Below are 72,089 nucleotides of genomic sequence, written 5' to 3' on the forward strand. Positions count from 1 at the left end.
TTTCTTAATATTGTTGATATTCCAACCAGGGCTTTCCATTGTTACGTCAATGTTAGAAATAAAGAAGATTCAAAGCAGACCTACGTGATGATTCTTAAACACCAGTGGGAGACACACGAAAGGTGTCACAAATCACGAAACTTTCTTTCAAAATTTCTGGGAATTCATATTCCAATATGATTCAAGAATCATTCTTTACTTCAACATGTGTCATCGTGGCCTTCAGTCCGAAGGCTGGTTTGATGCAGCTCTCCATGTTACTCTATCCTGTGTGAGGCGAGTAATTACTGCAACCTACATTGTTTTGAACCTGTTTACTGCATTCATCTCCTGGTGTGCCTCTAAAATTTTTACCCCCACACTTCCCTCCAGTACTAAATTGTTGATCCCTTGATGTCTCAGATGTTTCCTATAAAACAATCCCTTCTTTTAATCCAGTTGTGCCACAATTTCTTGTGTCCCCAATTCTATTCAGTAACTCCTCGTTAGTTGCAAGATCTACTCCCTCTAATCTTTAGCATTCTTCTGTAGCACTACAGTTCAAAAGCTTCTATTCTCTTCTTGTCAAAACTGTTTATTGTCCATGTTTCACTTCCATACATGGCTACAGACCACCAGACAAACACCTTCAGAAAAGATTTCCTAACACTTAAATCTATATCTGATGTGAACAGATTACTCTTCTTCAGAAACGCTTTTCCTGCCATTGCCAGTCTACATTTTAGATCCTCTCTATTTCAGCCATCATCAGTTATTTTTCTGCCCAAACAGCAACTCTCTTTTACTACTTATAGTGCCTTGTTTCCTAATCTAGTTCCCTCAGCATCACCCGATTTAATTACACTACATTCCCTTATCCTTGTTTTCCTTTTGTAGGTGTTCATCTTATATCCCCCCTTGTCCATTCTGTTCAACTACTCTCTTCCAAGTCCTTTGCTGTCTCTGACGGAATTTCAGTGTCATTGGCAAACTTCAGTGTTTTTATTTCTTCTCCCTGAATTTTAATTCCTACTCCAAATTTTTCTTTACTTTCCTTCACTGCTTGCTCAGTGTACAGATTGAATAACATCAGGGATAACCTACAACCCTGTCTCATTCCATCCTCAAACACCGCAATCTTTTGTGCCCCTTGATTCTTATAACTGCCATCTTGTTTCTGTACAAGTTGTAAATAGTGTTTCGCTCTCTCTATTTTACCCCTGCCACCTTCAGAATTTCAAACAGCCAACACCGTCCAAAGCTTTCTCAAAGTCTATAAATGCTATAAACATAAGTTTGCCTTTCCTTAACCTATCTTCTAAGTTAAGTTGTAGGCTCAGTACTGCCTCACACATTTCTCCAGAATCCAAACTGATCTTTCCAAAGGTCAGCTTCTACCAAATTTTTATTCTTCTGTAAAGGATGTGTGTCAGCATTTTGCAACCACAACTTATTAAAGTGATAATTCAGTAATATCCACACCTGACAACACCTTCCTTTGGGATTGCAGTTATTATATTCCTCTTGAAGTCTCAGGGTATTTCACCTGTCTCATACATCCTGCACACCAGATGGAAGATTTTCTCATGGTTGGCTCTCCCAAGACAAATCAGTAGTTCTGATGAAATATTGTCTACTCCTGGGGCCTCATTTCGACTGAGGTCTTTCAGTACTCTGCCCCCCCCCTTTTTTTGTAGTATTATATCTCCATCTCATCTTTACCTATAATCCCTTCCATTTCTATAATATTTCCTTCAATTTCCTCTCCCCTGTATAGATCCTCTATGTATTGCTTTCACCTTCGAGCTTTCAGTTTTCTCTTTGTGTAGGACTGGTTTTCCATCTGAGTTCTGATACTCGTTCAACTGCCTCTTTAATTTTCCTGTAGGCATCTATCTTTCCCCTAGAGAAATATGTTTCTAAATCCTTACATTTGTCCTCTAGCCATTCCCGCTTAGCCACTTTTTTTTTATAATTTCCCCTTTCATCAACTAAATACAATACCTCCCATGTTAGCGAAGGATTTCTACTAAGCCTTGTCTCTTTACCTATTTGATCCTTGGTTGCTTTCGCTATTTTGTCTCTTAAAGTTACCCCTTCGCCTTCTACTGTATTCCTTTCCTGTTAATTATTCCTAATGCTTCCTCAAACTCTCAACAACTTCCAATTCTTTCAACTTATTCAGGTCCCAGCTTCTTAATTTTTGCAATTTCTTCAGTTTTTAACCTACATTTCATGACCAATAAATTGTGGGCAGAGTCCACATCTATCCCTAAAAACACCTTACAATTTGAAGTATGGTTCCTAAATGTCTGTCATATCATTATATAATCAATCTGAAACCTTCCGGAGTCTCCAGGTCTCTTCTTCATATGCAGCCTTCGTACATGATTCTTAAACAAAGTGTTAACACTGATTAAATTATGCTCTGTCTAAAAGTTCTACCCCTCTTTCATTTCTTTCCCCCAGTCCATTTTCGCCAACAAATTTTCCTTCTCCTCTTCCTTCTATCAAATTCCAGTCCCCCCATAAAGTTTTATCTCCCTTAACAATCCGAATAATTTCTTTTATCTCGCCATACATTTCTTCAATTCTTCATCATCTGTCAAGTTAGTTGGCATATAACCTTCCACTACTGCGTAGATGTGGGCTTTGTGTCTACCTTGGCTACTATAATGTGTCCATTATGCTATTCACTCCTGCATTAACCCTATTTGATTTTTATTTGCCATGCGGTTAGAGGCGCCATGTCACGGACTGCGTGGCCCATCTTGCCGGAGGTTCGAGTTCTCCCTTGAGCATGGGTGTGCATGTTGTTCTTAGCATAAGTTAGTTTAAGTAGTGTGTAAGTCTAGGAACCAATGACCTCAACAGTTTGGTCCCTTAGGAATTCACACACATTTGAAAATTTGAGCTTTTTATTTACAACCCTTTATTTACCTGACAGCTGTTATTAAAGAAGGTTGTTGTATATGTGGATGAGGTCTGAAGACACTGGAAGATTCCAGAGAGATTTAGGAACCAGGTTTTAAACTGTAAGACATTTCTTGGGGCTGATGTGGACTCTGACCACAATTTATTTGTTATGAACTGTAGATTAAATTGGCAAAAAGGTAGGAATTCGAGGAGATGGAACCTGGATAAACTGAGAGAACCAGAGGTTGCAGAGAAGTTCAGAGAGAGCATTAAAGAATGATCGACAATTACAAGAGAAAGGAATACATTAGAAGAAGAATGGGTAGCTTCGAAAGATGAAATACGGAAGGCAGGATCAAGTAGGGAAAAAGACGAGGGCTAGTAGAAATCCTTGGGTAACAGAAGAGGTATTGAATTTAATCGATGAAAGGAGAAAATATAAAATTACTGTAAATGAAGCAGATGAAAAGGAATACAAACATCTCAAAAATGAGATTGACAGGAAGTGCAAAATGACTAAGCAGGGATGGCTAGAGGACAAATGTACGGATGTAGAGGCACAAATAACTAAGAGTTAGAGAGATACTGCCTACAAGAAAACTGAAGAGACTTTTGGAGAAAAGAGGACCACCTGTATGAATACCAAGAGCTCAGATGGAAAACCAGTCATAAGCAAAGAGGGGAAAGCAGAAAGGTGGAAGGAGTATATAGAGGGTCTATACAAGGGCGATGTACTCCAGGTCAACATTATGGAAACGGAAGAAGATGTGGATGAATATGAAACGGGAGATTTGATACTGCGAGAAGAATTTGACAGAGCACTGAAAGACCTGAGTCAAAACAAGGCCCCACTAGTAGACAGAATTACATTGGAAGTACTGATAGCCTTGGGGGGGGGGGGGGGGGGGGGGCAGCCATGACAAAACTCTTCCATCTGGTGAGCAAGATGTATGAGATAGGCAAAATACCCTCAGACATCAAGAAAAATATAATAATTCCAATCCCAAAGAAAGCAAGTGCTGACAGGTGTGAAAATTACCAAACTATTAGTTTAATAAGTCATTAAGTCATGGCTGCAAAATACTAACACGAATTCTTTATAGGCAAATGGAAAAACTGGCAGAAGCTGACCTCGGGGAAGATCAGTTTGGATTCCGAAGAAATGTTGGAACACGTTAGGCAATACTGACCCTACGACTTATCTTTGAAGGTGGATTAAGGAAAGGCAAACCTACGTTTATAGCATTTGAAGACTTAGAAAAAGCTTTTGACAATGTTGACTGGAATACTCTCTTTCAAATTCTGAAGGTGGCAGGGGTCAAATACAGGGAGCAAAAGGCTATTTACAATTTTTACAGAAACCAGATGGTAGTTGTAAGCATCAAGGGGCATGAAAGGGAAGCAGTGCTTGAGAAGGGAGTGTGACAGGGTTGCAGCTATCCCTGATGTTATTCAATCTGTGTATTGAGCAAGCAGTAAAGGAAAGAAAAGAAAAATTTGAAGAAAGAATTAAAATCCATGGAGAAGAAATAAAAACTTTGAGGTTCGCCGATGACATTGTAATTCTGTCAGAGACAGAAAAGGACCTGGAAGAGCAGTTGAATGGAATGAATAGTGTCTTGAAAGGAGGATATAAGGTGAATATCAACAAAAGCAAAATGAGGATAATGGAATGTAGTAGAATTAAATCAGGTGATGCTGAAGGAATTAGATTAGGAAATGAGACACTGAAAGTAGTAGGTGAGTTTTGTTATTTGGGAAGCAAAATAACTGATGATGGTCAAGTAGAGAGGATATAAAATGCAGACTGGCTATGGCAAGGAAAGCATTTCTGATAGTATTTGTATGGAGTGTAGCCATGTATGGAAGTGAAACATGGACGATAAATAGTTTAGACAAGAAGAGAATAGAAGCTTTTGAAATGTGGTGCTACAGAAGAATGTTGAATATTAGATGGGTAGATCACGTAACTAATGAGATAGTACTGAATAGAACTGAGGAATTTGTGGCACAACCTGACTAAAAGAAGGGATCAGTTGGTAGCGCACGTTCTGAGGCATCAACGGCTCACCAACTTAGTATTGCAGGAAAGCGTGGAGGGTAAAAACCATAGAGTGAGACCAAGAGATGAATACACTAAGCAGATTCAAAAGGATGCAGTTTGCAGTAGTTACTCAGAGACGAAGCTTGCACAGGATAGAGTAGCATGGAGAGCTGCATCAAACCAATCTCTGGACTGAAGACCAGCACCACAACAACAACAACAACAACATCATTTACCTGACTAGATGTCTTGGTCCTCCTGCCACTGAAATTCACCAATTCCCACTATAGCTAACTTCTACTTAACCATTTTCCTTTTTAAATTTTCTAACCTATCTACCTGATTAAGGGATTCCACGCTCCAACTCACAGAACACCAATTTTGTTTCTTGTGATGACAGCATCCTCCTGAGTAGTGCCCTTCTGGAGATCCGAATGGGGGCTATTTTACCTCTGCAAAATTTCACCCAAGAGGAAGCCATCATCATTTAATCATACAGTTGAACTGCATGCCCTCGAGGAAAATTGCAACTGTAGTTTCCCCTTGCTTTCAGCTGTTCGCAGTATCAGCACAGTAAGGTTGTTTGGTTGATGTTACACGACCTGATCAGTCACTCATCAAGACTGTTGACCCTGGAACCACACATATGCATAGCCTCTCAACAGAGACCCTTCTGATGAAGTTGCACCTACGGTATCAGTACCAGTATTGCTGAAGCACACAAGCCACCCACCAACAGCAAGGTCCATGGTTCATGTTGTAGTAACTGAACACGTATCTTGCATAATGACCAAAACAATGCAATTATAGTACTTTAGGCTTACACTAATGGTTACTGTCAATCATTTCCCCTATGTAGCATCCGTGAACAGACATGAGACAATTGCTCAGAATCGAAATGTATATGTGCGACACGTGATGCTAATGTTGAACATTTTTAGACCAAACTGAGCTATATTTAACATTTTCCAAATTGTTTATCATTGTATGTCAATGTTAATATCTAATGAAAAGCTTTAAAACACAGGCAATCTTTTTGGAACATCTAGTAATTCTCATTCAGATAGAAATGTATTTCCTAAAAGACATCTCAGGAGAAGTAATAAATAAAACTTGTTGGTACTATATTATTTATACGGCAAAAATCATCAGAATGTAAAAAACTGTAGTTTGTATCCAAATAAGTAATATGCATTTCAAAAAGTTGAGTATGAAACTCAGTTACACAATATTAACTTCATATATGTCAGATCATATGCTGCCAAATTGGTATGGAAAATTACTAGTCTGCTACAATACGCAAGTACTATGCTTCCTAATGGAATGAATGGGACATAGGATCGCAATTTATTTAACATACTTTTATTAGTACAGTAAAAGCCTGATATAATGCAGTTGTCAGGGGAGATGTTTTACTCCTGCCTTATAGCGTACCCATGGTACATGGAGAGTGATCTGTATCATGACAAACTACGCATGGAAAGTTAGGAAGCACACATAATGTAATATTATGCATACTGTACTATGCTATATTTAAAATTAAAGGACATTAGAGGTAAAACATTTCAGAAATTTACCAAACAGGGTACATCAATTAGACAAATTTCACTCGATTGTTAACCAAACAGTAACATGAGTGTCAATACAGTAGATAAAGCACACTATCACATACAGTATGATAATTTACAACTTTACACACAAGATGCAGCAAGTCATTGTTCTACTGCTTTAAAGAAATCCGCCAGCTTTCTTTGGCAGGTCATTTCATGCATTTTCTTTGGTGTGTATTGTTTTATGCTCACCAAATGCAACAACTCACTTTGGCTTGGTTCACTTTGTTGCTCCATCTACATTATCGCTTTACTTATATTATCCAATATTCCATGTTTACTGGGATTATCATTTATACTTTCTTCTTCAACTTCATCGTCCTCATCCTCAACAGCTACACTACTCTCATTTAGGACAGCATTAACAATGTTCTTGTCATTTATGATCTCTGAAATCAATTCTTCATTGTCAACAACTACTCAACAGTTCAAGTCTTCAATATCAAGGTGCGCTATACATCATCACATGCAGAATGGATGTCACAGCTGTTGAAATCTGTCTCACTTTCTTCAATGGAATGCTTCTTAAAGCAATACACGACACTCACGGGATAAACCTGCTTTAGTTCCATCTTTCTTCACATAATCAATAATTTTTAATTTATCAGTCACAGAGTACTCTTTCTATTTCTAGTACATTGCAACAAGGACACAGAAATCTAGACAATGATTTAATTTATGATCCACATGATGATTGTGTTCAATTATCACCCAGCACTGTCACATAATTACTATCAACTGTGTCGCAAGGTTAACCGTGAGATATGTATTCAAAGCTTCTGTCCAGCAACAATCCTGATGTCAATAAGACAAACCAAAGCTTGAGTTTAATCATGTTCATCGGTTTTGGTTGGTTTAGAGAGCATGTAGAATGTAGCAGTAAATTATACTGCAGGAAGACCTCATGTAGACTGTAATAACATTTTTTTCCAGTTTATAAAGTACACAGAATGTAAAAATCATTCATAAATGATATTTTATTTTGGGGGACATACTTTATATAGAGTTGTATCCAAATCCGCAGTATATTGGGCTTCCACTGTATTGTACAGTACCAGCTGTGCTCTAGTAAAGCACAAAGAGAACAAAACTGTGAGGAAAATTTTTGTTAAAAGGGTTTCATTATATTCCATGTCTGAATATGAATGTATATTGAAAAATGCTTGAAAAAGTGAGATGGACAGACAAGTTGTAGCGATAAGTCAACACTTAATCTGGTTTAAAAGGTAATCGACTTTAAAACAACAAGAAACAGATGAGACATTTAAAATGTGGTTTTAGTATTTATAAAATGCAGTTATTTGGAGATTTCATGGTAAAGTGACAGGATTTTTTCTATGTGTGTCATTCAAAATTAATTGCTGTAATATGAAGACACAGATCTGCACATACATATATTTATTGCAGACAGTGAGAAACCATCATACTGCCCATTCTTATACATAACTCAGTGTTCCAAACTACTATACCACTTTTGAGAAATTTGTTGCACTGTTTATCTTGGATGAATTCCATACACTGTTGCAAAGAGTGTGCTACACTTAATTAGCACTTTAATACCACTGTTTTCGAAACTCTGACAATGTTCCTTCGTGAGATCAGAAACAGTTATTTTCTTCACTATCAATCAAATTCCTAACATTTATGGTTTATGATACTTAAAAAAAATACAAGGAAGTTTTCCAATAAATATATATTTTTTGTATGTTTGTACATTAAGTTAACAGTATTAAAAAGTGACTAGGCCAATTGTTATACCAAAAATATACACAGTATAATGTTGTTGTAATATGTAGAAATTAATTTCCTTTAATCTGCACGTTATATGCTGAAGCAAGGTAACTGTACAGATTACAGTACACAACTTCAGATATTCCACATGGAAGGATGGGGGGGAAAAATGCTTTTTGCTACAGTTGCAGTGCACAGAGTACTGAAATTCAGGTACCATGTGCATCATGTCAATCAACAAGACATTAAAGGTAATAGCGACAATTACTCTCCCTGAACTGTATGGATAACAATTTTGCTATAGAAGAAATATCATTTTTGTCATCAATATTCTACTTTGTTTACATTTATACATATTCCAGAACCACAATTACTTGGTGGACAAAAATGATCTAATTTTTTCTCAAGGTAAACGTTATTCTACTTCACTTTACAACAAGTTATTTAGATCTGAAAGAAAAATGTATGTTATAAATGGGTCTCACATGCAAACAACAATTAAAAAATTACCATAGAGGAGCTTATTCCTATTTTTTTTTGTTGCATAATCCATGCAGCAATAACTGGTACTTACCACATAACTTCACTTTACACTTATGTTGGATCAAGTAATACTGGAGACATTAAATTACATATTTTCATTTTAATGACCATGAAAACAACAATTAAAAAAGATTCAAACAACACTTGTTCTGCACGATTTTATTGATTGGCATTCAGACAATACCCAGCATTTTAATCAACAGACGAACAAGAATCTGAGTGAAGAAAACTGAAGATCATTTAACTCTAACATTTAAGACTACTACACTCAAACAATTTTTAAAATATAACAGCATTTGAAACACACAATATGATGTGTCATCTTGGTACGGCGAGAGAAAAAAATTAACAATCAACTTCAACAGTAACAAGAACATTATTAATTAATTTGCACTACTGCCACTGAAAACTCTTCTCAGATTATGTTGCATGATGAAGGTACCATCCATTATTCAGCACATTAACGAACACTTGAATCTTCTTGGGGGTGGAGGCGGTGAAGGACAACTAAATTTCTCAGTGTTAGGCTGTGAATTATTCTTTGATATTAATCCCAACTTATGAACAGTGTACAAGGATGGTAGTGCCAGCTCTGTAGCCTCTGCTGCTTCAGTGGTCATAGTACTACAAAGACTGACATCTAGGTATTTCAGGATGTCACAGTGCTTCCCAATGCCTTCTAGAGTGATGTCTGTTAGTTGGGTGCAGCCCTAAAGTATGAAAGATGATGAAATACATTAATCTGTGCATGCATGAATGATATTTGAATGATAATACTAGTTTGAAAACAATAATTATAACAAAAGAAGTATCTCAAGTTTGTACAAAACAATATATGAAAAAATGGCGTAATATGGTTTCAGTAAAGACAATCATTCCATAACTCATTTTATAAGTGCTTTGTTTCTCAATCATAAAATGGCCTTCTTAAAATAATGTCAATAAAAGTAAACGCTGACACAACACTTGATACAGTTCAGCCACTGAGCTGAAATGATGTTATCAGAGTTACGGAGCTATGTATGTTACTGATTACAACCTGCTGAGTATATAAAACTTCCTATAATAACTACACAGTTGAATGTGCAGCTCATGTTGAAATCATTTTAAGATTTGGCTACCCAAGTCTTACCGATAGTAGCAAAATCCCAATACTCCCAATAGACACACAAAAACAAAAAATAAACTACAGGTGAATATTCACTGAGTCAAATGACAGAGGCCTTGTGCCAGCCAATGTGTTGCTTAAAAGCCTTTTTTAGGCAACAAATGTTTCATTTGTATCTGCAGACCCTGTCAAGCTGCCCTCAACCTCACAATAGGCGTCCCTCAGCCTGTGGTCTGAGTGACCTGCACCTCCTTTCCAGCCTTTCACAATCCTGTCCTCTTTTTCTCCTTGAGAAAGAAACTAACAGTTCTAGATGCTAGCATATTTTTTTTCTACTTTTGTATGAGTATGTCTATCAGCAGTACTTGGAATTTCACCTCTACAGGTAAGTTACTGACAAGCTATTCCGTATATTTGTGATTTTAAAACAACAGTGACACACATCATAAATACACAGAACACATGTACATGCTGGAGACACAATATTCATCAGTATTGTAATTACTTGAAAAGTTAATGTAAAACATAAGAAGAGAATATCTTGGGAAATGCCACAAAATGTTTACAGAATGCTTATGAATTCACTTTTGAGTATAGAAAGCTTACTGACTTATTAAAAGTAAACTGACTACAAAAATATGAAACATTAAATGTGTAAACAAGAATTACAAATATTGGGCAACAGGCGACTGTAGCTGCTGCACAAGCCATCGGTCAATTAAATTTTATCCTCGTATAGGGAAAGATAGGGACAATAACTTCTGTTATGAAATATGGATTCAAGGAGAAAATATTGATGGCAAAATTTTATGTATTTTTTACATCATATTAAGAAATTAGAAAGGTGTCATTCACCAGACGTATTAAGTATATTTAGCAGAGTGTATAACCATGGATTTTGAGAACATTTTTTGACTCATTATGAATGAGCAGCCAAACCGAAACATGGCACTAAATCTATCTATTTGAGTGTACTAAAGAGTATACATGTAAATGCAAAAGCTTCCCTTAGATTTCTTCGGGATAGTAAGTAGTCTGGAATTGAAATAGGAGTCAGGAAAGGAGGTGGAGGTTCCTTATCATCAAAGCTATTCTCATTCAGAAAACTTTCTGACCCTTTAACTGGAAAAACAATGAAGGAATGTGTGTTTGTGCGACATATCTGAACCAATTTATTTTGCTGATGATACTGTACTGCTTATCTCTGGTGCAGATGAACTTCAGCAAGGGATGGAGGAACTTAATTAATAGAGCAAGTTTGAAAGTAAGCTTGAAAATCAACAAGAATGACATAATATAAAAATCAACCCACCAAAAAGAAAAGAATGTGTACAATTTAACAACCTGTTGACGAGTTAAGGCAGCTGAAGATAACTGAACAGACATAAAAGGTATAAACAAATGAGCAAAATTTACAGGGAGACATTTTGGTAAAAATGATGCTTCTGATGTGCGTGAAAGAGAAATTTATAATCGGTGGTTTTGACTTCCAGAGAGAAGCTCGGCAAACAATGAAGAAATGCAGAATGGGAATTACTAGAGACAAGAAATCTAACAAAACAGTAAGGATACAGTCTGTGGCAGAAGATTTTTAATAATGAAAATTAAATGGAGATAGGCCAATCAATTGCATGGTTGATTACTGAAAAAGCTTTTTGCTGGGTTTTAAGAGATAAGAAACGGCTGAGACAAGGAACAAATCACAGGTGGGCATAAGACATTAGAAAACAAGCAAGGGCATCTTGGCTGCATGTAGCTGCATACTGTAATGGGTGTAAAAGTCTAGAAGCCAGTTTTATCTCGCAGTAAATGCCAGAGTTAGTGAAAATGAATCTAAGTTAAATCTGCTATGAAAGGCCTCAGTCCAGTATCTTCTGTTTTTTGTACCATAGACGGAAAAGAAATTGATTTACTTTCTCACATCTGGACAAGTCTGAATGCCAATCACTTAGTACAGTGCCCTTCAATTTGTTGCTCTGTTTTCGTGTATTTATTTTTGTTCTGGAAGTCGTCAGTCTTTATTATTTTGTGGCAATGTTGTTCTCTTATCCTCCCATCTCTACTACACCTGTTGATCTGACTGACACCTTCCAATCTGTTTATTTTTCAGCCCGTTCATCGACAGTTTCAAATGTTTAAATACTACGATAGATAAATTAAAAGTATTAAGTTGCTGTGCACAAAGATTCCAAATGGTAAAGAATGACAGGAAGAAAAATGAGAGCAACTGAAAAAAATAATATGGCGATTAAAATAATGACATAGGAACAGAAACAAAAAATTACATTTCACTCAATTAATTCAATATAAATAACGAAAAAAACTCATTTCAATAAAAAATTAAAGTCTTTGAACCTCTGGATGAGATTTGAATCCAGAACCTTTTGTTTGTGATGCCTATGCCTTCACCATTGTGCTACACAACCAGTCTGTCACATATTGGTCTAATAAAACTACAGTCCCCCTTGCAAAATGCTAAATATTTGTTCATTGATTACTCACAAATGAGGGTCCACCAGAGTGAATGGCTGCAAGTAGTGATACCTGGGATCTTAAACTACATCACCGTATATATGATTTAAAAAGTTGATCCCGCCACTGGGGACTTTACTTGAAAGTATTGTTATGGTCGATTTGGTTTTGAGGTACATGACTCTTCTAGTGTCTTTGCTACTAAAGATGATTATTTTAAGAGGGAGGATGGTAGGGAAGGAGGGGGAGAGGGAGGAGGAGTCATCATCAAAGGTGCCAGTGATCATTCTTGTGAGCTTATACGACCTAATTACATTATTTACCATAAAAAGTTTCCCCCATTCATTCATATGAAGTGACAGTTTGCCTGTTCATATCCACACAGAACACAGTGGATCTATTCTAATCAAGTAGGTATATGACTTCAGTGTATGTGGCTGATCAGACTGAAGTAGAACAAGTAGTAGATGCATTAGTGTGTTGAGCACGTATGTCTTTCACAAGATTTACACCCATTGGGCATAATTTGGTGTGATTTGAGAATGGGTTAGTGTATGTATTTGAGATAGTAGAATACCAGTTGGGATGGACGACAAGATTTTTGAGGATAACATCGCTCATTTTAGGGTACAATACAGGATAGTCCAAGCTATGCTGGGGTGTGGTTCAGCTGATTCAGTTTTACAGTAGTATTATTAAATACAAAAAAATTGGTAATTGTGTTTTCTTCTTTTAAACCCTATTACAACTGTACCTTATCTGCAATCCTCTTACAATTCTTTTTATCTTTTTAAATAGTATTTACTAGTCACACTTGACATCTTCTGTATGTCTTCTGTTGCAACACTTAACCTTCATCATATATAAATCTGCTTTCCTTTTTCATGAATCCAGAATCAAGCAAGCAAGATATGAGTGATTACCCATTTTTCACACACACTTTATAGAAAGGGCATTTGCACATTGCTTTAACGTACATGTGTTAATGGGTGCATCAGTAGATTGCACCAGCACAATTTTTGCTGTTGTCCTTAGGGCTGATCCAAAAGTAGTTGCAAATTGTATGGGCTGGTCTCCATGGAACATCTATATCCCAGCCTCAAGTAATTATTTCTTTTTCATGCACAAAAATACAGCACAGCCTTTGTGTTAAAATATTAATGCAGACTGAAATGTTCTACCTCATTTATGCAAAGTCATACACCACTACGTAGAAATCTTTAGTGTTTTAGAAATCAGAGTTCATAGCTGTATTTTTACTGATTCACATACTTAATCGGAATGAAGGTAAACTTGTGGTGTTTCAAGGCAGACAAGTGAGAAACGTGAATTAAAAATCAATATAGTCTTCTGTTATTAGTATTGCAGTATTAACCTTTTTCATGCAATTTTGTACAATGACAACTGATGAAACTTAAATCTTTATTAACCATTAATGTGACACTGTTCATAATATCTTGTAGGTCAAAACACACACTCATGGTGTAAAAACAAGGAAGGGTCACATGAGTTAAATGTCCTACTGGAATCAAAGTACTTGTTAGTTGGAGAAGAATGAGGGTAAGAACTAGAAGTGGGTTGTCTAAAGAACCAACCTATTTCTCAATCTCTCTCTCTCTCTCTCTCTCTCTCTCTCACACACACACACACACACACACACACACACACACACACACACACACACACACACACACACACACACACACACTCTCTAGAAGGAACTTTCTCAAACAAGCCGTCTAGCCATTTTACTGGAACAAAGGCATTATGGCACTAGTTATGCTCTTCTTCATGAAATTTGATCAGGACTAGTCTTGTTGTTAACTGTTAAGAGCAACTTCACAACTATAGTGTTGATTTTTTTTTTTTTTTTTAATTCTTGGGTCAATGTTAGTTTTGAAAACAGCCTGGGAATAAAATTCTTCTCAGATGTTGGAAAAGTTTAACTTGTGCACTGTTTCACATTGGTTAATGTTTCACTCAATGTCAATTCACTCCCTTGAAATGTATGTCACATTAAGAATGAGAGTGTTCTTTTTTACCTGACTTCATTATCTTGCAACAAAATGCCCATCTATGCTCTGACTAACACTCAATATATTACTGCCACTTTCATTAATCTTTATTTGAGCATGCATGGACAGAGGACCAACAACCTCATATTGCCTCAGCTTGAGAAAAATTAACCCAAATATATGAAAAACACACACACACACCTCCCTAGTACAGCTGCCCATGTGGTTACACCACAAGAGAGTTGGAGGAGATGACTTGAACTGGATGAATATGATTATTAGTATTTCAATACATAAGACACATTTTATCATTTCACACACAACAAAATGAAACTGCTGCCAGTTTTATGTATGCTGTTCATTGCAATGGCTGAAGTTAAAACCCATTAAATGAAAAGACACAGACAATTTGTTTGTTGAAAGCATTATTCGTTTAAAAACAAGCTGATTGTGTCATCTCAGTCAGGTGAGTATATTGTCTCAGTCAAGTGCAGGCAACTTAAGTTGTAGCAGTTGTTTCCACATCAAGTGAAAGCACAGAAATAACTTTGCACACACTGTCTCTTTACACCATGGCCTACTTATGTATCATTATCAACATTCTATTTAAATGTTTGCTGCCAACAAAATTTTGAAGACAAAGGCAGATTTCTATTTCACTCAACTGCTGTGGAAGCAACAGCATAGCAGTGCAGGAATACACCAATCGTATTATTTGTTGTGTCTCAAATGTTGGAGAAAAACACTCAAAAAATCTAGTCAATAAAAGTAATTCTCTAATTCAAGACAAATCTGCTGACTGGCAGGACTAAAAGAAAATAAACTGAAATGAAGGAACTATTTACCTCGTAAGACAGCTTAACTGTGATGAGAAACTGCAATGAAGAATAATCTATTTCTGAACAGCAGCGTAATTATTAGCACCCACAAAGACAATATTTCAAAAAATCCATGTGAACTAATTTAAAGAAATGTTCGGCAACAACTGTTACTGAAAGCACAAATAAACTAAGTACTATTATCAGTGGACATCACTTTGATACAAATATGCCAACAGGTTTACCATAGAATAAATTAAGGACATATACTAACTACATAACAAACAGGCTACTGAAAAATTATGTTTCAACCATATGTAGTAACACTATGTAGATGTAGTACAAATGAAGAGCTAACTGGTCGCAGTAATTATTTTTTAGATATGTGGCCAGCTTTGTCTTTCTGTTTCTTCAATGGATTTCACAATATCTGATAAATTTAATGTGTAACTGAGAACATACTAAAAGCCACACAAAACATATGATAGAATGAATAAACAATATGTTACAGATAAGCAGAAAGAAACAGGTACCGATATATAACAAACATAACACAAATATTGCAATAGCAAAATCAAACAGAGGTGTACCAGAGGCTCCTTAACTGTAATATTTCTAAACAGGACATATCACAGTTAGTAGCAGGCACTTTGTGCGCAAGCTGAGAGGGGCACCCAAATGCAAGATCCGTATATATTTTGCAGCGAAAACCACCACGTGTGAAAGTGTACAGTGGAAAAGGGGGAGGAGGAGGGATTGAGAGAGGGGCAGGGGAGGCCAAATGATAAGTTGCTTGTGTGGAAAAATGTTCTCAAACTGCATCTGAGGGTGGCCCATGGCGTGCAGCAACTTTTTTTTCTTTTCAGAAACTTTTCCATTCTTATCCCTTGTTTTTCTGATTTCCAATGCATCATTTTCTCGTGCTTTGAGCATTCTTAAAAGTTACAAAACTTAGTGTTCTGCTGTATTTTCTAATTTATGTATTTGTCCATCAAGATCCAACTATGATGATTCTCTTCTGTCTCAAATAATGTTGATACTTAACTCTTTACATTCGTTTTTAAGTATTAGGTCATCCAGACATTAATTTTGAAAGTCTCATAAAGAAAACAAAAAACATCAATGATTAAAGATCTTTCAGCTCAGCATTCACAGGGATTCACCACCTACTTTTCAACATAGTCATCACCTTTATTAACATATTTTTTGTACTAGTGGTGCACCAAAAACTATATGCCCTTGTCACTTCACTTCCAAGCCTAGAGCCCTGACATCACTGCTATCTCTACCTCAGAATAGCTGAAGAAATCTTTTTCCTGCCAGAAAGTACATGAGATGGAACAAATGTAAGTCACATGCTGCAAGATCAGGACTTCGGGATGGATGGTTGAAGATATGCAAGCAAAACTGAATCAACTGATTCTGTGAAATCTGGGTTACATGAAGGCAAGGAAAACCGTAATGCCACCATTTATCATTCCACTTCTCTTCGTACATTTTACGGTGAAACTTCCTGGCAGATCAAAACTGTGTGCCAGATCGAGACTCGAATGGGTTGAGTCATGCTTGGGTAGCTCAGATGGTAGAGCACTGCGAAAGGCAAAGGTCCCGAGTTCAAGTCTCAGTCTGGCACACAGTTCTGATCTGTCAGGAAGTTTTCTATCAGTGCACACTCTGCTGCAGAGAGCAAATTTCATTCTGGAAACATTTTATGATGCCTGACAATACCGATTGCGGATGCTCACAGAAATTTACACTAGAAGGGCAAGATTTTAAAACTGTCATTTTTATATTAGAACACTTGAGAATGTCCTGTTTATTAACAAAAATAACCAGCAAGCCTGCCTCTGATTAACACATCTGAAAATGAAGAAAGAGGAAATAAACATTAAAATTTTTTCCCCCCAATTTAGGAGCTTCTGTTTCATGTACTCTGGTAAACAGAGGACTTAAAGATGAACACATGACCACAGTCTACACCAATTTCTCTGTGATTGTACAAGTGAATGTGGTGTCAGCAAGTCATGAAGTATCTATCTTGACCACAGACAAATGGTTAACTAATTTTGTGATTAAGTTATGCAGCAGCAGAAGGAGTCATCTTTGTGGGAATTGGGGATGGATATTGGACACTTACAATCAGCCATGTTAATTTTATCCCGGGACACTCCAGAATTTGTGCCTCAGCATGTTGGGATGAAGTCTTTCTAAAGCCCAATAAAGACTATATGAGGAAGGACAGAAAAGTTTGAGAACTATTTTGGCAATGTTGTGTAAATCTTCACAGCCACCTTGATTGCAGCAGAAGGCCACAATCACTGCTGCACCAAAGACAAAACATACTTTCCCATGAGCAACCTGAGAGAGAATTCTGTACCCCAGATTCCAGGAGGGCGCAAATGCCCCCCATTTGCCTGCCCCCCAGCCCCCCTATTCAGGCACCTATGATGCTGATCAACATTTACAGCCTCTCCTCACAGTAAAAATTTAATCAGGAATACACCATATTGGCCCAGGAAGGCACTGCACATGAATATTTTAATGAATACAGTCTGCTTGGGTTAGCTTCTCCCAGGTCAACCACTGTGCTGCTGATGTACAGATTGTTGTTTTATTCCTGGTGTGAAAGGTGGTAACCATATTTCGTCCACGGTGATAATACTAGCAAGAAACTCATAATCCTCACTTAATACCACCGGAGATATCCCAATGCTGCACTCAAATGTTTGGTTTTCATTCACTTTCAACAACATTGGTACCTATCTTGCACACACTCCGTGAAAACCAAGCCAGCAAGTGATGATTTTGCGCAGTAATTATCAAGAGATCTGGAAAAATTAATCAAAGAGTACTGTAATTGTGAAGTTGCTTGCTGCACAAGTTTCATCAGTTCTGGCAACATCTGAAGTGGTCAGCTGCTATGATCTATTTTGTTATTATCTTATTTAGTTTTTAAAATGAAAAGATCTAGATATTTAAATGTTTTCACCAATGAACACCTTCAGATCTCTTGAAAACAAAGTTAACCACCTTGAAATAAGTACAACGACAGTGTCTTAAAGTGGACGTTATATTTAAGTATGCTAAGATGATGTATTATATCTTAGATACTGTACATACTGCTGTTGTATGTTTTTCTAGTTCATTTCCTTTGTGTTCCTAACACATCTGAATGTTCATCACTGAAAAAAATTAATCACCTGGACCTTTCTAAAAACAGCAATTAAAGAAAAATTTAATATTGTCAGGTACACTTAAACATTAACAAAAATTTGAAAATGTTAAGGCTATGTCTTCACTGCATACCTTGATTTGACTTTCAGTGAACTGCAAGTATCACTATGCTTTGCTGTTGGTGGAAGACAATATTAGTGCTGCCATATTCTCCTGGCCCTGTGAAATACGAGGCATGTTCAGATAGTAAATGTACTGTGACCATAACGGGCTGTGATTTTTTGTTCTTTGAGGGGTGACAACACTGACAGGTAGTGGACGATCCCCTGGCCAGAGCAACCATCGCAGGAACAAGGTAGTATGTAAACTCATGTTGTTGTGTCCTGTTGCATGAAAGAAGTCAGTAAGAAATCCCTGTGAACTGCTTGCTACTCATGGAAAGAACAACACCCAATTTTTTTCAAGAATCAAAATCATTTACAATGGAGGTGATATGATATGAACAGAATGAGTGTGTTTAAGTGGTGTAGAGTGTTTAGTAGAGGCAGAACAAATGCCCATGATGAACAGAGGTGTGGACAACCTTCCATTTTGACTGATGAGTTGTTACAAAAAAGGAGGAAACTGTTCATAAACACCACTGTTTGACTGTGGATGAAATTTCTGCAATGTTTCCACTACTCTCCAGAACTCTCTTATACAAGACAGTCAGTTACAGAAACGTTGGAATACCAGAAACTGTGTGCAAGATGGGTCCCAAAACAGCTGACAGAGCACCACAAGAAAAATTGTGGTCAATAGTGCCTGTGAGTTTCTTGAGTGACTTGAACTGGACGGTAACAATTTTCTGAACTCTATTGTGACTGGAGATGAAACATGAGTGGATCATTACATGCCTGAGACAGAAAGACAGTTGTCACAATGGCATAACATCAATTCCCCATCTACCAAAAAATTCAAAATCACTATTTTGGGCAAAAAAAATCATGGCCCCAGTGTTTTGGGACCAAAAAGGCATCATTTTGGACGAATTTCTGCCTCAGGTGGGGATCATCAATGCACAACAATATTTTGAGACCATGAAAAAACTCTAAAGGCACGTTCAAAACGGGAGGAGGGGAGTGATGACAAGACAATTATACTTGTTTCATGACACCACAGGTCCCCACACACCACATGACCATAGCCACCAAGGCACCCTTGGGACTGATTTAGTTGGGAGTCTCTGAACAACCACCTCCACCTCCTCCTCCTCCCCCCCCCCCTCCTCCTCCTATGAGGAGGGTATAAAGAAGCTTGTGCCATGGCTCACCACATACACTAAATGGGTTAATGCTTATGTGCAAAAATAATTAAGAAGCATTTCAACAACATCTTGTAATTTTTTTCAAATATACATTTTCTAAAAAAATCTAGTTCATTTATATTCTGAACATGCCTTGTAATGATTTCCATCCCAACAATTAAACTACACCACATTACAGACCCGTGTCCCCTCTATAACCACATGTGCATTTCTGCCTGACTACCCATGCCATCTCTGGATGCAATGAAAACTTTATTTTCTGGACGACTCTTGCAGATCACTGTCCCAAGGAAATCACATCAGAAACAAAAGGTGGAATAAAAGTGATCATTCAAAACAAAAACATGGCAAAGAATGAGCATGCAAACACACTGCTCTGTGCTTATGGAGCATTTAGTTTAATAAATGAAACAATAAGAGGTCAGAGAGAGAGAGAGAGAGAGAGAGAGAGAGAGAGAGAGAGAGAGAGAGAGACCACAATAATCTTCAACAGACTAAAACAAAGTCTGGAATAAAAAAATTCACCTTTATAATAAAATTATTTACAACACAACAGTCACTAATGATTATTAGATAATAAAAACTGAAAAAAATGTTAATGCACCTTATCGAATAAATGATAAAGGAATTACTAATGCTGTTACTTAGGTCTACCAGGAAAACATAACAGTTGAATAAATGCCTACTACCCATCATAAACATTTTGAGGCAACATATTAAGTTATATGCATATATTCTATACAGTCATCTGCCTGCTCTTTATTTCAATAAATGTTTTGTCTTTTATATGAAGAAATGGAAGCCACAGTCACATTTGTAGTTTATTTACTTAACAGTTCTGTTCAAAGTATACAGAAAACACACAGGGAGGACAGAGTAAAAAAAAAATATTTCTAGACACACACACACACACATCCAGTACAAGTTACATGCACAACACAGACACAGAAACAGAAAGCCAAATACTTAAGACAACTTTGTTCATGTAACTAATGTAACAAACACAACAGGAAACAATGTACAAAATGTTACTTTTCTAGACATGACACAAATATCTACATCTGCTAACAACGCCTACTTTAGTGAACACAAATATTCACAATAAAAAAGTGTCACATTAAAGGTACTCATATTTACAATAAAAAATTACTCTTAGCTTAATTTTGCTCCAACATATGTCTTATATTATATCCTTAGTTAGATGATAAGACACACCTAACATCTTACAAACCTTTCACCACATTATTTTATACAAAACGATAAAAAAAGGAAATGTCTTATAGAAGCAAGACAAAGAAATGTGAGACTTATCATTTCTGTTTACAGTATCCACTGCACCAAACAGCAATACAAATGAGATTCAGTTTCATCACTAATTCACAAAATTATTGTTCTATACCTTTAATTCCAGATGCTTAAGTCTGCATAGGCATTTAATAAAACTGAGGACACCACTATCAGCAATATTATAACAATGGCTCAGAATCAATGTTTCAATGCTGGGGTTATGGACAGCTAAGTAGGACAAACCAACATGCGTTATCTGCAACAGAACAAAACAATATTTAACAAGAGAGAAACATAAAATTACAAGCATACACGAAATAGAAATTGTTTGTTGACACTAACCTGCTGACACTGACTGAGATCCAAATACCTCAACTCCTTGAAACGAAAGGCATATTTCAGGCTGACATCTGTGATTCGATTGCAACCACTTAGATCAAGCCTTTGAAGCCCTGGAAAAGAGAAGACACAATTTTTCATAAGTCTTCTGAGAAGAGGACTTCATTTTATGTGTAGCTCCCTAGAACTGAGTGACCGGACATGTTGGATTGATAACAAAAAAAAAAAAGAGCATTGCGCAAAACAGATAAAAAATTTGGTACAGCATATTCCCCTTTATAAACTTCAGATATACTGGTGCAGTGGCAATTGTAAAGTGTACATCTGACAAAGAGTAATAATTATGATACCTACTTGACAGATGATAGAAGCCCACACATGAAAAATGAAAATGATGATGGTGATTTCGGGGCCCATGAAAATAGTTAATAACTGAAAACACTGCACTGTGCAGTAGGAGACACAAATATTATAGAAGGCAGCAGACAAAAAAAAGTCAAAATAAAGAAACAAATGTGTGATGCAAATCTGAAATAAAGTAAATAGTGGCCATAGAAAAAAAGATGAAAGAACAAGACGTAAGGGCAAGACAAAGTCTACAATAAATTCAGAGAGAACCAAAAAGAAGCACAACTAAAGGGGCAGAGGAAGGTTTGGACATTTTTGCAGTGACACATGTGGCAGAGAACAGGGGATGTGTGAGGAGTAATAGAGAACAGAATGGATGGAAGAGCAAAAAACATGTAGATAAGAATGTAGAAGAATGTTAAAGGCCCTTTGAAGAATAAAAGTTAAATTCAGCTATTTTATTCAATGAACAGAAAGAGCTGTTTATTCTGATGCCAGTTCCATCAGTGCAGTTGTTTAACAACAATGCAAATGCCAAGTTCCAGCACAAATACAGTCCTAGAAATTAATATCAAACTGATTTCAGTGATAAACTAGAGCCTGTTCCACACGGTTACATAAAGTTCTGTAACCCTTCTTAAAAATGTAATCTAGAAAAGTGGCATTTGTTCTGCAACCTCAGCATATAATGAAACTGGATATTCTTTATTTGTCTAGATACTTTTGCTACTATCAGTTTCACACAAAAATATATTTCTACATCTTACATGTATACAGGGTAAGTAATAATGCCACCTAGAGTAACTCTGAAAGTATGATAGTAGCTGAAAAGTTTGTGGGACAAATGTTGCATGGGACAATGGGAGCCATAATATGTTTGTTTTTTGTTGCTAGGTGGGGTCTCCTCAGAGATATGAGGGTCAACTTTGTGGGTTTTTTTTTTTTTTTTTTTTTTTTTTTTTTAAATGGGATGCTATAGTTTGGTACTCATTTTCTGACCGTGGCTGTTGAGGCGAATCCAATGATGTGTAACAGTAAGGTTTCTGAAGGTCAACAAAGGTCTTTGGTGGCATGAATGCTGATTTACAGAAGGTGTTCAAAGTGATGACCATTGGTATCAATGCAGTGCTGCAATCTTCTTATCGTGGATTGAGTGGTATTCCTTATCACTTTAGCACTTATCAAAGCACATACTCTGACTATCCTCTCTCGTATATTGTGCAAATGGTAAATATTCATCGAATATGGCGTATCCATCTAAAGTGCCACTGACAAGTAAACACCATTCAACAGTTTCACAATGCAACACTAACAGGAACAGTAAGACTAGTATCATGAAATCAAGTGAATGTGAATGATGTATTCCTTCGAAGAACAAGTCAATATGCTTCTCATTTACACAGAATGCCAACAAAATTCAGTGAGAGCTAAGGACTTATACGCTGAAAGATATCCTCAATGTACTCACCCTACACGTCGTACATTTAAATGTGTGTATGATAAATTGTGAACAACTGGATTTTTAACGCATCAGAAATATATCTGGCAAAGGAAAGATAGCAACGAGGAAACGGAAATTGGTACTCTTGCCACTGTGGTTTGTGATCCTTGTGTTAGTCCGCATCACATCGCAAGGGAATCTGGCATGAGCCAGAGTAGTGTTGTTTGTGTTCTGCATCACCATAAATATCATCCTTACCATATCAGTCTCCACCAAGAACTAACTGGTACAGATTGTATGCATTACACTGAATTCTGCCAATGGGTTCAACTTCAGATTCAGAAGGATGACACATTTATTAATTTGATTTTATTTACTGATGAGGCTACAGAACCATGGAAATGTTAATTTGCATAACTTGCATTATTGGGCAACTGAAAATCCATGTTTGCTGCGGCAAGTTGCACACCAAAAATTGCGGTCGATGAATGTACGGTGTGGGACTCTGAAGGACAGAATTATAAGTCCTTTCACTGAAGGAAATCTTAATGGTAGGAAGTACACTGCATTCCTGCAAGAAACATTAGGTCTGTTATTGGAAGAAATACCTTTAGGAACAAGGAACAGAATGTGGTATCAACACAATAGGTGTCTGGCACATTTTTTGCTAATGGCTAGAAATGAATTGCAGAGATAACTCCCAAATTGTTGGATTGGACGCGGAGGAGATGTGTTGCGGCCAGCTTGTTCACCAGACTTGAAGCCTCTGGATTTTAACTTGTGGGGATTCATAAAAGACACTGTTTATAAAGATGTTCTATCTACACCTGAAGATATGTGTGAGAGAATTGTCAGAGCACGTGCTTCGATAAGTGCCAGTATGATAAGGAATATCAGTCAACCCAGGATAAGAATATTGCAGGACTGCATTGATACCAATGGTCATCACTTTGAACACCTTCTGTAAATGGATGTTCATGATACCTTTGTGACTTTCATTGACCTTCAAAGACCTTAGTGTTACACATCATTGGATGTGTCTTGATAACTATTATCAGAAGTAAGTACCAAACTACAGCATCCCATTTAAAAAAACAAAGTTGGCCTTCATACCTCTGAAGTGACCCCACCTAGCGACAAAAATCCAACGTCATATTATGGCCCCCATTTTCCCATGTAACTTTTGTCCCACAAACTTTTCAGCTCCTATCATTCTTTTGGAGTTATTCTTGGTGGCAATAGCTAGTGACTTACCCTGCACATCAAATGCAATTTAACCCATTAGCGCCGTGCGTTGCCATATGGCAACATTTGTAACACTTTTTTTAAAATTTTTGATTCCACGACATCAATGAAGCGGAGGGTTAGCAGCACTGGATTCCGTTCCGCAAGACTGTAAAGATCAATACAATGCAACAGTTTTAACAATACATTTAAATTCTGCGACATAAGCAGTATTGGAAGTCGTCGTTTGCTGAACGACGAATAAAAATGGAGTATAAGTTCGAGTAAGTATGTTTTGCACAGTAACTTACGATATATAATTTGGTTTTTTAGGATGGTTGTGCTTTAAATACTCAAATATATATTCTTTGGAGGTTACTGCTTGCTGTGAAATAAATTACGTTCATTTAGGCCGTTTGAACGTCGGTGTTGCCATATGGCAACGCTAGGCACTTGTACTCAGTAAAAGGACGAATTTTCTCTTTTTTGTTTTAGAAGAGTTTTCTCACTTGCTGAGGCCCTGGAGATTCTTTATAATGACGATATTGAAGGTGATGTGTTTGTTAATCTCCCAGATCCGAATACAGAAGAATGATGGATTATTGTATGTGCTGTGGCTGGACAACTCATTTGTCACAATGATCTCTTCTTCATGTGGTGCACCAGAAGTTGGCCAAGTCAAGAGATTCTCGGAACTAAAAAAGCGAAATATAATGATTCCCAGACCAAAACTGGTAGCCAAATATAATACATAATGGGAGGTACTGATCAGAAGGATCAGAATCTAGCATGCTATCGCATTGCAATAAGAAGCAAGAAATGGTACTGGTGTCTCTTTACATGGATGTTAGATGTCACCATACAAAACAGTTGTATTTTGTATAATAAAGCAAGAAACCAAACTATTTCTCAGCTTGATTTCAAGAGAGAAATAGCAACAGTGTACTTGCAAAGACACCAAGCTTTACCAAAAGGAGCCAGGAGACCTGCATAAAGGGCATGTTCTGACAGCCGCTTATCAGATTCAATTAGGTTTGATAAGACTGACCACCTCGCCCAGCACACTGAAGGAAAGAAGAAGAGGAAAAGGCGTGCACACAAGGACTGTAAATCTATTGTGAGAACAATGTGTTCAAAGTGTAATGTGGGATTGTGTATTGACTGTTATATTCCATTCATGTAAAATAATGCTGAGTCCAAGGTTTGATTTTTGATTATTAATTGTACTGTGTTATAAAGTATCAATTGTACAATGAAGACTAAATAATAAATTTGCACAAAACTTGTATATGTAATAAGAAATTTCAATAACCTACTTATTTTACTTGAAATTGTAATCCATATAAATTTAGGTAGTGAAAGCGCTTAGCACTGCCATATGGCAACATCAAATATCTCGCTAATGGCGGTAATGACTTTCGTCGAAACAAATCTGTTGTGTAATTTATGCCTTTTACAGACATAATAATGCAATTTTTTAAAAAAATCACGAAAAAATTAATTCCGGCGCTAATGGGTTAAAACAGAAAGCATAAAATTCTACACCTTCTCCTCTACCTATTATTTTACAATTCCATACTTAATATCCTGCCTCCCCAATGATAAAGACATGGGCACAGAGACTGTCAGCAATATTATTTGTACAGCTCATAGCCTTCAGCAGCCACAAACCTAGGGGTTGCAGAAAACACATCACATAGGTATGACCATTAGCCCTAAAATAAATATCCGGCACAGCAGGCAAGCAAGCAGTTTTAATTCGTTACTGAAAGATTAGTTACACTGACTCTTGAATACAGCTATTACCTTGCTATCTGGACCTGTAGCTTGAGTGTTGAACTCTGTTGGAGTTTATATTTTTGTTTACTGATAAGACAAATCTCATTCATTGGTTCTGATTCACACTCATGTTAACAGTAGTTGTGTGATTTACTTCTGACATTTCTGACTAATGACTTAGCACCAATCTTGTTTCCAAATGCTTAGGCATGTTGCAGTAACTTGCTCAATTTAGTGTCAGGCTATGATATTTAAGTGATGAGGAGCAATAATGATTACCAAAATACACAGGATAACTAAAATGATCAGAAAGGTTATATACAGTAAAGTAGGTTAAAAAAATCAGTAGTGTCTAATCTCAGTGAGGAACTTCAAACTTTCAGCGCAGGGCAGGAGCACGCAGAGGAACTATGGGTCACATATAAAAGAATAATTGACCTGATGGTATACGATAGAGTGCCTTTGACAAGTGGTGGTCACATGGCCACATTTGTTACAAGAAAGATACAGGGTGTTTCAAAAATGACCGGTATATTTGAAACGGCAATAAAAACTAAACGAGCAGCGATAGAAATACACCGCTTGTTGCAATATGCTTGGGACAACAGTACATTTTCAGGCAGACAAACTTTCGAAATTACAGTAGTTACAATTTTCAACAACAGATGGAGCTGCGGTCTGGGAAACTCTATAGTACGATATTTTCCACATATCCACCATGCGTAGCAATAATATGGCGTAGTCTCTGAATGAAATTACCCGAAACCTTTGACAACGTGTCTGGCGGAATGGCTTCACATGCAGATGAGATGTACTGCTTCAGCTGTTCAATTGTTTCTGGATTCTGGCGGTACACCTGGTCTTTCAAGTGTTCCCACAGAAAGAAGTCACAGGGGTTCACGTCTGGCGAATAGGGAGGCCAATCCACGCCGCCTCCTGTATGTTTCGGATAGCCCAAAGCAATCACACGATCATCGAAATATTCATTCAGGAAATTAAAGACGTCGGCCGTGCGATGTGGCCGGGCACCATCTTGCATAAACCACGAGGTGTTCGCAGTGTCGTCTAAGGCAGTTTGTACCGCCACAAATTCACGAAGAATGTCCAGATAGCGTGATGCAGTAATCGTTTCGGATCTGAAAAATGGGCCAATGATTCCTTTGGAAGAAATGGCGGCCCAGACCAGTACTTTTTGAGGATGCAGGGACGATGGGACTGCAACATGGGGCTTTTCGGTTCCCCATATGCGCCAGTTCTGTTTATTGACGAAGCCGTCCAGGTAAAAATGAGCTTCGTCAGTAAACCAAATGCTGCCCACATGCATATCGCCGTCATCAATCCTGTGCACTATATCGTTAGCGAATGTCTCTCGTGCAGCAATGGTAGCGGCACTGAGGGGTTGCCGTGTTTGAATTTTGTATGGATAGAGGTGTAAACTCTGGCGCATGAGACGATACGTGGACGTTGGCGTCATTTGGACCGCAGCTGCAACACGGCGAACGGAAACCCGAGGCTGCTGTTGGATCACCTGCTGCGCGTTGCCCTCTGTGGTTGCCGTACGTGGTCGCCCTACCTTTCCAGCACGTTCATCCATCACGTTCCCAGTCCGTTGAAATTTTTCAAACAGATCCTTTATTGTATTGCTTTTCGGTCTTTTGGTTACATTAAACCTCCGTTGAAAACTTCGTCTTGTTGCAACAACACTGTGTTCTAGGCAGTGGAATTCCAACACCAGAAAAATCCTCTGTTCTAAGGAATAAACCATGTTGTCTACAGCACATTTGCACGTTGTGAACAGCACACGCTTACAGCAGAAAGACGACGTACAGAATGGCGCACCCACAGACTGCGTTGTCTTCTATATCTTTCACATCACTTGCAGCGCCAAATGTTGTTGAAAATTGTAACTACTGTCATTTCGAAAGTTTGTCCGCCTGAAAATGTACTGTTGTCCCAAGCATATTGCAACAAACGGTGTATTTCTATCGCTGCTCGTTTAGTTTTTATTGCCATTTCAAATATACCGGTCATTTTTGAAACACCCTGTATGTAGATTTGTGTTGTCTTTGACTGCATAAACACTCAGTGGACATTTTGTTGTTTTTACTACACTTTGTGAACTATAACTATGATAACTACTACTATAGTTTGTATTTATACCACATTACATTTTTCCTAGCACTGATGAGGAGGAATTTCTGACTAACTCGTAATCAGCTTGCTTGGACATTCATATGATGGTGCTGTGGAATCTGCAGATGATGACATTATTTTACCATAAGTTGAATTTAGAAAATAATGCTGTCTGGAATATACTTTTGCCATGCTTAAGTCAATGTAGGATGCACATTATGCAGCTGACACTTTGTGATGACTGAGCTATTTCAAGACCCTCATTTAAATCAGTATCCAACTCCCTAAGATAGATAGCTTGAATTTATTGGCCAGGAGCTAGACACTCAACCACACTGTGCAATAAAAGTTTACCGAGTACATGACTTGGTGCTGAAATAATCATCATTTGGATGTTGTGCATTTCTCTCCAATTTTTTTTTTATTTATTTTTAAGATCTTGCGTTGGACAGTGTCGCACTTTGACAACAAAAAATTGCACTGCAGGCTAATAAACTACAGGTTATACGACCAGGAGATATATAACTAGTCTGGTTTTTTCTGACACTGATGGAAGCTCAGTGTAGCAGCCACTGAATGCATTTGGACAAAAGCCACACAAGACATTGAACTGCAAGCAGTGAGGATCTGTGAGTGGTCATAATTTGCGGACCAGCTCATAAATGGGACTACTGGAAGACAATAACAAAACAGGCTTAACTTGAGTATCAGAAATTGTACTAGCCTTCAAAAACAGTGGAAACCATTGGATTAATTAAAAGTTTTCTTCAAATCGTCAAACACCAGAAATGTAGGAATTGACACAGCTTGTGTAGTGCCAGTAGTGTTGATCAAAATATTGCCCCGCTTTTTAAAGATGATGCACATGCAAATAATAGTGTAAAGTTAAACTTCCTTCCACACTGATTTCACATATACCATGAAACACTTCATCAAATACACAATGGGAGAATTATGTTTGAAACAGCTTGTGCTCACAATAAACAAAAATGAGGAAAGACAGCTAATCACTTGAAATTTATTCACACATAGCACATCAATAGAAGTACAGACTTTATTAACTTCCTAAAAACGGTTCTTTTTTCCTAGTTTATGTACAAATTTTCCCAGAAAACAGCATGCAGACATCCAAATCTTCTCACTTTTGGCAGTGTACTTAAGCTAAAAAAACAATTGTAGTTTCAAAGCTAGTAGAGCTTGTTACATATGACCACATGACACACACAAATGAACCATGGGAGAGTGATGGCCTTTCTCCATTTTTTGTTATTTTGATCATGGAATATCCATCACTGTGATATAGCTTTGTGTTAAAAAGTCTATTTTGATGACAAAAAAGTACTGAGTGGCACAGCAATGACAGCTGTGACTACGGCATATTCTTCGCAATATGGGCAATTTCAGTTTTTCCTCCTAGCACTCAATACAACTATAGAATAAGCTCATTTCAGAGTAGACATGTTTCTCATAATTTTTATTTTTTGTTGCAACAGAATACTACAAATATTAAAAATAATGTATTCTACTTAACTGGTAACCAAAAGCCATCTACATTGGAAAAACTATCTACATTAAAGCAGCAATTAACAATGTGAGAATAAGTGATTGCTATGGACACAGAAGCAAAAATTAAGGTGACTCATAACATTCTGGACTATGCTGCACAATTCTTTAAGGGTGAAAAAGTCCCCCCCCCCCCCCCCGTTTTGAATCAACTGTGTCAAATGTGAAACAATTTTCCTTTATAAAGCCTGTGTCAATTCTTGAGCTGTCATGATATTTTAGTGAAGCAATAATAAATATTTATATATTGTAGATCTAATGTTGATATACTGAACGTAAACACAAAATTTCAGCAATAAAATTAAAGCCAGAATGCACTGAAGATGGTCACACATGCAATAAGATTCCCTGCTGTGGTGTCTTAATATTACTATAAGCTATTGTCAGCTGTTGTACAAGGTTGTGATTGCCACACTCAGCTCAGTTTTGTTAACTGTGCAATCTTTTTAACAAATAAATATGGACACTCTTCTTATGAAAAGGAGATGTGCAGCTGCATCACACACATTTCCAAAGCAGATACTGTAGGTTCACTGTAGCACACTAAACAAAGAAGTTAGTTTCTAGGTATCAATGTAGAGAAGCAACTGCTTGATTTTATTTAGCCTCTTATGTTTCCTTGAGAATCATGAAAGAAGGTCATACACATGGAAGAGATCTCAAATCAGAGACAGATTTTAAATAGTAAGACATTTCCAGGGCAGATGTGGATTCTGACCACAATTTATAGGTTGTGAACTGTAGGTTAAAAATGAAAAAATAGCAAAAAGATACGAAATTAAGGAAATGGGACCTGGATAAGTTTAAAGAACCAGAGGTTGTTGAGGGTTTCAGATGGAGCATTAGCCAATGATAGACTAGAACAGGAGAAAGGAGAACAGAGAAGACAAATTGGTAGCTTGGATGATGATGTTTGGTTTGTGGGGCGCTTAACTGCATGGTTATCAGCGCCCGTACAATTACCCAATCGTTGCTCAGCCCAATTTCGCCACTTTCCTGGATGATGATGAAATGATGAGGACAACACAAACACCCAGTCATCTCGAGGCAGGTGAAAATTCCTGACCCCGCCGGGAATCGAACCCGGGACCCCGTGCTCGGGAAGCGAGAACGCTACCGCGAGACCACGTGGTAGCTTTGAGAGATGATAGTGAAGGCAGCAGATGATCAAATGGGTAAAAAGACAAGACCCAGTGGAAATCTTTGGATAACACAAGACTTTGAATGTAACTGATGAAAGGAGAAAATATAAAAAAAATGCATTAGATGAAGCAGGCAATAGGGGATACAAACATCCAAAAAATGAGATTGACAAGAATTGCAAAATGGCTAAACAGGAATGGCTACACAGAACAAATGTGATTTGGCAGCTATATCACTAGGGTTAAGATAGATACCACCTAAAGTAAAATTAAAGAGGCATTTGGAAAAAAGAGAAGCGGCTTTACGAATATCAAGAGCTCAGATGGAAAATCAGGGCTTAGCAAAAAAGTGAAAGCTGAAAGGTAGAAAGAGTGTAAAGGACCTATACAAGGGAGATGTACTCTCCAGAGCAGTATTATAGAAATGGAACAGGGTGCAGATGAAGATGAGATGGCAGATATGACGCTGCGAGAAGAATTTGACAAAGCACTGAAAGGCTTCAGTTGATACAAGACCCCGGGAGTACACAACATTCTGTCAGGACTACAGATAGCCTTGGGACAACCTGACATGACAACATTTCCATCTGGTGTGCAAGATGTATAAGACAGGCAAAATATCCTCAGCCTTCAAGAAGAATATAATTCCAAATATAAAGAAAGCAGGTGCTGACAGGTGTGAATGTTATTGAATAATGAGTAAGTCATGGTTGCAAGAAACTAACACAATTTCCAAACAGAAGAATTGAAAAACTGATAGAAGCCGACCTTGGAGAAGATCCATTTGGAGTCTGGAAAAATGTAGAAACAAGCGAGGCACTACTGACCCTACGACTTATCTCACAAGACAGACGAAGGAATGACATACCCATGTTTACAGCATTTATAGACTTACAGAAAGCTTTTGACAGTGTTGACTTTTTGAATTTCTGAAAATTGAAGGGGTAAAATACAGGTAGCGAAAGGCTATTTACAACTTGACACAGAAACCAGACTTCAGTTATAGGTATTGAAGGGCACGCAAGGGATACATTGGTTGAGAAAGGAGTGAGACACGGTTGTAGGCTATCCCCAGTGTTATTCAGTCTCTACATTGAGCAAGCTGTAAAGGAAACCAAAGAAAAATTTAGAGTAGGCATTAAAATTCTGGGAAAAGAAATAAAAACATTGAGGTTTGCTGATGACACTGTAATTCTCTTAGAGACAGCAATGGACTTGGAAGAGGATGTAAGATGAACATCAACAGACAGAAAACGAGGACAATGGAATGTAGTCTAATTAAATCATGTGAGGCTGAGGGAATTAGATTAGGAAACAAGACACTAAAAGCAGTTGAGTTTCGCTATTTGAGTAACAAAATAACTCATGATGTTCAAAGTAGAAAGTATCAAAAAAGTAGAAGGGCAATGACAAGCAAAGTGTTTCTGAAGAAGACATATTTTATTACCATCAAATATAAATTATGTGTTAGGAAGTCTTTTCTGAACTTATTGTATGGACTGTAGCCACGCATGGAAGCAAGACATGGACAAAAACAGTTTAGACAAAAAGAGGATAGTAGCTCCTGAGGTGTGGTGCTACAGAAGAATGATAAAGACTAGATGGGTAGATCACGTAACTAATGAGGAGGTACTGAATAGAACTGGGGAGGAAAAAAAAAAAATATATGGCAAAATTTGACAAGAAGAAGGAATTGGTTGATAGGTAACATTCTGTGTCAGCAAGGGATCGCCATTTTAGTACTGGAGGAAAGGGGGGGGGGGGGGATCATATTGGGAGACAAGAGATGAATATAGTGAGCAGATTCAGAAATATGTCAGTTGCAATAGTTATTTGGAGATGATGAAGCTTTCACAGGATTGAGTAGCATGGAGAACTGCACCAAATTAGTCTCCTGACTGGAGACCACCACCACCACCACCACCACCACAATCACATATTTTTGTTTGAACTGTAACCGTCCAATTTACTTGTATGTGGCACATACGATACAGCATCAATAGAGTGCATCTTAACTTATAACAAGGAGCAGTGTTCTTAAGGGCCACATCAAAACTTAATGAATGGAAGGAAATGGGTCTGTTACCTCTTGACCTATCTGATTGTTATTTATGATATAAGCAGATGATCTTTATGCGAGGCAAATGATTGGACAGCAAAGGATTTTCTGTAATAATAGTCATTCCTTGCTACAAGCAGTTTTCATTGTCTGTTCTTATAGTAATTCTCAGAGTATCTTATGTCTTTGGTAGGTATGGATATGACTGACAGGGTCAACAGTTTTCGGTTGTCGGCTATGATGGGGGACAGTGCGTTGCCTCTAACAAAATTTCTTCAACTATTTGGATTTTTGGATGAAGTCGTGAAGTGTTCAGTATGTCGTGAAGAAATGAGGATTATTTCCGGCGTCTCGGACCAGGGACGGCTGTATGTGGAGATGTCGTAAGGATAACAGGTCAAGGGAAGTGTTCGATCCCAATTTATGAGATCGGGAGCTGCTGTTGAGCTATGTAGGTCAAGGGAAGTGTCCGATTCCAGATGATACTGTGTTTTGTGGCATTTGGGGAGTTTTGTGCTGTCGGTTTTTTTCACCATCTTGCGTGGTTTTGTATGGGGGTGGGTTTCTAAATTTGTTTATATTTAGTTTGTCCCCACCAAAAAACCCCGTTTCCCGTGCTTGTCCCGTTAGTGTCATTAGGCATTTTGTGGAATGTGTGCGTGTTTGTTTTTCGATGTATTTTCGTCCTCATAATGTGTACGTAACAACTTTGCATACGCCATATTTGAATCGTGGTTTATGGTCGTTTCCACCATATTTGTGACGTCATGGGTCAAAGCAGATGGGCGGGACCGAACGCTTCTGTATTTCCCAAGAAAGAGCATTTGCCATAGTTACCACCAGTGTTCAGACATTTTTCATACCTGGAAGCCAACTTTTCTATGCCCTCATAGAAAGATGCTGCCAGTGAAGGCAACAATTGCTGAACAGTTTCTTTGCATTGTCATCAGTGTCAAAATGCCTTCCTATAAAATCATACGTCAAGAACAAGTGGTAGCCAGAAGGTGCAGGGTCAGGGCTGACAACAAGTGATCAAACTACTCCCAACCGAATTGCTGAATAAGGTTTTGTGTGACACCAGCCAAATGGGTACTTGTTTTGTCATGAAGCAACAAGATGCCTTAACTGAGCATTCCACTCAATTTGTTTTGAATTGTGCACCGAAGTTTTCTCAATGTTTCACAGTATCATACAACAGTGAGAGATTTAGGCCTACTGCTGGGAAGGAACTCAACAAGCAGAAAAAACACAAGAAACAGTGTTCTTCATTGGCGACATCTTTCTATGAAGAGCTCATAAAGAATTGGTTTCTCATTACGACAAATGTCTGAACAATGGTAGCAACTTCGTAGAAAACAGTTTATGAAATGCTCTCGTAAAAATAAATTTTGGCTTGAAGAAATCAATTTTATGAGGTTTTTTTTCTTTTTTTTTTCTCCTCCCCCCCCCCCCCCACCCCAGAAAAGTACTTCCTTTCTGGACATACCTCACACCTAGTTACTATTAATATTCATCTTCTTTACATCAACATAATGTTTCCTGGTGTGAAAAATACCAAGTTGCTCTGTGGTTCGGAATCCGCGATGAATTGTGAGTTTCCTGTAAATGACAGGGTAAGTCAATTCAAACATCAGAGGAAGGAATAGGCATACCACCTCCAACAGGTCCTTGCCCAGCAAAGCGATGTGATGTCCAAAACAATCTTAGAGTTGATGACTGCTTTACTCAGCCTTAGATTATTAAACCCATGGAAAATTTATCATAGCACATGGTACCAATTGGTATTTGGTATAGGGTGTAAAACAGATCATGTTGTACTTATTTTGTATGAGACACCATTGGAGATCTTATAATTGTAATTAACTACTGCGTAAACAAATTATGACTGCTTTTGAATGACTTATGGCACAGTAAAATTTACAAAGGTTTAGTAATAATGTAACATTATCCCCCTTTAGTATTCTAGTGCTGAAGTACATATAAGGATAAAAAATGTTCAAGGAACCTGTGTTTCACAATTTCTCTTCATTATAATAGCTAAAGTTTCACAAACAGTAATAAATAAATATATTTGAAGAATTTATTACAGTCAAGTCTTGAAAACCAGCAGACTCATGATGCCAAGTTTGGTGTTGAGCGGCAGTTCCATATAGAAGTGGAAAAACGGCAACTATTGCGGGCAACTTTGTTTTAAGTTATTTTTGTTTTCTTTCATGACATAAATAAAGGCACGGATAACAGCACACAAAAAGTTTCCAAATTATATAATACAGCATCACCAAATATGTTTCATGTGTAAGGAACACATGAGGCTGGATATAACAAGGAATACTTAACACAATTAAGGCAGCAGATATGAAGTCCATCCATACTACCATCAAAGATGGACAAGATAACAATTGAAACTACCTGAAGAAAGCTAAGGTTGAAAATGAGGCATTCAGACTACAAAGAGCTCCTGACAAGGCCTCCTAAATATGCTTTGACCAGAGTCCCCAAGAAGAGACCACGAGAAAGACTTTTTGTTAGCAGCTCTTAAAGGACAGCTCCCATACAAATAAATAATAAACCTATTACATTATTACAATTAGCAAGTTTTAAAAAGAAGAAATGCCTATGTGCATCAAATACATGAGCATTATGGATGAACAAGAAAAATGGCTCACAAACAATTAATTGGTCATATAAATACCTAACGTTGAAATCTGGAAGACATCTGGTATACAGATAATTGACTAAAGCATGGATGGCTAGAGAGATGTGATGACATGGAAATGGCTGGGTTGGAGGTCACTTCTTAAAGGGGGTTTATACAGTTTTACAGATTAACAGTTATTAACATGGTAACAAATGTAACAACATACTCTAAAATAAGACATACCTTTTAAATGGATGAGGGAATGTCCACTAGAATCCGTACTAGTAAGATTTTCTTCACACAGCTGTGATACAATTTTTTTTCTTTTGGCGTCATTAATGATTTCTTGCTCGGCTTTAGTTCTCAGTGATATATTAAATCCTGGATCAACGTTTTCACCATAGTGCCCATTTTCACCATTAATCACTTGTTCACTTCCAATTATATCTTGATACTGCATTGCCTCAGAATTGTCGTCAGACGTAACAGTTGTACCATCTTGCTCAGCTGCAAGCCCCATACCAGTAAGTCCAGCATCTGTTATCTTATTACAAGCAGCAAGTTTCAAAAACTGAAGGCGAACCTGATATTTACAAATCATCTGTAACGACTTGTCAGTAACACCATTAAAACACCACCCCAGGTCAAGATGTGTGAGTCCTGGAAGATGTTCAGCTAATTTACAAACAGTACGTTCATCAACAGCAAGTGCTGTCAAATACAGTCTTAGGAATCGTGGATTTATGCTACAACAGAGTGCAGTTTCAATGCCTTTACCAGTAACTTGCTCACAATGTGACAGATTGAGATTCCTTAATTTCTTAAGTTTATTTAAAGTACTAACACCGGAGTCAGTCAATGATCTACAGTTTCTTAAATTTAAGCTTTCTAAATGTACAAGTTTATCAGAGATTGAATTTACTGCTACATCTCCAACACGCGAACAAGCACTCAGATCTAATTCTAACAGATGATTCTGATGTTCTGCGAGACTTACAATACCTGCATCAGTTAGCTGATCACACGACTGTAAGTGAAGAGTAGTCAAAGAAAGATGAGGCACAGTTGCCAATTGCATCAGAGCTGCATTATCAATTAGTGTACAACCAAACCGTAGTTTCTGTAACATTTTTGCTTGCTTTGTGACATAAGTCAGAATATTATGAAATGTAAGGACACTCTCTGAAGCAACACAGTTGCCAGACTTCATCATAAAATCAGGATAAAATTTCTTATACAGCCCCCTGTTGAAAGATATATAGCAACCCTTCAACGACAAATCTTCCAAATTTGATGCTACAGCTACAAACCTATTGAACAATGCATCAGACAAGTATCTGTTAAATGCAAGGCATAGCCTGCGAAGCTTCTTCAATGTTTTAATGAGCCTACTTATGTCTGTGTCAACTTCTAGCACTCGCCCAGACATTAACAGCTCTCTGCAACCGTTAATGCTTAGACTTTCGAGCTTAACACATTTCAGTAGTATATCAACAAACATTTTTTCAGAAACATCACAATTATGCAATGCTAGGGATCTCATTTGTGGGCAAAATTTATCCCAAAACCCCTTTAACTTATTTCCAAGTTCAACTTCTTTAAAAACAAAATGCATGAACGATCCACTGCTGCTTTCCAGAACTTCCAGCGGGCGAGTTAAGTCACCATGCAAGACAACAACTTCATTCTTGTGAAGACCGAATTCTTGTGCAGCTTCATACCACAAACGACACACCTGACTAGCACATATTCTGTCAGCAAGTGGCAGGTACTTCATGATATGAATAACGATCTGAAACAAAGTGTGAAAAAATTAAAGCTCGACTTTCTGCAGAAGCAGCTCATAGTCTTACATACAGAATTATACAGTACTAGATAGTATATTAGGAACGTTTTGTTTGAATGCAAACATTAATATTTACAGAGCCAGTACCAAAAACTCAAATGATTAAGCATTTTCTTTGTTCACCGCTCGGCTTTTACGTCACAATTACAAACATTGATAGATATAAAGAAAACTAAGTACGTAGGAACCTTGAATTTGTACATTACTTTACTCATTGTTTGTCTAATCAGGTAAGTAATACGTGGTAATAAGATCTTGTAATTTTATAGCGCACTTCAAGGTCAATATCAAGTTCACACAATATAACAAAGACACATGAAATTAAAATGAATATGTCGTTGTTATTTACCTCTATCGGAAGATGAAACTGGACGGATTGGAAACCATTCGTCATTATTGTTGGCCTGACTCCTTGTCTGTTCAAAATCTCAAAAGATATTAGAGAAGAAAATCACAACAAAATCGGTAGCAGCTTCCGCATCACTTCATTACCGCACAAAAATAAACAACTCAACTGCTTATACAGTAAGCAATATTACTAACCGTTTTCGCCTGCTACCATGCTGTCCGACTTGAACAGCAATCTTATTTTATGTTGCCTATCTACCTAACACAATACTCTCCACACTATCAGCGCTTAACTGACAATTACGAGGAAGTCTTAGCGCATCCAGGATTAGTTAATCCGATGTAATTACTTCTTGCGCCAATAGATGGCTAAATATAGTTGCATTAATCGACCATAGATGGCTCTCGTGCGCGAGAACACCCGACTTACCGAAGCCTGCAAGGTATACATCGACGGGTGGCTCCACAGTTCGGTGCGGTCGGCGATAGACTTACTTCGCTTCTGCGCGCGAAGCTTGGGGTGTGCACCTCCCCCTACAATAAAGTCCTCAGTTATATCAGTTGAGCAGACAGTCTGGCTCCGGACAGACTGTAGGTCCTATGTGGTACACACAGTTATTTCGCGTCGCGTTGGCTAGCTTCGGTTTGGGAAAACAGCTGTATGATTTCGATTTGAATAGACAATAACAATGAATACTTTCAAGAGCTAAAATGAGATGGCCTATGAGTAAATGCTATTCAGTAAAAATGATGTTATTCTTTTTCATAAGCGGCGACCAAAACCTGAAGTGCGATATCGTCATATTTCGGAAATGCGTCTGAAAAGCGTGCGAGTGAAAGAAACTGTGGTTTATTATATCCTTAATTTCATCTGAATTGCGCGATGTCAGTTGATGCAGGTCAGTGACAACAGGTCGGCTATTTTCGCATGCTGATGCTGTGATCAATTAGAAGACGCCGAAACGCATCGTTTCCTCAGGATGTCACGTCGCAAACAAGCGAAGCCACGGTCACTCAAAAGTGAGTAGTCCTAGACTATGGTTTCCTATTCTTCGAATGTCACGGAAATTTGTCCTTGGAGAGTGATTTCAAAAGCCGACGCTCAAGAAACTGCCGAAGCAGTTTTAATGAATTGTGGAAAACGATACATTTCTTAAGTATTTTGCCTCGTGATGGTGGCAACATACCTACATAGAAAAGCGCTTGATTGTTTTTGTGATCGTATAATCAGAAGTAACCCATTGTTGGCCGATCGCGGAGCCTGTATGGTTTTTCAAACAATGTCAGTAGTTTAGTACGCTATTTGCGTTTCATGTATTTACGTAATTGACCGCGTCCTACTTTTCTGCAGTTATAGTGTTAATGAAATTAACACTCATATCTAGCTGAACACAGAAGAACAAATCTAGGTTATTTGAATGAATGGAACTGGCAAATTAACTTGTACCAAGATTTCTGTGAAAAGAATGCGAATATTGTTTTCTTAAGAAGACATAAGATCTTATCAAAACTTATCGGCGTATGATTTGCTTCTTTCTGCCAAATAACAAACAAGTGCTAAGGGAACATGTGAACCGTTATAACGGGCTGTTGTGGTCTATGGAACTGACAATTAGCTTGTACCAGCATTTCGGTGAGAGGAATGCGAATATCAGTTTCCTAAGAAGACATAATTAAGATCTTATCGAAACTCATCGGCGTATGATTTGCTTCTTTCTGACAAAGAACAATAAACAAATGCTAAGGAAAAACGTGAACCATTACAACAGGCTGTTGTAGTCCATCCGCTGAACATTATAAACGATTTGTCTACTTGGGTCAAATCACAAAACAGTAAGTCTGGGTGGATTCTCGGTATTTTTTCTGAACTTTCTGCTGATTTCAAATAATCAAGAGTTGTCGAGCAAATATGTAATTATCATACGGGACCTTGAGGAGAATCCCTGAAGTGGCCCCTTTTGCGAATCCTATTATTTTCTTTTTTATGAATGTAACAATCACAACTAGAGGCAACAAATAATGATACGTGAATCGTAATAAAAATGTGTGTGTGTGTGTGTTAAATATGTGCGTAGGCATGTGCAAGGGAGCGTTGCTGAATACGGTGTAACATATCAAAAAGTTGATGAAGCCTTGGTAAAAAATTCAAGGAAATGGAGAGATGGACTGAAACAGATCTTTTTTTTTTTTTTTTATTCCAACAGAAATTGAGACTAACGCACTAATATCGAAAGGAAACAGCGTTTAGCCCCTGTAGGTAGGTAAAATCTAACAGAACTCTTGATATACCGGTATGTAAATTGTTGAAGAGTTGCAATAAGGAAACTGTGACAACAGTTCGCGCTCAGGTGCCATACCGGTCTTCTCTCACGCGTCGGATAAAATCTCTGAAATGCGATAAGCACCAGATCAAAGTACAAGCAGCACGAATTGATCAATGCAATGATATGAAAATAACAGTTCGTTTTCTTGTGTTTCTTGTTGTTGTTGGTGGTGGTGTCTCAATCCGAGAACTGGTTTGGTGCAGCTCTCCACGCTATCCACCCTTTGTCAGCCAGTTCGTCTTGGAATAACTACGAGGGCATCTCCATTACCAAACGGACGACGTGTCGTATCAAATTGTTTTTTAGTCAAGTTGTGCCATATAATTTTTTCTTCCCCAGCTCGATTCAGTACCTCCTCATTAGTTACCCGTTTTACCTCTCTTAATCGCCAGCGTTCTTCTGTAGCACCACTTTTCAAAAGCTTCTACTTATTTTCGTATCTGAACCTCTTATCGTGCACGTTTCTCTTCCCAAAGAGGCCACACTCCAGACAAATACCTTCAGAAAAGACTTTCCAACAATTAAATTTATAGCAGATGCTAACAAATTAGCCTACTCTTTTTCAACCGGTGCTTTTCGTGCTATAGCCAGTCCGCATTTTACATCCTCTCTGCTTCAGCCATAGTCAATTACTCTGTTGGCCAAATGTCTAAACTGATCTACTACTTTCAGTGAGTGTCTCATTTCCGAATCTCATTCCCTCAGCATCGCCTGATTTAATTCTACTACATTCCAGTACCCTCGATTTACTTTTGTCAATGTTCATCTTATAACCTCTTGACGAGGCACAATCCACTCCATACAACTGCTCTTCTAAGTTCTTTGCCTTAACACCCTTTCCAAATTGCTCCTTGGTTTCTCGTACTGCTTGCTCAGTGTACAAATTCAGTAATATCGGAGATACGCTATAACCCTGTCTCACTCCCTTCTCAACCACAGCTTCCTTTTCACGCCATTCGACTCTTCTAATAGCCGCATGGTTTCCCTACGAGTTGTAAATAACCTTCCTCTTACTGTATTTTCCCCTGCTACCTCCAGAAATTTAAAAGAGTGTTTTGCAGTAAACATTGTCAAAACCTATCTCCAAAATCAACAATTGCTATAAACGTAGGTTTTCCTTTGCTTAACCTTTCTCCTAAGATAAGTCGTTGGGTCAGTATTGCCCCGCATGTTCCAACATTTGTCTGGAGTACAAACTGATCTTCCCCGAGGTCAGTTTGTGCCAGTTTTTCCATTCTTCCATCAAAAAGTTGTGTCAGTATATTGCGAGCATGAATTATTTGACTGATGGTTTGATAATATTCACGTCTAACAGCATTTGTTTTCATTGGAATTGGGATTATAATTTCTTCTTGAAGTCCGAGGGTGTTTTGCCTATCTCATATATCTTGCACACCAGGTGGAATAGTTTCCTCAGATGGTAGAGTTTTGTTACGGCTGACTCTCCCAAGGACATCAGTAATTCTGTGGGAATGTCGTCTACCGCCAGGGGTCTTGTTTTCAACTTAGGTCTGTCAGTGCATTGTCGAATTCTTCTCGCAATGTCATATCTCCCTTCTCATCTTTATCTACATCCTCTTCCTTTCCTATAATATTCCCTTAAAGTTCATTTCCCTTGCATAACCCTTTTATACAAGGTCCCCAAAGAATGGTCATAATTCAGGGGTATGACAGGATCGATCGTTTGAAAGAAAAAATTTAATATGGATATATGATTTGTTCCTAATGGTTTCCGGAGATAGAACACGTCTAATGTACATTATTATTTATTCTCGCCAACGGCCTTGCCGCAGTGATAGCACCGGCTTCCGTCAGATCATCGAAGCTACGCGCTACTGGACTTGGCTAGCGCGTGGATGTTTTTGTTTCTGCTAAAGATGGGGCCCCTCCACGCCCACACCGACGTGGTGACCAAACCAAAAGTTCTACTTTCACCTCCGTACGTATAACATGTTAGTTTTCAAATCAGGAGTCACAGGATGCGGGCTGTGATGTTGTCCATGCGTCTGGGTAGGATTACTCATTGACATGGTCCATCGGGAGACAGAAAGAGGACGAAAGCGATGGAAGGATAGCGGTTTGTAAGGGCAGAGGGAAAAAAGTGCCAAGGCAGGCACCAAGGGAGAAAAAACCTCTGCGACAGTAGGACGGGTAGTAAGGGCAGTTAACGGCTTGCTAGCTGCAACATTGCATGCAAGGTGTGGTTATGTTAGTGTGAGGTATCGTGTATCGCTACCTTTGTCGTTGCGGGTGCTCATTGTAGGGACTGCTGCAGCTGCTGCGTCCCTGTAACAGTTCCAGGTCGTCATACATTAGTGGGCGATCGACCATATATCAGCTCACAGTGTAGGGGGTGTGTGTGGCTGGTTTGCGTATTGTGTACAGTACGGCTTCCCTGCGATAGCCTGTTTTTCGGCGGGTCGAGCATCTAGGGTTGCCAGTAGTAGCTGTGTTACAGGGGCTCACCAGTACTGTCGTGTTAGCGTGCTATGGACCATAGATGTTTAGTTTCTTGCTAATAGTGTCTTTGGTCTATTATGTTTCCATCTACGGTTGTAGTTGTAGTTCCCCAGAGAAAGGATAAACGGGTTACGCGAGTGTCTCGTGTTTCTGTACAGTCGTGTGGAGAGTTTTTGGAATAACTTCAAGATTGTATCTAGCCGATATTCCCGGCGAAGATCCGCGGTGCGTGTGTAGCGCGGAGCATTGCTTATTGTATGAGCTGCAGACGGCGCAGGCGTGTGGGCGCAGCGCATTCCCAGACGGGAGCAGCATACGTCATCAGAGGTCTGATAAGTGTGGTGTACATGGATCTGGACACCCTCCTATTCAGTGTGCTACGCCTGTTAAGCATAGGGTAGAGTTGTTTGAGCCTCGCGTTTGCTATGATGGTCACGTGTTGAATGTGGTCCCCCCAGAGTAGTTTCCGGTCCAACCAGACACCGAGGATGGGTGACCGTCCAGGTCTGCCGAGCGCTGTTAGTAAGGGCAGTGCACGCAGTCCTTATGAGACCAATATTAAGAAGCTACTGCACAGAGACGTAGTGACTCCTTCACGAATACTGACAACGGCTGAGATAGCGCGTGCTGACCGCATGCCCCTCCATATCCGCGTCCAATGACGCCTTTGGATTGCGATGACTCGACGGTCGGTATGTGTTATTACGCCTTCTGAGGCCTCTTCGAACGGAGTTTAGTTCTAGTTATTTATTTCCTGTATTATTCAATACATTGTCAGTTTTACATATGCAGGCAAGTTAGTGAACACGCATTTTACCAAATGTCTATTGGAAAACAAATACACTCCTGGAAATTGAAATAAGAACACCGTGAATTCATTGTCCCAGGAAGGGGAAACTTTATTGACACATTCCTGGGGTCAGATACATCACATGATCACACTGACAGAACCACAGGCACATAGACACAGGCAACAGAGCATGCACAATGTCGGCACTAGTACAGTGTATATCCACCTTTCGCAGCAATGCAGGCTGCTATTCTCCCATGGAGACGATCGTAGAGATGCTGGATGTAGTCCTGTGGAACGGCTTGCCATGCCATTTCCACCTGGCGCCTCAGTTGGCCCAGCGTTCGTGCTGGACGTGCAGACCGCGTGAGACGACGCTTCATCCAGTCCCAAACATGCTCAATGGGGGACAGATCCGGAGATCTTGCTGGCCAGGGTAGTTGACTTACACCTTCTAGAGCACGTTGGGTGGCACGGAATACATGCGGACGTGCATTGTCCTGTTGGAACAGCAAGTTCCCTTGCCGGTCTAGGAATGGTAGAACGATGGGTTCGATGACGGTTTGGATGTACCGTGCACTATTCAGTGTCCCCTCGACGATCACCAGTGGTGTACGGCCAGTGTAGGAGATCGCTCCCCACACCATGATGCCGGGTGTTGGCCCTGTGTGCCTCGGTCGTATGCAGTCCTGATTGCGGCGCTCACCTGCACGGCGCCAAACACGCATACGACCATCATTGGCACCAAGGCAGAAGCGACTCTCATCGCTGAAGACGACACGTCTCCATTCGTCCCTCCATTCACGCCTGTCGCGACACCACTGGAGGCGGGCTGCACGATGTTGGGGCGTGAGCGGAAGACGGCCTAACGGTGTGCGGGACCGTAGCCCAGCTTCATGGAGACGGTTGCGAATGGTCCTCGCCGATACCCCAGGAGCAACAGTGTCCCTAATTTGCTGGGAAGTGGCGGTGCGGTCCCCTACGGCACTGCGTAGGATCCTACGGTCTTGGCGTGCATCCGTGAGTCGCTGCGGTCCGGTCCCAGGTCGACGGGCACGTGCACCTTCCGCCGACCACTGGCGACAACATCGATGTACTGTGGAGACCTCACGCCCCACGTGTTGAGCAATTCGGCGGTACGTCCACCCGGCCTCCCGCATGCCCACTATACGCCCTCGCTCAAAGTCCGTCAACTGCACGTACGGTTCACGTCCACGCTGTCGCGGCATGCTACCAGTGTTAAAGACTGCGATGGAGCTCCGTATGCCACGGCAAACTGGCTGACACTGACGGCGGCGGTGCACAAATGCTGCGCAGCTAGCGCCATTCGACGGCCAACACCGCGGTTCCTGGTGTGTCCGCTGTGCCGTGCGTGTGATCATTGCTTGTACAGCCCTCTCGCTGTGTCCGGAGCAAGTATGGTGGGTCTGACACACCGGTGTCAATGTGTTCTTTTTTCCATTTCCAGGAGTGTATTTTTAACTCCTTCACCTCTAAGCAGTATCGTTCACATCACATTACAGCTATTGTATAGTTCACAATAAATGTTCGAATATATCACCGTCTACTTCAATGCATTTGTGCACTCTTGGGAGACCATGTGTTGCTTGTGTGAGGGTCTCCCACGATCCTTTAGGGCAGCAGCATCCATGATGCGCCCAAGCTGCTCTTCTCGCGTTTTTACGCTTCAGTCCTCATCCAACCTTGTACACCACAGTCTTCATCAAACGCCATAAACACAAATTAAATAGCGTAAGGTCTGGCGATACGATGGCCAGTTAGTTGTACTACCATGACCAGTCCAGCATTTAGGGTTAAGTGTGGTTGAGATGTACCCTCACATGCCTGGTAAAATGTGGAGGGGCCGTGTCATGCTGGAAGTACAGTGCCATCCGTGTGCACAAAGGAACGTTCTGAATATGGTCAACAAACGACTTTTCAAGCAAATGCAACTAACTGTCCCAACGTTCGCTCTTCTGAAATGACGGGACCTGTAGGATTACAGCTTGAGAATAACTTCAACAACGAGGAGCACACCACAGAACTGCTGATGCGCCTAAACACTTCTCTGTTTGCAATGCGAATTTTGTAAGACATGGGGTGTAAAAAAAATGAAAAAGGTGTCATATTATTCTTACTTCTTGGGATTATTTTTTGGGATAAATCATAAAGCCAAGCTAAAGTTTTCCAGGTCCAGAAAACTGTGACAAGAATTTTTTGTCGTTGAACCCAGGAACATGGTGCAGAAGCCCGTTTACGGAACGAGGGATATTAACTACTGATTACCAATATTTTTATTTCCTAGTCGAATTTGTCGTTCAAAATACATCTCTTTTACATACCAACAGCTCAGTTCATGAAATCAATACTAGAAATAACAATAATCTTCACAAAGATTTAATGTCACTTACTTTGGTCCATTATTCAGGGACATACATTTTTAATAAATTCTCAGCACCAATAAAAAGTTTAACTCCCAATAAAGTCCATTTTAAGAGGAGCCTGAAGGATACATAGGTGGCCAACTCCCACCCCATTGATGAATCTCTTTGTAGAACCAACTGATGTGTGTATATTATGTTACTAATAATATTAAATAATGCGAGTGTTACAACAATCTGGCTTTTGTTCAAATTCAGTGTAGTAATGCGATCATTGTTGTTAAGTGTTGTAAAATGATTTCTCAGTTTAGTATTTATTACCTTCTAAATGAAAAGATGTTTAAACGCTTCTTGACTCATTCCATATCAATGACAATCATTTCACTTGGGATCTGTGGAAAGTACATTAGCATATTTCTTTTACATTGTAAATATTTATTATGTATTCTTGTTTTTTTTTTTACATGTACATCCTGGAGGATCTCCTCACTATGGATCAATTGGAACGGAAAGTACAGATAATCTAATCTAATCATCGACATGTTGCCAATGATGCCGCACCAACCCAAATCTATCACTTTTTCAAACCAACAGCTCGGCTCATTGAATCAGTACTAGAAATAAGAAAAATCTTTACAAAGATTTAAAGTAATTTACTTTGATCCAAAAAGGTGTCCATTATTCAGGGTGACACAATTTCAATAACTTACCAGAAGCCATAAAAAGTTTGACCGGTTAGGAGGACCAGCTGATGTGTGTAACACGTTACTAATAATATGAAATAATCAATTTTTTAAACAAGTTTTCATTTAAAAGGTAATAAACACTAACCTAAAAAATCATTTTACAACACTTAACTACAATGATTGTATTACTGCTGCTTTTCCTGCACAGTTTGTTGAAGTACATGTTCAGAAGAAATATGGGAGCTCGGAAAAATAACTGTTGCATGCAATGTGCTGAAAACTCTGGTAAACACTCTACGATCAGGAATTCGACGTGTCGGAATGCACTGACGGTATTCTTCGACACCAGCAGGATCACTAGCATTGAGGAAGGGGTAAACATAAACCATATCCGCATATTCTTGATTTGTGTGGATGTGTGGCATTTTAGCCAGCGCATGTACAAACACAGTTGACGCCACTGATACAGTTGACGCCACTGATACGTTCTCAAAGCCTGCTCTACTTCATTCGTAACACACCTTGGACAACGGCCTGTCCAACGTGCTAGTTCAATGGCGGAAAGATATCCCGAGGAAAGAGATTGTAAGCAAAGGGATAGGTTGGACTGGAATAAAACATCAAAGAGGTTGGATGGGTAAGACACACACGTAACCGTCACTAGCCCAAAAATAAATGTACATTAAATGCGTCCTATCCCGGAAACCATTCGGAGTAGGGTATACGTCCATGGAAAGTTTTTTGCTTCAAATGAGCGTACACGTCATATCCCTGAATATTGGCCATTCTTCCTGGGACATCTTGTATTTTCGTTCCACTTTCCAGCTTTCCTTTCTTTACGTAGCACAGGTTTGCAGTCTGAGCTGCTTCCCTTTTTCCAAAGGTCTGTTTAATTTTCTTACAAGTGGCATCTGTTCATTCCCATAGTTATGCATGCTTCTACATCCTTTAGTTTCTTGTCCAGCCATTCCCGCTTTGCCATTTTGTACTTCCTGTCACTCTCATTCTTAGACGTCCACATTTAATTCTACCCGCTTCATTTACTGCATTTTTTATATTTTCTCCTTTCAGCAGTTAATCAGTAGCCCTCACCCCCGAGTCTTTAAAGGAACAAACTCCCATATATGAAACAGCTTCAAATGACTGATTAACACATTAACTCACTTCTAAGGTAAATGTTTGGCGTTAAGCAAGTACAACCTTTAGGGCAACAGCGCACTAGCCCGCACTAGCCCGCCTTCGCTAACTACAAACGCCCTGGCCACACGGCACGCGGTTCTGCGATTGCCGCAGGTTACTACACATGGCCCGCCGAAAGCCGTGGTGTGTAGCCTAGGTCTGCAATCTGTTCTTCGGTCCCGTGGCAGTTCTTGCTCTCTCAGTCGTTTAGACAGCAATACGACGGACGGACAGAATTCATTTATTCGGTTTGTTGGAAATAATAAATCAAAATGGTATCTGTGGAAGAAGCTGTGGCCATTTGATTCTTTGTATGTCGTTTGAAGAATGAAAGACGCTGCAGAAGCACCGTTTCCTGCAGAAGAAATACCAGTGGAGCTTTTGACACGTTATACAAAGAGTTAAAAAGTATCAGGATAGATTTGTTAACTACCCAAGAATGGCAACATCACACTGCGACGAATTACTTTTGAAAATTAGGGGAACAGTAACTGGAATGACAACACACTTGTACTAATGTATAGATCCCGAGGAAAAGCTACTGGTAACAGTCAGGTAAACGTGTTAGTACTCTATTTAAATATTTTTGTGACATCAGGTTTCTTGTAACTAACCAGGGAAGGCCACTACTTTGGGATCACGGATATACTTCAAACTTTGTACGTCTTTAATAGGCCATTAAAACAAAATAATGTGCAAGAAGTAAGCTGCGCTAGTCTGGCAACTATACCTGTATCTATGCGAAGGCGCTGGTTGTAAGAAGTCATTGTGGTCATGTGGTTAGCGTCAGCTCGTTGTTGCCGGATCATGGACGTGGTGGCGGTTCGAATACCTGTATCACTTACTTTAAGATCTATATTTTTTTCATCACTGGTCACGTCATTTAATTTATTTGATATTTGAGAAGTAATATAAGGAAAAAAACCAAGTGGATTTTCATGAAGTTGTAGTGAATTTCTTATGTTATTTGACTATGTAATATTTGTAATTAAATTTTCAAGGACTAGGGACAGGCTTGGAAAGCCCAAGTCAAACCTCGACAAATAATGATGCGTATGGCGTTATTCATAATCAGTAATAAGTAGGTCACAACGTGCCAGACCACAAGAGTAATGTACAACTACTCATCGAATGTGCTTTCGACATCACACGTTGCTGGATGGTATTAGTCATACAAACATGGAAAACATAAATTGAAATTTCATGCAATTACTTCATGCAAACACACGTGTTTTTTTTATTATATTATCTCTCAAGTGTCATATAAATTAAATAATATGAACAGTGATGATAAAATGGATTAATAATGAAGTCTGAGCGGGAGTCGAACCGTCACCTCATACGTGTTCGACTAATGAAGCTCGAGCGCTAGTCACTTTGTTCCGTATTGTTCGTTTCGTTTGGTCTGGACTGACGTCACAGGACACCCGTACGAGTTTGTCGTTGATTCTTTTGCTCAGTTTTGTTATTATAGCGGACAGTCAGCTCTCTGACCGAACACGCCGAGCTTCCGTGCCGGCAAAATGTTTACTGATGCCTAGATCCGAACCCGGGTCTCCAATATACGAACCAAACACGCTATCCATTCCGCCACCCCCATGCTCGATCACTAGACCACGATGAACTTTTACCTCCAGCACCTACGCACAGGCAGATGAGTCACGTAATACACGCGTAAAACTTCTCTTGTGACTTTCTCGGAATTGCGCGAGTAATACACGTTACAACTTGCACATAATGTTGTTTTAATGGCCTACTAAAGGCGTACAAAGTTTGAAGTAAATCTGTGATCCCAACGTCGCGGCCTCCCCTTGTAAATACATGGATTAGTGATACATACATTTTCATTGAAACTCAATTCTAATCGTCCGTAATGTTGCATATGTCAAATAGTTCGAAATGGTCACTTACTTGGAAATGATCTGATATCTTAAATGAAGTTTCTGGAGACGTCACGTTTGCGACATTTTCATGTACATTTGTGTAGCCAGTTGATGGCTGGAAGATGCTAATGAAATTGGTGTAACGTGGCTGTGCCGTAGCGTGTGCAGTCGACAAGAAGCATCCACAATGAATTTCATAACTCAGGGTCTCCATAAAATATCTTTACAACATAAGATTTAAATACCTTTAAAACTATGCTATATATTAACAATTAGTTTTCAACATGTGATAACATAATTCATAAAGTTTTGTTTACTCATTCATACACATCAGTGTGTGTACCCTTAGTGGCATGTATAATGTCCAGTCGGAATTCAGTTTCTCTCCACGTATGATTCAAATGCATTGCGAATGCGTGCCATCAAGTCCTGTAGGTCTCTAAGCTTGATTCGCTAAACCAGAACCATTACAAAACCCCGCAAGAAGAAGTCCTGTGGTGAGCGCAGGGGATCGTGGCGGCCGTCGAATTGGACCATCTCGTCCAATTCACCTATCCGGAAACTTTTCATTTAGAAATTGACAGGCAGTTAGAGACCAGTGGGGTGTTGCCCCATCTTGCTGGAATATGACGTCAGGCAGCAGTCGTTCGAACTGTGGCACAGCAAACTCTTGTAATACACTCCTGGAAATGGAAAAAAGAACACATTGACACCGGTGTGTCAGACCCACCATACTTGCTCCGGACACTGCGAGAGGGCTGTACAAGCAATGATCACACGCACGGCACAGCGGACACACCAGGAACCGCGGTGTTGGCCGTCGAATGGCGCTAGCTGCGCAGCATTTGTGCACCGCCGCCGTCAGTGTCAGCCAGTTTGCCGTGGCATACGGAGCTCCATCGCAGTCTTTAACACTGGTAGCATGCCGCGACAGCGTGGACGTGAACCGCATGTGCAGTTGACAGACTTTGAGCGAGGGCGTATAGTGGGCATGCGGGAGGCCGGGTGGACGTACCGCCGAATTGCTCAACACGTGGGGCGTGAGGTCTCCACAGTACACCGATGTTGTCACCAGTGGTCGGTGGAAGGTGCACGTGCCCGTCGACCTGGGACCGGACCGCAGCGACGCACGGATGCACGCCAAGACCGTAGGATCCTACGCAGTGCCGTAGGGGACCGCACCGCCACTTCCCAGCAAATTAGGGACACTGTTGCTCCTGGGGTATCGGCGAGGACCATTCGCAACCGTCTCCATGAAGCTGGGCTACGGTCCCGCACACCGTTAGGCCGTCTTCCGCTCACGCCCCAACATCGTGCAGCCCGCCTCCAGTGGTGTCGCGACAGGCGTGAATGGAGGGACGAATGGAGACGTGTCGTCTTCAGCGATGAGAGTCGCTTCTGCCTTGGTGCCAATGATGGTCGTATGCGTGTTTGGCACCGTGCAGGTGAGCGCCACAATCAGGACTGCATACGACCGAGGCACACAGGGCCAACACCCGGCATAATGGTGTGGGGAGCGATCTCCTACACTGGCCGTACACCACTGGTGATCGTCGAGGGGACACTGAATAGTGCACGGTACATCCAAACCGTCATCGAACCCATCGTTCTACCATTCCTAGACCGGCAAGGGAACTTGCTGTTCCAACAGGACAATGCACGCCCGCATGTATCCCGTGCCACCCAACGTGCTCTAGAAGGTGTAAGTCAACTACCCTGGCCAGCAAGATCTCCGGATCTGTCCCCCATTGAGCATGTTTGGGACTGGATGAAGCGTCGTCTCACGCGGCCTGCACGTCCAGCACGAACGCTGGTCCAACTGAGGCGCCAGGTGGAAATGGCATGGCAAGCCGTTCCACAGGACTACATCCAGCATCTCTACGATCGTCTCCATGGGAGAATAGCAGCCTGCATTGCTGCGAAAGGTGGATATACACTGTACTAGTGCCGACATTGTGCATGCTCTGTTGCCTGTGTCTATGTGCCTGTGGTTCTGTCAGTGTGATCATGTGATGTATCTGACCCCAGGAATGTGTCAATAAAGTTTCCCCTTCCTGGGACAATGAATTCACGGTGTTCTTATTTCAATTTCCAGGAGTGTATGTTCAGGTAAAAGCCACCGTTGACAGCAGACTCGATGAAGAAGAGGGGTCCACTGATATAAACGTGCATCAGTCTGCACCAAACCCATTGGCCTTGCGACTGTCTCTTTCTGTTTCACGTGTAACATTGATTTTTAAACAATGTATCAGCACTGATTAATTATCCTCTGTGCAAAATTCGACCCTGTAGCTTCCCCTCTCATTCGTTTCCCCTAGTCCATGTTCTCTCACTTATTTTCTTCTCTTTCTTCTCCTACTATCGAATTCCAGTCCCCCGTCACCATTAAATTTTCGTCTCCCTTAAATATCTCAGTATTTATCGCATCATACGTTCGATTTCAGCTTCATCGTCTGCGGAGCTAGTTGTCATACGAACATTTACTGTTGCGCTGGATTTCAGCGTCGTGCCTATCTTGGCTACGATAATGCCTTCACTATTCTGTTCGTGGAAGCTTACACCCATTCCTATTTTCTTGTTCGTTATTTGACCTACTCCTACGTTACCCGTATTTGATTTTGTTTTTATAACCGGTACTCGCCTGACTGCACTTCACTAATTCTCACTGTATCTAATTTGTCCATTCCCTTTTTAAGTTTTCTAACCCACCTACACTGTTAAGAGATCTTAGCAAGGCAGTTTTGTTGACGCTAGTATATGAACAGCTCACAGCATTTGCAGGGTTATTAGGTACTTAAGATATCATAAATTCACACCAGCGTGCTAGTGGATCATATAATCTGCTGTCCTACCTCTATAGCCGGCCGGGGTGGCCGAGCGGTTCTGGGCGCTACAGTCTAGAACCGCGCGACCGCTATGGTCGCAGGTTCGAATCCTGCCTCGGGCATGGATGTGTGTGATATCCTTAGGTTAGTTAGGTTTAAGTAGTTTTAAGTTCTAGGGCACTGATGACCTCCGAAGTTAAGTCCCATAGTGCTCAGAGCCATTTTGAACCTACCTCTGTAGTTTTTACTTATGTATATGTGGGTGAAGGTACAAGCAATTATTTCCGTTGTAATAAGTCTGCCGCAGTAATCCTTTCACTTTTATAGTTTAATTGTGTTTTTGTCTTGTCCACAAATACTTGATTAATTTTCGGGGACGCGTTTTGGTGACTGATCATCTTCAAAAGGACATAAACTAGATTGCTACAATGCATCTCGTAGTTGACGAGATAAATTTATGTCCTTTTACGGATGATCTCTGATGGAAACACGTTAGGAAAGTAATGTAATATTTTTGATCAAGATAAACATACAGTTAAATTATTTAAATGCAACTAAGATAGTTTCATCTTATTTTACAGCCATACAATATATTTCCAATATCTCTTCCGCCTTCTGTGATAGGACGGTGCTCGATATTGCTGACACTGTATTTTTGTGCCTGTCACTTCGACATTCAGTCAAGTTTGGATCATAGCAACTAAATCTGGATTTGTTTTTTTTTTTTTTCCAGCGATGTCTGTGACCAAATACTCGGAGACTATGTTTTAACTATGCCTTGGATCAAAACTGATTTCTAGAGCACAGAAACTGAAGGAATCGTGAGAATTTTGTAGAGATGAAGATTTGCAGTAGACCCTAAAAATTTTTAATATTTTTAGTGTACTCTTTTTTACGGCTTCACACTTTGTCAGAAATAGCCTGTTTTTCCTCACTCATTGCTTAGCTCTTCGTCCACGTGCGTTTCTTTCACCTGGAATGTTGCTGATTGTTCTAATAACTGAAGCTCAATATAACTGCAGTACTAAGCTTAACTTACAAGGAAAATAAAGGTACTCTTATGTTTATGTCATTAATAGTTTCTGTGAACAAGTTGAAAGGAAAAGAGAAGAGCCCCCAATTTCTGCAAATCACTGGGGCAAAGCTGCAAACATAATTAATTTGCAAGTGCTTGCTGTGCCATCGATTTTATTCTCTTCTTTCAGTGTTGCCGTACTTAAAACTGTGGCATTTAGTGTACCGCCGCCAGTGAGATCAGTAGAAACTTAACTCGCGCAAATGTCATCGCACACAAACCACGTATTTCGTCCCGCAGTTGCTTTCAGCAATTCTGATTGTTCCTTAACGTCAAGATAATGATTAACTGTGAAGCTATTCCCTTCAGTAAACGATAGAAGTGTGGTAAACTTGACTAAAAGATAAAGCAACAACTGAAATAAAGCGTGTCAGGCGAATATATGTAAGTGTGTGAATTGGAATGATCGTATTATGTTTTTTGTGGACAAAGGGCGTGGCTTCTTCTGTTGGTAAATACTGTGTAGCCACTGTATGCATGTGTACAAAAAAATTGTTGAAGCTTTTCTACAATGCTGCCAAATTGCATGGGATTTATCTCAGATTAGACAAATATTTGATAGCGATAGCGAGCAAATAATCAAAAAACAGCGTAAATAGAGAAACCATTTAGTATTTATTGATTTTATTAAGCCGTTCGATAATGCTGACAGAAAGAAAAAAGTATGTCAGGAACACTTAATAAACGTTTTAAACAGTCTGCATATTTAAATGTAAATGGTACTCAAACACAACCTACAACCACAAACAAAGGAGTTAGGCAAGGGAGCAACATTTCACCCCACACTTTTTAACATTTATTTATATGATGCTATCCGAAACTGGGAGGGCAACGGCTTGCCGCAGTGAATACACCGGTTCCCGTGAAATCACCGAAGTTAAACGCTGTCGGGCGCGGTCGGCACTTGGATGGGTGACCATCCAGGCCGCCATGCGCTGTTGCAATTTTGGGGGGTGCACTCAGCCTCGTGATGCCGATTAAGGAGCTACTCGACCGAATAGTAGCGGCTTCGGTCAAGAATACCATCATAACGACCGGGAATGCGGTGAGCTGCCACGCCCCTCCTCTCCGCATCCTCCACTGAGGATGACACGGCGGTCGGATGGTTCCAGTAGGCCACTCGTGGCCTGAAGACGGAGTGCTTTTTTTTATCCGAGAGTGGAAGGAGATTTTTAATGGTGATATTAAGAAATTCACGTTTGAATTGGCTTTTATATGCAGACGACATCACATTGCTGGCGGAGAATGAAGATGACCTGCAAAGATGAATACATTTAGTAGGTAAGATTGGTGAAGAGTATCATTTGCCGATTTCAGAAAATAAGACAAAATCAGTAACTTTTAAAGGAAAACACTCAGTACAGATAAAAATTACCATGTTGTTGTTGTTGTTATTGTGGTCTTCAGTCCTGAGATTGGTTTGATGCAGCTCTCCATGCTAATCTATCCTGTGCAAGCTCCTTCATCTCCCAGTACCTACTGCAACCTACATCCTTCAGAATCTGCTTCCTGTATTATCTCTTGGTCTCCCTCTACGATTTTTACCCTCCACGCTGCCCTCCAATGCTAAATTTGTGATCCCTTGATGCCTCAGGACATGTCCTACCAACCGATCCCTTCTTCTAGTCAAGTTGTGCCACAAACTTCTCTTCTCCCCAATCCTATTTAATACCTCCTCATTAGTTACGTGATCTACCCATCTAATCTTCAACATTCTTCTGTAGCACCACATTTCGAAAGCTTCTATTCTCTTCTCGTCCAAACTATTTATCGTCCATGTTTCACTTCCATCAATGCTACACTCCACACAAATACTTTCAGAAACGACTTCCTGACACTTAAATCTATACTCGATGTTAACAAATTTCTCTTCTTCAGATACGCTTTCCTTGCCATTGCCAGTCTACATTTTATACCCTCTCTACTTCGACCATCATCAGTTATTTTGCTCCCCAAATAGCAAAACTCCTTTACTACTTGAAGTGTCTCAATTCCTAATCTAATTCTCTCAGCATCACCCGACTTAATTCGACTACATTCCATTATCCTCATTTTGCTTTTGTTGATGTTCATCTTATATCCTCCTTTCAAGACACTGTCCATTCCGTTCAACTGCTCTTTCAAGTCCTTTGCTGTCTCTGACAGAATTACAATGTCATCGGCGAACCTCAAAGTTTTTATTTCTTCTCCCTGGATTTTAATACCTACTCCAAATTTTTCTTTTGTTTCCTTTACTGCTTGTTCATTATACAGATTGAATAACATCGCGAAGAGGCTACAACCCTGTCTCATTCCCTTCCCAACCACTGCTTCCCTTTCATGTCCCACAACTCTTATAACTGCCATCTGGTTTCTGTACAAATTGTAAATAGCCTTTCGCTCCCTGTATTTTACCCCTGCCACCTTTAGAATTAGAAAGAGTCAACATTGTCAAAAGCTTTCTCTAAGTCTACAAATGCTAGAAACGTAGGTTTTCCTTTCCTTAATATACCTTCTAAGATAAGTCGTAAGGTCAGTATTGCCTCACGGGCTCCAACATTTCTACGGAATCCAAACTGATCTTCCCCGAGGTCGGCTTCTACCAGTTTTTCCATTCGTCTATAAATAATTCGCGTTAGTATTTTGCGGCTGTGACTTATTAAACTGATAGTTCGGTAATTTTCACATCTGTCAACACCTGCTTTCTTTGCGATTGGAATTATTATATTCTTCTTGAAGTCTGAGGGTATTTCGCCTGTCTCGTACATCTTGCTCACCAGATGGTAGAGTTTTGTCAGGACTGGCTCTCCCAAGCCCGTCAGTAGTTCTAATGGAATGTTGTCTACTCCCAGGGCCTTGTTTCGATTCAGGTCTTTCAGTGCTCTGTCAAACTCTCCACGCAGTATCGTATCTCCCATTTCATCTTCATCTACATCCTCTTCCATTTCCATAATATTGTCCTCAAGTACATCGCCATTGTATAGACCCTCTATATACTCCTTCCACCTTTCTGCTTTCCCCTCTTTGCTTAGAACTGGGTTTCCATCTGAGCTCTTGATATTCAAACAAGTGGCTCTCTTTTCTCCAAAGGTCTCTTTAATTTTCCTGTACGCTGTATCTATCTTACCCCTAGTGAGATAAGCCTCTACATCCTTACATTTGTCCTCTAGTCATGCCTGCTTAGCCATTTTGCACTTCCTGTCGATCTCATTTTTGAGACGTTTGTATTCCTTTTTGCCTGCTTCATTTACTGCATTTTTATATTTTCTCCTTTCATCAATTAAATTCAATATTTCTTCTGTTACCCAAGGATTTCTACTAACCTCGTCTTTTTACCTACTTGATCCTCTGCTGCCTTCACTACTTCATCCCTCAATGCTACCCATTCGTCTTCTACTGTATTTCTTTCCCCCATTCTTGTCAATTGTTCCCTTATGCTCTCCCTGAAACACTGTACAACCTCTGGTTTAGAAAAAAATGGTTCAAATGGCTCTGAGCACTATGGGACAACTTCTGGGGTCATCAGTCCCCTAGAACTTAGAACTACTTAAACCTAACTCACCTAAGGACATCACACACATCCATGCCCGAGGCAGGATTCGAACCTGCGACCGTTGCGGCCGCGCGGTTCCAGACTGAAGCGCCTAGAACCGCTCGGCCACACTGGCCGGCCCTCTGGTTTAGTCAGTTTATCCAGGTCCCATCTCCTTAAATTCCCACCTTTTTGCAATTTCTTCAGTTTTAATCTACAGTTCATAACCAATAGATTGTGGTCAGAGTCCACATCTGCCCCTGGAAATGTCCTACAATTTAAAACCTGGTTCCTAAATATCTGTCTTACCATTATATAATCTATCTGATACCTTTTAGTATCTCCAGGATTCTTCCATGTATACAACCTTCTTTTATAATTCTTGAAGCAAGTGTTAGCTATGATTAAGTTATGCTCTGTGCAAAATTCTACCAGACGGTTTCCTCTTTCATTTCTTATCCCCAATCCATATTCGCCTACTATGTTTCCTTCTCTCCCTTTTCCTACACTCGAATTCCAGTCACCCATGACTATTAAATTTTCATCTCCCTTCACTATCTGAATAATTTCTTTTATTTCATCATACATTTCTTCAATTTCTTCATCATCTGCAGAGCTAGTTGGCATATAAACTTGTACTACTGTCGTAGGCGTGGGCTTCTTGTATATCTTGGCCACAACAATGCGTTCGCTGTGCTGTTTGTAGTAGCTTACTCGCATTCCTATTGTTTTATTCATTATTAAACCTACTCCTGCATTACCCCTATTTGATTTTGTATTTATAACCCTGTATTCACCTGACCAGAAGTCTTGTTCCTCCTGCCACCGAACTTCACTAATTCCCACTATATCTAACTTTAACCTATCCATTTCCCTTTTTAAATTTTCTAACCTACCTGCCCGATTAAGGGATCTGACATTCCACGCTCCGACCATTAGTAACAGAATAATTTAACGGGTTAAACTTTTAAATATTTACTTGTAGCATCATACATGAGTATGAAGAAGGCACAGAGAAGAAATTAACAATGTCTTGGAATATGTGTAGAACAATAAAGAGGTGTCTAAAAAAGTAAAACGTGGAAAGAAACATGACTGAAATTTTAAAAGACAGAGGCAGTTTGCGGAAGTGAAATGTGAGTTATAAATAAACGCCAAGAAAGTCACATACAGAAACAGAGATGAGATTTCGAGGAGGAGTAAGGGATTGCGGAAGGGGCACATAGATATCGAAATTCTGAAATTAAGGAAGAACTGAATATATTTAATATGTTCAATTAAGTATAACGAAATAGGAGAAACTGGAACGAACATCACGAAAGATAAGAAGATTTAGCCATTTGGGAGACGAATTCAAGGAAGACTGAGGAAGCGATGTGTGCCGTAACAAGCAAAACAAAAAAAGGGTAATCCTACGAGACATAATGTACAAATTGATGTGGGGAGTTATCATGTCGGTCAGTCGTGCGTTGACGAACAAGTAGAGAATCAGTGTCTAATACATTGGTGCGCAAAACTTAAGGACGGTAATAACTTTAGCGAGAAGCGTGGCTGCTAAATAGTATGAGCCGATGAAACATGGACCGAACATAGAAGGGACTGTTACAGTATAGTGCAAAACGTAACCAACACGAATATGCAATAAGACGAACATAAATTACACTTTTATTCAATGACAATAGTTACCCTGTGAAACGTCTCCTTAGAAAAATTACTGTGCTGATAAACCTCGTACGTTATTTGATTTCAAACAGCTGAGCAAAACTGAACGTACTCAGACATTTCTCTCTTTACTTATTTTGATCATCACTAAACTGACACACTGTATTTTTTTTAGCACAACACAATCTGACTTTCAATAATCCCTACAAAAGAATGGCCCTGACTAACACTAACCTATACCTTTCATGAATCACTTAGCTCACAAAAATCTTCGTTACTCACACTACTGCAATACAGCGTGCGCCAATACTGCCAGCTAAATAAAGATTCTGACTACTGATAGGCATAGTTAGCAAATGAAAGATTTTGATAGAGAACAAACAATGTATTTACCTTAATAATATTCAAAAGTCATCATATAAGTATATATATATATATATCAGTTCACGATATACAGTATTACAAATTTACCCTTTCTGATGGGCACACGTCCAGGATGTCCGGTCTCAAAATTCAGCCGTCTCTCTCCTCATATCCACCACTGCTGGCGGCTCACCTCCAACTGAGCAACGCTACGCGCTGTTCACATTCATTTGCCCAACACTACAATGGTCAATATTCCAACAATGCAAACCAGCCACAGACTGCACACAGGACAACCAGTGGTTTTCATACAGAGCGCTACGTGGCGTTACCAACATAAAGACCTAAACAGCCTACCATGGCGTTACCAACATAAAAACCTAAACAGCCTACCATGGCGTTACCAACATAAAAACCTAAACAGCCTACTTACACCTGAAGTCACCGCGATTTACCATGGTCTCCTAGACATTACAACAGGCAGGATATCATCACGGAGAACAGCAGATGCCGCGCAACATGCTGCCAAGCTGGCCACGGAGTTGGAAAGGACTTGATGTGGCCGGGCATCCCATTCCTCCACCAGCGCGCTCCACAATTGCTGAATGGCTGCTGCTGCTCGTGGAAGTGTTGCAATACGTCTCCCCAACCTGCTCCATGGGTTTATGCTCTCAGGAACATTGGCGAAAATGATCGTTTTGGTGATCTATGTATTATGGTGTGGCGAAGCATAATGTTGCGTGGACGTTCTGATGTCCAAATGTTTGAACACGGTACACTCACCGGCAACGTTGTTGTGACACCGTACTCCTTCACTATATGCGTCTTTTCAGGGGTCCGTTTGGTTCTGACTTCATTTGTATAGTTGACGAACGAATCGAACAGCGCAGATGCACGAGCTCTAGGGACGGGAAGATCACCGGCGAATGGATTGGTCTGCTTGTTCTCTCTCCACTGGCCATTAAAATTGCTACACCGAGAAGAAATGCAGATGATAAACGGGTATTCATTGGACAAATATATTATACTAGAACTGACATGTGATTACATTTTCACGCAATTTGGGTGCATAGATTCTGAGAAATCAGTACCCAGAACAACCACCTCTGGCCGTAACAACAGCCGTATACGCCTGGGCATTGAGTCAAACAGAGATTGGATGGCGTGTACAGGTACAGCTGCCCATGCAGCTTCAACACGATACCACAGTTCATCAAGAGTAGTGGCTGGCGTATTGTGACGAGCCAGTTGCTCGGCCACAATTGACCAGACGTTTTCAATTGGTGAGAGATCTCGAGAATGTGCTGGCCAGGGCAGCAGTCGAACATTTTCTGTACCCAGAAAGGCCCATATAGGACCTGCAACATGCGGTCGTGCATTATCCTGCTGAAATGTAGGGATTCGCAGGGATCGAATGAAGGGTAGAGCCAGGGGTTGTAACACATCTGAAATGTAATGTCCACCGTTCAAAGTGCCGTCAATGCGAACAAGAGGTGACCGAGACGTGTAACCAATGGCACCCCATACCATCACGCCGGGTGATACACCAGTATGGGGATGACGAATACACGCTTCCAATGTGCGTTCACCGCGATGTCGCCAAACACGAATGCGACCATTATGATGCTGTAAACAGAACCTGGATTCATCCGAAAAAGTGACGTTTTGCCATTCGTGCACCCAGGTTCGTCGTTGAGTACACCACCGCAGGCGCTCCTGACGGTGACGCAGCGTCAAGGGTAACCGCAGCCGTGGTCTCCGAGCTAATAGTCCATACTGCTGCAAACGTCGTCAAACTGTTCGTGCAGATGGTTGTTGTCTTTCAAACGCCCCCATCTGTTGACTCAGGGATCGAGACGTGGCTGCACGATCCGTTACAAACATGCAAATAAGATGCCTGTCATCTCGACTGCTAGTGATACGAGGCTGTTGGGATCCAGCACGGCGTTCCGTATTACCCTCCTGAACCCACCGACTCCATATTCTTCTAACAGTCATTGGATCTCGACCAACGCGAGCAGCAATGTCACGATACGATAAACCGCAATCGCGATAGGCTACAATCCGACCTTTATCAATGTCGGAAACGTGGTGGTACGCATTTGTCCTCCTTACACGAGGCATCACAACAACGTTTCACCAGGCAACGCCGGTCAGCTGCTGTTTGTGTATGAGAAATCGGTTGGAAACTTTCCTCAGGTCAGCACGTTGTAGATGTCGCCACCGGCGCCAACCTTGTGTGAATGTTCTGAAAAGCTAATCATTTGCATATCACAGCATCTTCTTCCTGTCGGTTAAATTTCGCGTCTGTAGCACGTCATCTTCGTGGAGTAGCAATTTTAAGGGCCAGTAGTGTAAATCCCATCAAGCACGTGTGGGATGCGTTGGGAAGACGTACTGCAGGATGTCCACATGTACAAGCGACCCTCCAGCACTTGTCAACCCCACCGGTGGAGGAATGGAACGCACTGCCACAAGAACTCCTTATGAACCCTGTGGCCAGCATGCAAGCACGTAGCGAAGCTTGCATTGCCTATTAAGAACCATGTCCCAACTTTCGTGATGTCCAGCGACCAACATAAATCAAGGTTACTTCAGGGTACATATTGTCTCTGCATAAACGTGTAATTTCTGTTCGACTCATTGCATATCTTTTTCAGTGGCCTTCTGTACTATACCGTAGCATTTATTTCTACGTGCGGTGCAAAGTTTCATCGAGCTAAGTTGCTTAGCGGTATCGCATCATGTGGAAGTTACTTTCGTCCTATGTTTTACACACCAGTGTAGATAGAGGAGTTTACCTCTTATGAACAAAGTATGCACTATTCTAGTTAATTGGGATGGAAGAAAATATGACATGCTAAGTAATCTTTCACAATGTCCAGTTTCTTACTGCTAGCCATCGTCGATGCCCGCCCACTACAACGGCATTGTGATTCTGTTTAGACTATTTAGGATCCAATCTTTAGTGAAAGAGATGGAAACAACAAAATCAAGTACACATGAATTAAGTTTGATCACCTATTGTTGCCGTAACCGTTTACAATACACGACGTTAGGTCAGGACAGATGCCAATTTATTTGATAACGTCCTGTGGTCGTGTGAAACTTACCTTTGAGCTATCGGGAAAGGTAAGCCTTCATAACTGTACCATGTGATAACGGACATGTTGTTTCGGAGCAGCCACTGCATTTATCTAGTGTAAATGTTCGGGGATAGATGTCACCATATGACGTAACTCGATTGTATTTTGTTGACAACGACCTTACTGGAATTGGGCTCTTGAGTCGCAGTGAGTATCAGGAACCATAAGGCTCAATGATATCTCTGAATTACTCTATTCGAAGCACGATGAAGCTTCCGCTTATGACATAAATCATGTTTGAGAAAAAGCGGGGAATTAAAAAAAACACACCCAGTGGGTAAAGCGTGGTATTATTTTTTGTATTGACGATTAAATAGTTCAGTGTAAATTCCTATGATTAACTTCATTAATTTAGAGAGTTTCTCCACCTACGGGCTTGTTTGGCCACAATTAGGAAATAATTTAGGAGAGAAAAGGCCTGCTAAATTAGTGTAATGCTGCATGCTTCCATAAAGTAGTAAATTGTGCTTTACAGTCATTACGATTCTGCCTCAAGTTAAAATTTTTCCCTGGATGTGTAAACGTTATCGTATTTAGCTGTGTTTCTTATATTACAAGAAAAGTTAACTCACAATATTAATAAACTAAATTCTTGTGACAGTAAATAGTTATCATCAATAAATATAATGACGGTTTTTAATTTATTTAAGGTTAACTATGTAACATTTTGTATGTTAATTAAATATAATTGGTTTTTAGCGTTATTTTACCCGCATGGGTAATTTTTGGTTCGAGTTAAATTACAACAACCCTGGACTGTAATCCCGATGATGTTTTCAACCAAAGAGTGGTTCAAATGACTCTGAGCACTATGGGACTTAACTTCTGAGGTCATCAGTCCCCTAGAACTTAGAACAACTTAAACCTAACTAGCCTAAGGACATCACTAGAACCGCTCGGCCACTCCGGCCGGCTACCAAAGAGTGATAGAACGCCGTAACGCTAGTCAAATGTCATGATAATCACCAGACAATACATATTCCTGTGGAATGCGATAGAAGTGTACGGGAGGAAAATGTCGACCAGGAGAAAGCGCATGTTCAGAAACCTATGATCACATTTATCAACCTACTCAAAAATGCGTTTCAAACTTTCGCGACAGTCGTAAATGTGATTATCTCTTAGATGCAAACACATAATGTGTATAGATCCATTTCTTAATGAAATGACTGTGAGATACAAACTTTACAAATTTGTTACGGAAGGCTCTTCAAGAGAAACATATGAACATAAAAAGGAACTCATGACTCTTAAGGAGAACACAAAAAATAAACATTAATATCAAAAATGTAAAACATTTACATAACAAGACATAAAAGTAGTGAGATACATGGCCCTGGCGATTTTTGCAAAGTAAATCTACGCGTGGACAATCTTTTGTCGGATACACCCTCATGTCGTCGTCCACATCAAGTAGGCGCGACTTGTAGTCAAATTTTATATTCTTAAATGTAGAGACTCTAGAGTTGTGCAAGTAGGCCGCTGAGAAGGACAATAAAAAGGATATTGCTTTATCCTCTATATCCGGTTATTCACTTATGACTGAGATCCAGAAAAATCTGATCCTTAAATTTTGCCCTCAAGACTGTATTCGATGGTATTTTGATGCGTTGTTCGTGTTCAGAGCTATTTAATTCTGCTTCGTTTTCCTTGACAGTTGCACTCAACTACTTCATCCAGTAGCTGAGATCGAGGGAAAGTACACTGCAGAACAAAATTAAATGATCATTTTTCCGGAACCGTGTGATTCCCATCCACTGCGACGCTTAGGTTTTGGCTCAAAGGTGCGTAACGATGCAGAAGCGTGGTGCCCTGCGACACCACCCTCCACTATCTTCGGGCACGACACTTCAAACGGTAAGGTAGTTGACACATGCGAAAAAGAGGCCACAACTCAGAAGTTCATGTGACGTGTAAGTACGATAATGATGTCACATGGGCACTATATTTCTCTACAATTCTGCCCAGTGGCACGGTGGACGTGTCACACGATGTAAATGTCGTCACACCCCCTGTTACCCCCACATTTCAACCTTCTTTTTAAGCCTGTGAGATCGAGGTCAGAACCACGACGCCCAACGTTGTAATAACGCAATTTTCTTATGAACGACATAGGAAACATTTCAGACACTCCGCCGGCGAGAATCGGCACAGGGAGTGGCATATAGGGCGTCAATGAAACCACGCCTTTTCCTGGGCCGTTGATTCCCATACATTTCGTGGTCGGAAACGAGACTTAGCAGTGCGATGAGGAACAGGAAGATGTTCGTGACAACTTTTGAGACTTATGACACCCTCGAGCGTTTCAGCCTTTTTTTAAAGGACCTTGTGGGGCTACATCCCCATCGAACGTGATCGCACACGTTCGGAGCGCAGCGTGACCGCAATTTTTGCTCTCGTGTGCAGTTTGGATGCACTAGGGACCGTTCAAAACCACTTGACGAAACCTGAACGTCATACGAAGCAGCAAATGGTGCTTATGTTTTTCCAACGCTTCTATTTCGTGTTCTCCTGCGGCATGGCCATAGCGGGATGAAGTAGTGACACATGCGTGCATAAAACGGCAAAGGGTCCCTCTTAAGTCCCTCCCAGTTCGGCGAAACCATCGGTGGCACCCGACCAATTTGATTGAGGATTTTAAAAATTCGCCTGTATTGACAGAACCCGTGATAACGTCCTAGGCACCGAGCGAGGTGGCGCAGTGTTTAGCACACTGGACTCGCATTCGGGAGGACGACGGTTCAATCCCGCGTCCGGCCGTCCTGATTTAAGTTTTCCGTGGTATCCCTAAATCGCTCCAGGCAAATGCCGGGATGGTTCCTTTGAAAGGGCATGGCTGACTTCCTTTCCCATCCTTCCATAATCCGATGAGACCTATGACCTCGCTGTTTGGTCTCTTCCTCCAAACAACCCTAAACGTCCTAGGCGCTTGCAGGTCGGCAACCCTCTCGACACTCTCCGACTCCAGATGGGCAACTGTCGGACGCAAGAACAGCAGCGCTGTGTGGCACCAGGTGCCTGGGGCTCTCGTCACGGATTCAGAATGTAGAGGTACATTTTGTAGGCGGGTGGTTTTGCCGATCTTGAGGCTCTTACATTGATCTCTTGCCGTTTTATTCACGAAAGCGTCAATGTCGCACCCTCTGTTACCCGCCACAGGACGACGCGAAATAGGTGGGAGCTAAAAGAATAAGCACCCTTTGCTGCTTCGGATCATGTTCAAATTTCGTCGAATTGTGCTGAATGTTCTCTAGTGGTTCCAACTTTTACACGAGAGCTAAAATTGCGGTCGCGCTACGCTTGTAAGGGGTCAGATAACGTTTAATAGGGGTGCAGATAGGTTAAGCAAAGGCAAACCTACGTTTCTAGCATTTGTAGACTTAGAGAAAGTTTATGACAAGGTTGACTGGAATACTCTCTCTCAAATTCTGAAGGCGGCAGGGGTCAAATACAGGGAGCGAAAGGCTATTTACAATTTGTACAAGAACCAGATGGCAGTTACAAGAAACGAGGGGCATGAAAGGGAAGCAGCGGTTGGGAAGGGAGTGAGACAGGGTTGTAGCCTATCCCACATGTTATTCAACATGTATACTGAGGAAGCAGTAAGAAAACAAAAGAAAAATTTGTAGTAGGTATTAAAATCCATGGAGCAGAAATAAAAAGTTTGAGGTTTGCTGATGTCATTGTAATTCTGTCAGAGACAGCAAAGGACCAGGAAGAGCAGTTGAACGGAATGGACAGTGTCTTGAAAGAAGGATATAAGATGAACATCAACAAAAGCAAAACGAGGATAATGGAATGTTGCCGAATTAAATCGGGTGATGCTGAGGGAATTAGATTAGGAATTGACACTTAAAGTAGTAAAGGAGTTTTGTTATTTGGGGAGCAAAATAACTGATGATGGTCGAAGTAGAGAGGATATAAAATGTAGACTGGCAATGGCAAGGAAAGCGTTTCTGAAGAAGAGAAATTTGTTAACATCGAGTATAGATTTAAGTGTCAGGAAGTCGGTTCTGAAAGTATTTGTGTGGAGTGTAGCATTGTATGGAAGTGAAACATGGACAATAAATAGTTTGGACAAGAAGAGAATAGAAGCTTTCGAAATGTGGTGCTACAGAAGAATGTTGAAGATTAGATGGGTAGATCACGTAACTAATGAGGAGGTATTAAATATGATTGGGGAGAAGAGAAGTTTGTGGCACAACTTGACTAGAAGAAGGGATCGGTTGGTAGGACATGTCCTGAGGCATCAAGGGATCACAAATTTAGCATTAGAGGGCAGCGTGGAGAGTAAAAATCGTAGAGGGAGACCAAGAGATGAATACACTAAGCAGATTCATAAGGATGTAGGTTGCAGTAGTTACTCAGAGATGAAGAAGCTTGCACAGGATAGAGTAGCATGGAGAGCTGCATCAAACCAGTCTCTGGACTGAAGACCACAACAACAACAACAACAACAACAACAACAGGGACGCAGCCCCATAAATGTCCTTAAGAAGAGGCTGAAACACTCGAAGGTAGCAGCAACATCAAAGGCTGTCACGGACGTCTTCCTTTGCTCACCGCACTGCGAACTGTCGCTTTAAACCGCGAAATATGTGGGAATCAACGCCTCAGGGAAAGGGGTTGTTCCATTGAAGCCATTTATGCCACCCCCTGTAGCTGTTTCGTGCCGATTCTGAACGACGGGGTGTCTGGAATGTTTTTCTCGACTACTTATAAGAAAACCACGTGATTCAACATTGGGCGTCGCGTTTCTGATCTCAATCGCAGATGCGTCAAAATAATTGGTGAAATGTGGATAAGAGGGAGTGTGACTACTTTCCGATCGTGTGACACGTCCTCGGTGGAAATCGGTAAAACTGTTCAAATGGTTCAAATGGCTCTGAGCACTATGCGACTTAACTGCTGAGGTCATCAGTCGCCTAGAACTTAGAACTAATTAAACCTAACTAACCTAAGGACATCACACACATCCATGCCCGAGGCAGGGTCGAACCTGCGACCGTAGCGGTCGCTCGGTTCCAGACTGTAGCGCCCAGAACCGCACGGCCACTCCGGCCGGCCCGGTAAAACTGTTTGTGTAATTTATTGCCAATGTGATGTCATTAATCCACCTTACACGGCACGTGATCTCCTGAGCTCTGGCCTTTCCTTCGCATGTGTCGACACCCTGCTTTTTCAAGCGTCGCCGAGCCTGAGGTGAGGTTCCAGGGCGCCACACTTTTGGCGCATTACAGAGGAAGATTGTATGCTCTTTTGAGCTAAATTTCAAACTTAAGCGTCACTATGAGTGGGAATTACGGGGCTTCAAAACACTCATCCTTCCGTTCTGTTGCGCAGAGTATTTGGATATCCCTTCTTGCAATTCAGATAGGTGCCCTTTTGAGAGTTCTATTGTCTGACTTTTTTCTTCTGTTTTCAGATCATCATTTACGGTAGTCGTAACTAAAAAAGCAGTTAAATCGTTCTCCTCTATGACCGAGATCCAAAGGACGCATATTTTCCAAATTGCGCTGTTGTCATTTGACGATATGACCATATCATGCCACCCCTGCATACTTGTATTAAAAACATTAAGTTTGTTTAAAATAATGGAAAGGACGCCAGCTCATCTCACTAAACGGGATTTCTAAGATATAAGATAAGATGAGACATATAATCATTACCAGAATGAAATTTTCATTCTGGTTGGTTCAAATGGCTCTGAGCACTATGGGACTTACATTCTGAGGTCATCAGTCCCCTAGAACTTAGAACTACTTAAACCTAACTAACCTAAGGACATCACACACATCCATGCCCGAGGCAGGATTCGAATCTGCGACCGTAGCGGTCGCACGTTCCAGACTGTAGCGCCTAGAGCCGCTCGGCCACCTCGGCCGGCGAAATTTTCATTCTACAGCGGAGTGTGCGCTCATATGATACTACCCGGCAAATTAATACTGTGCGCCGGACCGAGACTCGAACTCCGGACCTTTGCTTAGAGCACTTGCCCGCGAAAGGCAAAGGTCCCGAGTTCGAGTCTCGGTCCGGCACACAGTTATAATCATTAGTTTCAGAAAATGCTAATAGTTAGTCTTTAAGTTATATAATTCTGGTAAGTATTTTTCCTTTATAAAGGCCGGCCGCTGTGGCCGAGCGGTTCTACGCGCTTCAGTCCGGAACCGCTCTGCTGCTACGGTCGCAGGTTCGAATCCTGCCTCGGGCATGGATGTGTGTGATGTCCTTAGGTTAGTTAGGTTTAAGTAGTTCTAAGTTCTAGGGGACTGATGGGGACTGATGACCACAGATGTTAAGTCTCATAGTGCTCAGAGCCATTTGAACCATTTTTTGACTGATGACCTCAGATGTTAAGTCCCATAGTGCTTAGAACCATTTAAACCATTTGAACCTCTGAAAGCCAACGAATTTTGCCTTGGAATAACAACCTTTTATTATCTTAATCCTTTTCTTCCGGAGATTTTAGAGGACGAGTTATTATAAATTTGAACGTTTCTCAAACGCTTGAGATTTTAAAGGATGAGTTATTACATAGCTGATCACTAAAACAGTCTTTTGAATGACGTCACCCAAATGATTTTTCGTCTTCAACAATAAAGCCTTTCTACGTAGAAAGCAATGAATAGTTATTCCTGTTGGGTTTTTATTTCGTGCAGAAGAGAAACCTTTTTATATTTCCTGTCATTGCAGTACGCCATTAGTACATACAGCAATGCAATCTGTCCACGTGAGTCCGTTATCTTGAAAGAAACTGTCAACAGCAGCAAATTTGTCAGCTCCAGTGGTTGTTGTTTCCAGTTCACGACAAATATGTATTTCACAATAATTTCTGATCCGAGAACAAATCTCACAAAAGATAATAATTGAGAATTTCCGGAAATGTCAGTGCTTTCATCTAAATGTAGAGCACACTGCGTGCTTGTTAAAGTTTTATAACGTTACTGTGAATGTCAAGCGACATATCCAGAATGCGCCGATGAACTATATCATTTGACAGAGGTACTTCTGAAATCTGTTCAACTGCTTTCGGTTCCGACATAGTAGCAGTTTCTTAACATAACGGTAAAATAAGCTCTTCGCCGATGTCATGTTATAGGCAATCATTTCAATAATTTTGAATAATGTCAGTAGGATTTTATCTGAGAGTTTTGTTCGTTTCCCCATCACGACAGAAGCTGCTTGCATGGAAGTATACGGACGCCAAAAATTCTCTCGCGGTTTTTGCGGGAAGCTGAGGTGGTTTAGCTCCAAATGCCTTTACAGCTTGTCAGGTACCATAGACTCGTTTGACAACACAGTGTCGAGCAGTGTAGGCTTGCCCTCCCCGCCTGTCCACGTAAATCCGAAATTTGTGTGTTCTTCTTTATAGTGACGGTTATGGTGGTCTTTGCGTGAACCCGGTTTTATGTTTTTCTGATCATTAGATGACGAGGCCAGCGAAACTTACGTTCTCTTTCGAATATTAGTACTGTGTCTGCATCTGCGCTCTCCTCAGATGTACAAGAACCGTCGACCTGCATGGATTTCTTTTTCCTTATTATAAATGTGTCCGGAATGAAAAGAGCGGAGTAGCAACTATAGGCCTATAACAAACGCACAAAACTACTGAAGGTAGTATATAGTCGTACCGAGCAGCGAAACAAAGGACTCGTGCTGACTGATCACCAAAAAGTAAAACGACTGAGAAGTTGATGTCAGTTGAAAGAGGAACAATCCAGAATTTCCAGAAATTCACTTTCACTATCCACCGACGTATTTACTGACGCAACCGCTAATACCGACAAAGACACAAAGATAAAGACAGCCGTGCCGACAAAGGGTCAAAGGATGCCGCCCGCCTCAGAAAATGGGCCGTTTTTGGTGAAGACCTTTTCATGGAATGACGAATCGTTCGTTTTAGAACTGAATGCAAATATACACTCCTGGAAATGGAAAAAAGAACACATTGACACCGGTGTGTCAGACCCACCATACTTGCTCCGGACACTGCGAGAGGGCTGTACAAGCAATGATCACACGCACGGCACAGCGGACACACCAGGAACCGCGGTGTTAGCCGTCGAATGGCGCTAGCTGCGCAGCATTTGTGCTCCGCCGCCGTCAGTGTCAGCCAGTTTGCCGTGGCATACGGAGCTCCATCGCAGTCTTTAACACTGGTAGCATGCCGCGACAGTGTGGACGTGAACCGTATGTGCAGTTGACGGACTTTGAGCGAGGGCGTATAGTGGGCATGCGGGAGGGCGGGTGGACGTACCGCCGAATTGCTCAACACGTGGGGCGTGAGGTCTTCACAGTACATTGATGTTGTCGCCAGTGGTCGGCGGAAGGTGCACGTGCCCGTCGACCTGGGACCGGACCGCAGCGACGCACGGATGCACGCCAAGACCGTAGGATCCTACGCAGTGCCCTAGGGGACCGCACCGCCACTTCCCAGCAAATTAGGGACACTGTTGCTCCTGGGGTATCGGCGAGGACCATTCGCAACCGTCTCCATGAAGCTGGGCTACGGTCCCGCACACCGTTAGGCCGTCTTCCGCTCACGCCCCAACATCGTGCAGCCCGCCTCCAGTGGTGTCGCGACAGGCGTGAATGGAGGGACGAATGAGACGTGTCGTCTTCAGCTATGAGAGTCGCTTCTGCCTTGGTGCCAATGATGGTCGTATGCGTGTTTGGCGCCGTGCAGGTGAGCGCCACAATCAGGACTGCATATGACTGAGGCACACAGGGCCAACACCCGGCATCATGGTGTAGGGAGCGATCTCCTACACTGGCCGTACACCACTGGTGATCGTCGAGGGGACACTGAATAGTGCACGGTACATCCAAACCGTCATCGAACCCATCGTTCTACCATTCCTAGACCGGCAAGAGAACTTGCTGTTCCAACAGGACAATGCACGTCCGCATGTATCCCGTGCCACCCAACGTGCTCTAGAAGGTGTAAGTCAACTACCCTGGCCAGTAAGATCTCCGGATCTGTCCCCCATTGAGCATGTTTGGGACTGGATGAAGCGTCGTCTCACGCGGTCTGCACGTCCAGCACGAGCGCTGGTCCAACTGAGGCGCCAGGTGGAAATGGCATGGCAAGCCGTTCCACAGGACTACATACAGCATCTCTACGATCGTCTCCATGGGAGAATAGCAGCCTGCATTGCTGCAAAAGGTGGATATACACTGTACTAGTGCCGACATTGTGCATGCTCTGTTGCCTGTGTCTATGTGCCTGTGGTTCTGTCAGTGTGATCATGTGATGTATCTGACCCCAGGAATGTGTCAATAAAGTTTCCCCTTCCTGGGACAATGAATTCACGGTGTTCTTATTTCAATTTCCAGGGGTGTATATTTTGATGCATCTTTAAATGCGTATAGTCCTATATAATACATTAAAAATCTCGCGACACCTGACACGTATTCGCAACACACTAATGTGTCATAACACGGACGTTGAGAAACACTGACCTCTAACAAGAGCCCAAATGCGAATACTAAATCACGTTAGCGCGCACGCCGGTGCACATACCTTGCACTCACACCTGACGCCTACACCTCGCAAGGTACCTTACAGTATGTGACGGGGGCTACTTCGTGGACAATTGCCACTACCCCCCCCCCCCCCCTTCCTTTCCTTTTCAGTCGCGAACTATTGGTAAGTCTCCGTAACGTCCCGAATCTCTGTAATTTTACCTTCTTGGCTTTTCCACGAGATACAGGTAGGAGGAAGGAATATGTTTGATTGACGTCTAGAGACGTATGGTCTCGGAATTTTAAGAGTAAAACACACTGAGTCGTCCTACAGAGATCTCATAGCATTTGGTACTGGAGTTGGATGAGCGCCTCTATCACACTTTCGCTCTTACTAAACCCGTGACGACGCGCGCTGCTCTTCTTTGCATCTTCTCTTTGTCTTACATCAATGGTGCTCGGTAAGGATTCCACAC

At 40.6% G+C, this 72,089-nt stretch overlaps 1 protein-coding gene across 2 annotated transcripts; it reads right to left on the reverse strand.

Moving 5' to 3' along the window:
- Positions 1–8,223: 8,223 nt before the first annotated feature.
- LOC126174846 (F-box/LRR-repeat protein 20) lies at positions 8,224–38,217 on the reverse strand. Of its 2 annotated transcripts, none has more exons than XM_049921233.1 (5): positions 37,865–38,217; positions 35,913–37,461; positions 21,346–21,455; positions 21,116–21,259; positions 8,224–9,533 (listed from the first exon to the last, which is right to left on the reverse strand). In XM_049921233.1, the coding sequence occupies exons 1-5, from the start codon at positions 37,907–37,909 to the stop codon at positions 9,276–9,278; spliced, it is 2,106 nt and encodes a 701-aa protein (XP_049777190.1). In that variant the 5' UTR covers positions 37,910–38,217; the 3' UTR covers positions 8,224–9,275. The 2 variants fall into 2 exon arrangements, with proteins under 2 accessions (XP_049777190.1, XP_049777191.1); XM_049921234.1 differs by lacking the exon at positions 37,865–38,217 and adding an exon at positions 37,722–37,745.
- Between the last annotated feature and the right edge of the window lie 33,872 nt (positions 38,218–72,089).

Source organism: Schistocerca cancellata, chromosome 3 (assembly GCF_023864275.1).
Source record: "Schistocerca cancellata isolate TAMUIC-IGC-003103 chromosome 3, iqSchCanc2.1, whole genome shotgun sequence".
NCBI lineage: Eukaryota > Metazoa > Arthropoda > Insecta > Orthoptera > Acrididae > Schistocerca > Schistocerca cancellata.

Bases quoted from the DNA above. Each gene is read 5' to 3' on its own strand.
- LOC126174846 (XM_049921233.1), bottom strand. From the start codon at position 37,909: ATGACGAATGGTTTCCAATCCGTCCAGTTTCATCTTCCGATAGAG. The intron at 37,462-37,864 runs GTAAATAACAAC...ACTTTGTTTCAG, and splicing joins AGTTTCATCTTCCGATAGAG to ATCGTTATTCATATCATGAA. The intron at 9,534-21,115 runs GTATAGAACAAT...TTCATACTTTAG, and splicing joins TTAAGCATCTGGAATTAAAG to GGCTGCACCCAACTAACAGA.